A 71,202-nucleotide genomic window follows, 5' to 3' on the forward strand; every position below is an offset into this window, starting at 1 on the left:
CTGAGGAAAATTAAGGAATATCACAGAATCACAGGTTGGAAGGAACCTCAGGGATCATCTAGTCCAACCTTTCTACTTCTCTTTGAGACGTGCTTTCTGTTGCTTCATATGCCAGTTGCAGAAATATGGTGAGTGGTTCATCAGTACCTCTCTGCTATCCCAAGTGTGAGCTCACCAAATAAATTTCATAGGGCTGAGTGAACTTTCATTTTCCCCCCATTATTTATTCACATAGTTTTATTTATACATTTTTTATTCACATAGATAACTCTCTTTTAGTCAGTGCACCTGTGGGTTGGCTGGGAGTATTCTCCTCTTAAAATGTCTTGCAACAGTATTTTTTGCACATGGCACACAGGTTTGAATACCTAGGCATTTATGTGCTTGATAACGATAGAGGCTGTAAACTTGTGGATATTCTTTGCACAGGCAGGTCACACCTAAATGGGTGGAATTACGCGTGCCCAGATCATAGGCCAATTCATGCATTTGTTTAGTGTCCGGGTTTCAGCTGGGATAGAGTGAATTTTCTTCCTAGCAGCTGGTCTTGTGCTGTGTTTTGGATTTAGTATGGGAATAATGCTGAGAACACACTGATGTGTTTGTTGATGCCGAGCAGTGCTTAACGCTAAGTGAAGGACTTTTCAGCTTCCCATGCTCTGCCAGCCAGGAGGTGCACAAGGAGCTGGGAGGGGGCACAGCCAGGACAGCTGACCCCGACTGGCCAAAGAGATATTCCATACCATATGATGTCATGCTCAGACATAAGCTGGGGGGAGTTGGCCGGGGGGGCAGCGATCGCTGCTCGGGGACTGGCTGGGCGTTGGTCAGTGGGTGGTGGGTGGTTGCGTCACTTGTTTTTCCTGAGTTTTGTTCCTCAGTCTCTCTCTCTCGTTGTTTTCCATTTCATTACAATTTAAAAAAAAAAATTATTTCAAATTTTAAACTGTTCTTTTCTCAACCCACAAGTTTTCTCACTTTTAACCTTCCGATTCCCTCCCTGCTCCCACCGAGGGGGGTGAGTGAGCGGCTGCGTGGTGCTTAGTTGCCGGCTGGGGTAAACCACAGCAGTTTGGCAAGAGTACAGAAATTTTACAAACGATCAGCTAATTAATTTTAATGGGCTGTCTTGTGTTGATTTTTGGACTAGACCAACATAACATCTTTATTTTCAAATGAGGCCTTGCTCTCCCACAGCAAGAAAATGCGTTGCCCTGCAATTACCGAGCAGTTACCAATAATGGTGAAAATGTGGTGAAATTGAAGAGAATTAGAAACTGGTGTTTAGCAGCTGAGTATTTCCCCATAGACCATCTGCTTTGTTTGCAGGCTCTGCCGTGGGTGCCCATTTTGCACCTCTGTAACAGCACTTCAGCCCCAGGTTTTTCCAAATTTCCAAATTTTCCCACTTGGAAAATGTCCAAAGGAGGCTTTTGACAGCGTGATGGACAGCTCTTGTTAGAAAGCGTGGAATGAAACTGTCTCAGGGTCCAGCCAGCAATGCCAGTGCCCCGTTACATATTACACTGTCGTACTTCCCTTCGGCAATGACAGCGTAACAGGATGGCAATTATTAACTGGTTAATCATGGGAGCATTTATCTGCACAAAAAGCCAGTAAAACAGAATATATCCAATTTCTAGATAAGACATTGAAATGAAGAGAGAAAGATTAACGTTGTGGGTCTCCAAAGGTGCTCTGGGTGCATATGACGTACTGCTTTGGGAAGCACTGGACTGTTTGTGCGGCAGTGTGTCAGATGCAGAGCGAGGAGGGAGGTTGCGCACCCCTTGCAAAGTTAAGCTGCAAAAGTAGAATCTCAGGCATAAGCAAATGGTGGGTGCCTGAGCTCCCTGGGAGATGGAAGATACTTCTTCCAGCTGCTTGTAGAACTCTTCATCTACCTCTTCATCCTGGTTGGCTGGTCTATAACAGACTCCTAGCAGGGTATCTGCCTTATGGGCCTTCCCCCTCATCCTTACCCATAAGCACTAGACCTTATCATCAAAATCGCTAAGCTCTTTGCAACCGAAGCACTCCCAACGTATAGAGCCACCCCACCATCTCTCCTTCCTTGCCTATCCCTCCTGAAGAGCTTATAGCCATCCATTGCAGCACTCCAGTCGTAAGAGTCATCCCACCCATGTCTCTGTGATGGCAACTAAGTCATAGCCATCCCGCTCCACGATGGCTTCCAGCTCCTCCTGCTTGTTGCCCATGCTGTGCGCATTGGAGTAGATGCATTTGAGCTGGGCTCTTGGTTTCACCCCCAACCCAGGCATGCCACCCCTAGGCTCCTCTCTGGTGGGCCTGGCTGCACCCCTCTTTGAACCTAGTTTAAAGCCCTATAGGGTGTCCCCATGGTGCTGTGACCACGTTTTGAGGAGAATCCCACCCCGACTTGTCCCACTGCAGCTCTCACGATTCATGGGAAAATAACAGCGGGCTGTATGGGCATGTTTTTCACCCAAGCAGTTACTTAAAACGTTTTTTTGCTTCAAACGCTCTATGTGATAAAGCCATTCATGTAGAAAAGCTGATTGTTCCCCTTGTAATGGAATGTAACTGAATTACCACCACTCACAAGTAAGAGATTTATGCTGAGACCCTCAGGACTGGAAGGCCCTACAGACCAAAGTGGCCTCCTCGGTCGGCTTTAACACTCTTGCTGTTGGCTTGTGTGGAAAACCTCACATTGGCTGGGTAAAGATAATCAGAGAAGATAATTTTGGACACTCACCAGCCTTCAGAAAGATGCCTCAGACAGTGGAAACACTGAAACTGAGATTTGGTGTCTCTCTCACTGAGCAAAAGCCAAGCAATGTCCAGCACAGCTACTCCTTTCTGTAGTCCCATGGGCAAAACTTGCAGCCATAGTTGCAGGCTCATCCTTTGGCCGGTGGGACGGGCACCACCAAAACCGCACGTGATGGATGCTGGGAATACAAACCTGGAAAGTTATATAGCCACAGCTATTTGATATCTATAATTACATAAGGAAGGTGATGTGTATAAAGCATGAGGGAGCTCTGCCGTTACGAATATGTTTATAGACCATGAATATTATTTATCGGTTTTGTATTAGGGCAGCCTACATCTATTAAATTCCCTTTGAAAATGAAAGGCTAGAGCAGCCACTCAGCTCAGGGTGTGTAATGCATCCTTCTCCAGTGACTTAGCATCCTATTCTATTCAGCATACTATAGTACATAGTATACTATAGAGTAGGATAGAATAGAATAGAATAGAATAGAATAGAATAGAATAGAATAGAATAGAATAGAATAGAATAGAATAGAATAGAATAGAATAGAATAGAATAGAATAGAATAGAATAGACCTTGCATTGTTATACAGCCCATCATGGCGGTCATTGTAGAGGGGAGCTGTTTAAGAGTGAGCAGACACTTGACTACTATCCCAAACAGGGCACCCTAGGATTTTATTTCTCCAGGCAAACATTGCAACATATAATAATCTGTTGGAAGCAGGGAGGGAGGGATATTTGATGTAGCCTCTCAGGACAGTTAGGATGAGAGAAGGATTTCACTAATAAATGAAATGTTGTCAGCAGTTCTAATTTGTAAATAAATAAAAGTGAGTTCTACTCCATTGAAGGTCTTCTGGAGAAAGCTCAACCAGCTTCAGCTCCTGCCAAGGTTGGGAAAATGCACTACAGTGTCCAGGGGGACAGCAATATCCTTTGCAAGGCCACTCCCGTTTGCACCTTCACCCCGCGGTCACGCTCCCCACAGCCCAGCCGGCCCGAGCTGAGCTTTGCCCTTTGCTGCTTTGGATGACGGGCACGGGCACACCGTGGCCACATTACCCAGCAGCCCTGATTGCAGTTCATTGCCCCACCAAGCCTGAAATTAACCCCAATGGTCTGGCACAGAGCTGAAATGCAAACAGGCGCTGGCAGGCTCCTGGCTGATGATCAGCCTTTTCTTACCTCTAGCACTCATTGAGTGAGCTTTGCCCTCTCATGGCCTTGGGCATGCCTGGGGAGAATGAGAGTTTGTGGTTTTAATAGTTTGAGGACCAAAACGTGCAGCATGGGAAGGAAAAGGAGAATGATGCAGGAATGATGGTATAGGATAGTGAGTTGGGCTGAGAATTTGAAAGACATGGGGAAAAAATGCTCAATACCAGAGGTATGTGATAGGGAGAGGAGCTGAGAAAAGCTGAGTGTCAAAGTACCAGGAGAAATGGGTGTTGCTCCTACTTGGTTAGACAACACTTATGTCTTAACGGGACCCCAAAGTTAGCTGGAACAGATCCCACACACTTCACACATTTGCCTGAGGGAGCATGGCAAGCGTCCACTTCTGGCACCATCTGCGTCCCAAATGAGTCTGGGCAAGGGGCACGGCTGGGTCTGCTCAGACATCACACAGCGAAGGGTCCAGGGCCGCCGTCTTGCTACGGTTCCCACCAGGGCTTTGGGTCCGCCTGCTCGGCTTTCGGCTTCCCTTTGTCAAAACGAGGGGCGCTCAGCCTGTGGGAAGAGAAGGGATTATTCCATGTACAGCACGATCCACCCAGGAATATGAACTTCTCTTTGTATGAAATTGGATCTGCCCAGAGGAGCCCGACAGGGACAGGTAATCCATTCCCTTCAGCGCTTCTCGCCTTGGGCATTGGATCTCGCTTGCGGGGTCAAACACTGGCCACTGATGGGATGATAAAGAACCAACTTTTGATATGGGAGTGGAGCTGTGTAATGGGTTACCACAGACATCTCTGTTTGGTCTGATTTATTCTCTCTGCTAATTATGCCAATAAATCAGTGCTTGAATTAAACTTGCTGTTGGTAGGAAATGTGAAGGACTGGAACTACTGTTGGGGAACTAACAGGGAAGAACCCAGCTGTGTATGTGCGAGAATTAGTAAAGCTTACCTTGGCAAAATGCAAGCAAGGTCTGTAGATACAAAAGCAGTGTGAAACGCACCAAAACGATGGAGCTCCCAGTGTGTTGTTAGCACTCCCTAGTCATCCCTTTGCCAATAGCATCTTCACCACCCTGACAACCTCGGGTGCTGCTTGTGGGCAAAGACCAAAGAAGACACATTGCTGTCCCAGTGCTTTCTTACATTCTATGACATTCACTGTGATAAAGAAAATGCATGGAAATCATAGAGAGGAAATTAAGCAAAGGCAAGGCTGAAGTACTTGCGTGTGCCGACTGGGGCAAGGGGGTTGCAGGTGCAAATTACTGTGCCAAAATCTTGCTGCTTTTCAGAACGAGTGCAAAAACCTTCTCAGCTTGAATGTGTGCAGGATTTGTTCCCCGCGTTTCCAAACAAATATAGTAACCTAATACCGGGGGGAGGGGGGGATGATATTACCCAAGTGCATTCAGCTGGCTACCGAGCCAAAAAAATACCCTTTACAACAGAGCCCAAGCTAGCGCCTGCAGGAAGCATGAAACGAGTGAAAATGCAAAGCAGCCTCTGCTCCAGTAGCAATCAGATTTTGCGTGCCTGGTGAGTCAGTGCTGGTGCTTTTGCTCGCTCACTACAGCTCTCAGGCTCCACCCTTCTGGAGTTTGGTTTTTTTTTTTCTTTCAGCTTTTGCAATCTGACAGAGGCGGGTGAAAGCAAGTTGAGGGAAAAGACATTCCCCTGAGGAGGAGCTGGAGAACAGTCCTCAAGCCCTGTCTGCGCTAGGTAAAGGACAGCCAGCCACTCCACTTGCTTTAGATTAAAACCAACCGCCCAAAGTCCGGAGATACAGTGGTGGTTGAACTGATTTTCCAGGTAAGCCTTTTTTTTTAAATGCTGAATCTTGTTAGCTGAGTGCTCCCTAACGAGGAAGTTAAATCTGAAGACAAAATACCGCATAAAATGGTGTAATGGCAGAGCGGGGAACACTCAGCTGCTCGGTATAATAGATACGCTGGTTTATTTACTCAGTTATCAGCCTCAAGCAGATTGGGCATCGATTCCATCTGACATATTTCAGATACCACAGTTGAAAGGGCCTTATAAACACCTGCAAGAGATGGACAGAGAGACAGACAACCACACAGCCACATTTTCCCTTTAAATAAAAGTTACTATATGTATTTTGCCTGCTGTGGCTCACTGCTGCACTCAGAGACACCTGAAATTTAGCATTGCATGGGGACAAATAACAAAAGCATTTGGCTGCATCAAGGTCTGGGAGGGCTTGAGCTGCTTTCCATTCTGGGCTCGTGAAACACAGCCTCCCACTGAGCCCTTCTGCTGTGGTTGGGATGGTGAGGGTGATGCCTGGTGCCTACCCATGGGCAGCCACCCACCACTGGGGAGACTATGAGCTGAAAGAGCAAATACATCCTAAAAAAGATGTCAGAAAATGTGAGGCCCCCTGAAAACTTGTAGCTTTGGCCCAAACCTTGGATTCCTCCTGCTGCTGGTGTAGGGCTGTGATTAGTCGGGCTGGAGAGCGAAGCCGTGCTGCGGGGAGGTGGATCATGGCAGATGCAGCAAAAAATCTCCCCCAGCCTTTTATGCCCTAAAATAACCCCCTTCTGCGCTCTGGGTCATGTCTGCTACCACCAGCGTGGAGAGCAGGAGCTGGTGAGGCCAGCTCGTGCCAGGCTGCCTAAATAATGAAGGAAATACCATGGCAGGGCAGATTTATTTCAGATTTGGTTTCAGAGGAGGCTCTGGATTGCTCTGCAAAAGTGGGCGGGTTGGTTTTCTGCTTCTGCTTCGCTGAGTCAAGCAGTACAGATGTGGAGAGTCTCAGTTCCTATAATTTCTAGCAGGGAGACGGTGCTGCTACTGTTTTTGTTCCTTCCCATGGAGATTTGTAGCTTTGCTGGGCAGGAACTCTCTACTGAAATGTGCTTAGCACAGCTGGAGCCTCTCGTCACAGCTGTAAAAGAAACAATTAAAAATAACATTTGTGCTCATCAGCAGTGTCCCATTGGCTTCCCTCGGCGCTAATGCTCACACTCAGCTGCCTTTGATAGGGCCGTTAATCAAATCCTGCTCCTCTTCTGAGCAGGCTGCCCATACTGATGAGCGCCCCGATATAAGGGATGGGGAAGATCCTTCTGTCACTTCTGACACAACCCATTATTCTTTTTTCTCCCTTCTCTCAGAGGCAGCATGGACATCAAGGAGTATTTCAACAGAATTTCTTACCGGGGCTCCTATGGTAAGCCGGACCTGGCTACACTGACAGATATTTTCCAGCACCACATCCAAGCGGTCCCTTTTGAAAACCTCAGCATCCACTGCGGGGAAAGCATTGAGCTGGACCTGGAAGCAATTTACAACAAGATTGTGAGGAGGAACCGTGGGGGCTGGTGCATGGAAAACAACTACCTTTTATCTTGGGTCCTGAGAACCCTTGGCTATGATGTCACCCTTCTGGGATCTAAAGTTTATGTCCCAGAGTATGACAGGTATGCAGATGAAACTGACCACTTGCTGCTGAAAGTGGTGCTTGATGGCAAGTCCTACATTGTGGATGGTGGGTTTGGAATGGTCTACCAGATGTGGCAGCCAATGGAGCTGATTGCGGGGACAGACCAGCCACAGACTCCTGGGGTCTTTCGCTTTGTGGAGGAGAGTGGGGTCTGGTACCTCGAGAAGGTGAAAAGGAAGCAGTGGGTTCCCAACCAAAGCATCTCCACTTCCCATAACATGGAAGAAGTTTGCCGTCGGGTTTATCTCTTTACCCTTCAGCCACAAGACATTGAAGACTTCAGAGCCTGCAACGCCCACCTGCAGACTTCACCGGACTCGCTGTTTGTGAGAAAGTCTATCTGCAGCCTGCAGACTGCTGACGGCATCCGGGCTCTTGTGGGGTGGAAACTCACTGAGATAAAATACAATTTCAAGGATAATATGGATTTGGTGGAAATCAGAATCCTTGCAGATGAAGAAATAGAGAAAACGTTGAAAGAGAAATTCAATATAACACTAGACAAGAAATTTGTACCCACCAATACAAGCAGGTTGTCTCTGTTTTAACTCACTACATGAATTATAATTCAATCCAGTGGCATTACATGCAATACTTTCCCCCATTTCTGACAAGCATCTGAAGGTTAAGCTTTCTCTTTCCATCTACACCGGTGTAAGGCAGACCATATTAGCACGGATCTGGAAAAGAAAAGAGATTTTCTCAACCGTTCCTGCCTCTCTCTTTGGTTGGGGTAGAAATAATTTCTTCCCAGCTCAATCAAATCACTCTCCTTCTGTTTGTTGCTTAGCTGGAAGCAGACTCTGCCCATTCCCTACTCCTTTCATCTCTTGAAAGCTTTTCCAAACACACCCAGAGTAGCAGGGCAGCATGATGGAGCTGCATGGCTCTGTCTTTATTACTTTGCGCTGCCACTTGGGGAAAATCATACCCACCACTTAAATGAATAGTATATTATTTTTGGAATTTAATAGCCAGAAAAACAAAGACATCCAGTGCCCAGTTTGTTGCAGTTAAGCCATAAGCCCGTCCTTTTTGCTCTTGCGTTTGTGGCATCCTCTCACGTGGCAGTCAGCCAGCGCCACGCCTGTGCTGCGCTGTGCGAATACCTACGGATGGGCTATGTATGGCCTAAGACTGATGATAAGAAATACTAGTGGACAATTCTGTCTTGTTTCAGACTTCACGCAACCCCTGTTCTCTCCGTGACATAACCAAAAAGCAGTATTTCTTGACCTGACAGCATCTCCAAAATGCATGGGTGCATTTTGTTTGCTCCCACACAGCAGCGGACTGCTGGGGATGCACGTTCCTCACATAGTCTTCCCCAAGAGTTATTCCACTTTAATTATCATGGCTGAACTGAAACACATGCACAGAATCATTTTTCTGAAACATATCTGTTCTACTGAGGGCGTGTTTGCAGTGATACTAATTATATTGATGTAAGGAGAAATGATGAATCTTAATCATATATCTAAAGATTCAGATTTTTAGTATGAGAAATTACTCAGGTGTAATCACTTTGCCCTTTGAGCTGATGCTTGATGCTCCGTTATGTCCAAATCATGGAAGCATTACAACTATGCACTCATAATGAAGTAAACTATACAAATGAATAACAATGAAATAAAAAAAATCGGGAATTGTGAAGTACAAATATTCAGCTGTTTTTTCCCCAAATTACACCGCGTATCCCCAAAGTAAAATATTTCATTAATCACTGCCGTTGTTGTGATTATTTGTATGTGCTAATATTTTGCAGCTGGGGCTTTTAAAAATACTGTAACTCACTGCCCCTTTTGTATTATGCGCGCAGAAGGGTGCTGCACCCTGCTCACAGGTCCAGGGCCCAGGGAAATGCTCTAGGTGTCTCCCAAAATGGTGGGCGCTTGCCTCAGCCACAACCAGTGTTGCTGCAGAGAAAGCCCCAGAGATGCCTGATGCACCACCCAGACGGAACTGGTAAGGGAGGAGGCTTCATTACAGGTGGTAAGTTGAAGCGAGTGCCCAGACCCTTCTCCTGGTGTAAAGGTAAGTACCTGCACAAGGTGTGCATGGGTTGATGAGCCATTGCGTCAGGTGGCCGAGTTGCAGGAATCAGTTGAAAGGCTGCGCAGTATTAGTGGAGCCAAGGCGGGGATAGATAGGTGGTTTCAGAACTACATTCCTGTAGCGGACACCACTGAGAATGAGGCACCTTGGATGCTGTTGACCTGCAAAAGCAGGGCTCTACTTCAGTTTCCACCCTCCAGCATGACTATTGACAACAGAAATGAAGCTTTAACAGCTGCGGACACTCACGAGCAAGGTGTGCAAGGTGCAACTGTACCAGCAGAACAGAGAAGATATTGTAAAAAGAAGAGACGAGTGCTTGTAGAGGGTCACTCTCTGTTAAAAGGCACTGAGGCGCCCATCTGCTGACCTGAGAGGAGTAACGAGAGGTTTGCTCCCTTCTGGGAGCTAAGATCCGAGACATCACTGAGAGGGTACCACAGCTTGTCAAGAGCACAGATTGCCATCCGCTGTTACTCTTCCATGTGGGCACAAATGATACCATAAGCCAGAGCCTGGGCAGAACCAAGGAAGCCTGTCAAGCCCTGGAGGGGCAAGTGAAAAATATTGGTGCCCAAGTCATCTCCCCCATTTTACTAGCTGGAGATAAATGGGCAGCCAATAACAGATGAATAATGCAAATCAACTCTTGGCTACGAGGCTGGTACCAAAGCAAGGGTTTGGCTTTTATGACAAGGGGACCTTCCCCAGGAACACATAGCCTGTTAGGGAGGGATGGAATCCACCTGTCTAGAAGGGGCAAGGGAACCTTTGGCAGCAGGCTGGCTAAGTTGGTGAGGCAGGCTTTAAACTGGAGTACTTGGCGGGTGGGGTCCAATGTGGCAGTGCTAATGCCATCACGGGGGAATAAGCCAGGCCAACCAGAGCCTTGAGAAAGTTGCCTTAGCTGCCTCACAAGATGACAGTCAGACCAACCACCCAAAGGGTGTGCATGGCTATAGTGGGTTCTCGTGCACCCCTCCAACAAAACATGCCTGCTCAGTTTCCTCTCTGAAATGCCTCTACACCAACACACACATTGTAGCAAATAAAAAGGAGGAACTAGAGATCTGTGTGTGGTTGCAGTGGCACGATCTCACTGCAATTACAGAGACGTGGGATAGCTCGCATGACTGGAATGCTGTCATGGATGACTACAGGCTTTTTAGGAAAGACAGGCCAGCAGGGCGAGGTGGGGGAGTTGCTCTTCATGTGAGGGAGCAACTGGAATGTATTCAGCTCTGGGTAAGGGTGGAGGAAGAACAAGTCGAGGGCTATGGGTAAAAATCAAGGGGAAGGCAAATATGGGTGACATTGCTGTGGGTGTTTGCTACAGGCCACCTGATCAGGAAGAGGAAGTCGACAAGGCCTTCTACAGACATCTGGAAGTAGCCTCAGAATCTTGGGCTCTGGTTCTCATGGGGGAATTCTACCACCCTGATATTTGCTGGAAAAGCATCATGGCGAGGCATGCACAATCCAGGAGGTCCCTGCAGAACATCGAGGATAAATTTTTGACACAAGTGTTGGAGAAGCCAATGAGGCAAGATGTGCTGCTGGACCTGCGACAAGTAGGATTACAACCCTGGACTTCAGGAGAGCTAACTTTGGCCTCTTCAAAGACCTGCTTGGAGGAATGCCATGGATTAGGGCTCTAGAAGCTAGGGGTGTCCAAGAGAGGTGGTCAATACTAAGTACCACTTCCTCCAAGCTCAAGATCAGTGCACCCCTGTGAGGAAGAAGTCAAGCAAAGGAGTCAGGACACCCACACATATGAGAGAAGAGCTTCTAAAGAAAATTCAAATGGAAGAAGTAGGTTTACGGTATGTGGAAAAAGGGGCTGGCCACTTGGAGGAAGATAGCTACATTGTAAGGGTATGCAGAGATGTAACGAGGAAGGCCAAGGCCCAGTTGGAACGAAACCTGGTGAGGGATGTCAAGGATAACAAGAAGGGCTTCTACAAATACATCAATAGTAAAACAAAGAGTGGGGAACCTGTGGGCCCACTGCTGAACGAGGTGGGTGCCCTGGGGATGCAGGATGCAGAGAAGGCAGGGCTCCTGAATGCTGCCTTTGCTTCAGTCTTTACTGCTACAGCTGGCCCTCAGGCATCCCAGCCCCCAGAGGTGAGAGATAAAATCTGGGGAAAGGAAGACTTCCCCTTGGTTGAGGAGGCCTGTGTTAGAGATTACCTAGGCAAACTGGATCCTCACAAATCCATGGGCCCTGATGGGATGTACCCATGAGGGCTGAGGGAGCTGGCAGATGCTGTAGCTAAGTCACTCTCCATCATCCTTGAAAAGTCATGGAGGACAGGAGAGGTGTCCAAGGACTGGAAGGTAGCAACTGTCGCTCCAGTCTTCAGAAAGGGCAAGAAGGAGGACCTGGGAAACTATAGGCCAGTCAGCCTCACCTCCACCCCTGGAAAGGTGATGGAATGGTTCCTTCTGGAAATCATGGGAGTTTTTTCTAGGGAAACACCTAGAAAGGGCTGTGCCAGTTACTTTCCCTGTGCCTGTGTTTTTCTCATGCTTTCTGCTGTTTTGTAGGCTCAGAGGAAGGGCATTATGTCCATTGCCCCAGAGATTCAGCACGTGAAGGGCAAAGAAGAATAGGAGAAACTGCTTTCCTTTCAGCTGACTCATGTCCTCGAGCGTGTACCCCGTCCACTGCTCTGGCTGTTGCCCACTTTGCTGCACAGCTCAGCACTTCTGGACCTCCTGCTCAGCACACCCACGGAAGCAGATTTTATTGCTGAGCAATTGACTGCAGCTCTCTGTTAGAAGGTGAAAAAAAAAAACCCAGGCTCTTCATCTCTGATTGCACTAGTTTGATTTTTCCTTATCACTAAGTTTGGATGCAAATCCTTAAAGGCATAGCAGGCTCAGAGAGCACAGCGCACCCCAGGAGCAGCATCCTTGCTGCTGAAGGGCAGGGCTCTTTGAACCCAAGGGTTTTTAGACACCTGAATGACTTGTTGCTTTGGGGGTCTGCTAACAGCCACGAAGAATAGCTCAATGCCATGTGATTAATTCAACAGGTGCCCCCCCCCACCAATAAATCTGTGACTTCTTGGCTTGGATTACTCTCTCTCTATCATAAGTCACTTCCCGCAGGGATCCAATCAACATGAGTGTCAACAATGTAAATTCTTTATCAAAATTTGCACAATTGCTTTGCTGATTCAGTATGGGTGCAGCCATCAATGGGCTCCAGAGACCAAAGCACCCGGGTGACCTGTGGTTTTGAGGTTGGGGTTATAACCACTTACAAAATTTGCTTGCAGTACCCATACTGTGTTTGTCTTTTGCATTCCTGGAGGGCTTCAGCTCTCAAACAGTAACGTATGAGGTTAAAATCTACTCAACATTGTAAGCAATCTGGGGACTGGATAATTTTCAGGCTCACTGTACAGCACCTAACAATGTATTGCACGACAGGACTTTCTATGTATATGTCAATACAAATCAAACAATAAAACCACCAGAATATAATATATTATAAAAGAAGAAACTCTTTCCCATCTTTTCCTTTTCTGCTGTAGGATAACCTTGTTCCTGCCAGGCAGTAAAGGCAGCCTGGACCTTTAAGAGCAGAAGTTCCCAGTACAACTCTTCCTGGAAACTTTGGAGCAAACCAGGGTGGAAAGCCTGAGCTCGCTGGCGGAGAGGTAAGCACCTGAGTGCCTGATTTTAGACTTCATCCTGCAGCTGTGGGTCAGCCTATTTGGAAAAACCCACCCCTGTGTGTCTGCATACCATTTTAGCACTGTAGGCATATTAGGAAAGTATAAATTACAGCAACCCCACGGCTGACAGCATGCGTTGCATGGCAAGGACGTTGCCCAAGTACAAAGATCAAGCGCTCGAGACTTAAAGTAACCCCTTTATGCTGAGCCAGAATGTATTAAAAACCCAGCTCCTGACTTGCAGCGTAGCTTAGAATCAAACAATTGTATAGGCGTGTGCAAGAGGATCCAACCTTGGAAGCCTCTCATGAATTTCAGCAGAGAATAACTATTCAGCCTAATTATGAAAGGACACAGCGATCCCCAGGGACACTTGCAGACAGGCAGAATGAATGTCTGAATCTCGCTACCCACCATGCTGCTCCTGCAAACATGCACAAATGCTGAATGAAGCTCGGCTGCTGTGGGAGCAAAAATAAACAAGGCTGAGATCTGGACTGAGGCTTAAGATATTTGGCAACCTGGTTTTGGAATGCAAACTGTCCCCTGGGTGAGGGCTAGCACAGTGGGAATGGTTGTGCCAAGAAGAAAAGCTGCCTTACATGAATGCTCCCTAACACCAATGATTTGTATTGCAGCTTTATTATAGTTAAAACTCTTTAAGTATTCATTGAGAACAGCATCCATTTTGTCAGCCATGACGAGGCTGTCTCTGCTATACAGACTTTAAACTGATGAGGTCAGAGAAGGGGCGGCTGGGGAAACTGAGGCACGGGCTGCGAATTTCCCCAAATATGTTTTCCTGAAGCCGCATTGCCAGCACCCCAGGGAGGCGGCTCGTAGCTGAAGAGGGCAGGACTGGTTATACGCTGCACTCTCACCAGGGCAATGGGGACATCCAGGTGCATGACACAGGTTATAGGGAGGGCATCACGTCTTCTGCTGCTGGCCCAGAGCAGGGACTGATCGTTTTTTGCTGAAAGCAAATTTCAAGTGTATCAGACCCATCAGGCTAATGGACTTGCTTGGGACCCTCCTGGTCACAGAGGCTCAGCCTGACACTGTCACGAAGAAAAGATCTTTCTATCTGGCTACATAAAATGGCTAAAAGTGGGAATAGACAGAAAAATGAGGCAAAGTACCTCAGGATGACCTTGCCAGTGTACACAGGCGCTGTCTGTTCGGGAGGGAATGGCTTTCTACAGCCAGCGTTTCCAAGGAGATCCTGCCAGATATGAGTGCCCTTGTCCTAAAAAAGGGATGGAAAAAACCCATAAAATGCAGTATCAAAGACACATTACTGTTTTTTCATGTAGCTTCTTTGGGTCCTTTTGAAGTGAAAGTGTTTATTTCTTATTCCCTTATTGGGATAGTGCTCTGTTTTGCCACGTTTTCCTGTGTTCTTACATCAGCCAGCCTGAATCTTGGTACCAGTGCAGATCAGGAGCAACAAAACTAAGTCAAGTGAGTTGTGCTGCTGGCATCAAAATTGGGGTTAAAGTCTAGAGATTAAGTCACCTGATGTGCTCACCTGCTGGGGTGGGGTATTTCCACCTATGTATTTGAGGTGGGATTTTCAAAATCTCCCAGCACTCACTTGAGTGCTCGCATGAGCCATTGGGTCAAACTGCTGGTCACTCCTAGGGGAGCAGCTGGACCAAAGCTGAGAATAGCTGCTGGAAGGTAATCTCTCCCATCTCATCTACATTAAATGATTTTTGGAAAATCCTCCCAGGGAACGTGTGACCAATTTCAAGGAACAAGAAATCCTCAGACCTTTTCAAAATTAATACAGTACTTAGCAGATTGTGAATCGTTCTAGAAAAACAAATATCCTTGCATGGAAAAAAGCCAAATTAAATATAAATTAAAGGCGAAAGAAATCCTTGCAGATACCAGATGAGTCAGTGGATTATAAGTGTTATACAGAACCTTTTGCATCTTGACCACGCAGCCAGTACAAATGACAGTCTCTCTCTGCTAATGAAAGGAAAGGAGATCAGAGACATGAAGACATAGAATATATCCAATAATCTGATCTGAAACTAAGGCCTTTGGTTTGTAAAAGAAGGTAAAAGAAACCAAAAGCCAATGAATATGCCTTGGACGTATTCTTAATAATTATCAATTCCTCTGCCCCTTAGGTTAGAAAAATGAACAGTTCCTTCCTTTCAACAGCCAGGGTCAGAGCTCTGCCTGAACTCCAGAGGGAAACTGAAGAGCTTAAGAAAACAACAATCTGCTTCACGTGGAAGCCTGTCTAAAATGGTGACACACTGAGCTTCTAATCCCAGTTAGCTGTAGCCATGAACGTAAAACCTTCCAGTCAAATCACCTGTGGGATAAATAAAGAATTGCTTACCTGTTTATGGTAAAAGAAACAGTAAGAAATTGCTGTGACTTTTATGCCAGTATGGTCTAGCAGATTTTCTGCAAACCTGTTGTTTGTCAGATTTAAAACTTTTTTGTCACATGGGACAAAAATTTTTTTGTCACCCAGGGCCTGAGATTCTGTTATTCCACATGCCATGTCTTCCCATAGGAAAGACATCCACCTGGGTTGAAGGCAACATCCGAGAGAGTGAAAGCATTATTGTCACCTGCACCTACCCTCACCTCTTTTTTAAGAAATACAGATGGCACAGGCAGGTCTAGCCTGCATTCATCTGTCAAGGGCACAGGCTTCTTTCAAATCCTCAATAAAATGGCCTAGGCTACATTTGCAGGCTGGTTAACCTGTGCTATAGACACAGGAGTAAACCCCTTGACAGCCCCACAGCAGTAACTGGCTATTTTTCTGTTCACACAGGCAAAATGAACATTCAAGAGTATTTCGCAAGAATTTCTTACAATGAGTCCCGTAAGGATGCAGACTTGCAAACCTTAACAGTCGTCTTCCAGCATCACATCCAGGCAATTCCTTTTGAAAACCTCAGCATGCATTGTGGGGAGACCATTGAACTGGATTTACAATCCACTTACGACAAGATTGTGAGAAAGAAACGTGGTGGATGGTGCCTGGAAAGCAACCACCTTTTATTTTGGGCCTTGCAAGAATTAGGGTATGACATCTGTATTCTTGGAGGAAATAGTTATAAACCAGCACAGCAGGCATACACTGCTGAGATAAATCATATCCTGCTGAAGGTGGTGATCAAGGGAAATTCCTACATAGTAGATGCCGGTTTTGGCGGTGCCTACCAGGCGTGGCAGCCAATGATGTTGATTTCTGGGAAGGATCAACCCCAGGTTCCCGGCATCTTCCGCTTCACGGAAGACAATGGCACCTGGTACTTTGAGAAAGTCAAAAGGAAGCTTTATATTCCTGAGCAAAGTGTCCCTTTCACCCATACTCCAGAACTGGGGAATATCAGAAAAATATACACATTCACTCTCAAGCCACGACATATAAATGACTTTCAGGAGCTAAACACATACCTACAAGTGTCTCCAGATAACATACTTCAGAAGAAGTCCATCTGTACTCTCCAGACCACTGAAGGGCTTTATGCCTTAGTTGGATGGACCTTCACTGAGGTGAAGTATAACTACATGGAGGACAGGGACCTGGTGCAGATCACAACTCTTACGGATGAAGAGGTTGAGAAGACACTGAAAGACAAATTCAATATAGTGCTGGAAAACAAACTCGTACCAGTAAACATTTCTGGCTTGCCACCTAATTTAGTGGATAATTTCTAATCCTAATGCTGCGCTAGATGGATCTTTAAATATCCAGTATAAAAAGTTATAAAATTAACATTAATAACATTGATCTGATTCTAAAGTTGAGCTATTCGGATGAACACAAAGCTTGGTAAATTCAAGTACATTGCTAATTATCTGCATATACAGATTGCATATTTTTTGTTAAGCTTCTCTTCCTTTAGAAACTGAGACTTCTTACTACCTCTAATTTACTCATATGGAAATTGCTTTTTGACTCCATAACATTTTGTTCCACCTCTCTGGATCTCATTTTATTTCAGATATATTTTGTGGCAAAGGAGACCAAAAACGATACAGAAGGAGAAGCTGTGTTACAATTTTACACAAAAGACCTCTAACCTTTTCTGGTATTATTTCCAATCATCATCTCAGCAGAGTTTTACAAATTATTCACTTCCTTTAACAGTCTGAAATAGAAGTTGAGCTGAATTTGGCTTTCAAAGACTTCATAAAAAAAAAAGGTTAAGACTTTCTCAAAACAAGCCACTATTAGGGGCTGATTAGCTTATGATGAAACAAGATGAAGGCTTGAGTCCTATTACCTTACCACAAATTGGCTTAAAGTGAGCTATTTGTGCAAGGACACTTAAAAAACCCCAAAAGCTCTCTAATTTCAAGTGTCCAGTTTTTTCTGAGTCTGATTTGTGTCTCTGAAATTGAAACAAAATCAACAGAAGCTGAGATGATTTAACAGTTCTTAAAAATCAGGCTTTTGGTATAAGAATTGGAAACAATCAAAGTTAAATCAACCTTTGCAAACTACAATCTAAACTTTTGGGGTGTAACCTTCCTGCGACATCACGCAGGCATGACAGTATTATAGGTAAGACTCTTCATATTTATAACAAACAGTATTATGCACAAAAGCTACCTTAAATATGTAATACTGCAGATGTGAAAAAAAAAACACTGGGAAGTTAGGACATGCCACAGGTGTGGTTTCACAGCTCGTAATATGTAACACAAAACCTTTTTACCTTTATGATATCTGTGGCAGGTACTGTACAGGACATGTCATGAAAGAGTATGACAGAAAAGCATCAGTCCTCAGCCGAGGAAAAGACTTTGACGCTCATATTAGTCAACCACAGAGACTCACAGGGCACCTGATGTGTGCAAAGCTCAGGTGCTTTCCCAGATACAGTCTAATGTGCTCATGCCATCCAGGGGACCTCTGACTTTCCACCTCCGTCAAATGAAGAGAAGACACACTCGGGAGAGAGAGAATTAAATAAACAGCCCTGCAACACTTTGAAGATGCTGAAGGCCAAGTTTTAGAGAGGAAATGCATTACTTCGTGCAAATAAATATTTGTCATGGTATTCGTCAGGCGTGGCAGCTCCAGAATAACTACCTGCTGCAGTGGAAGGTTTGAACAGACCGAAAAAGTTCCTTTGTGAGCAAAGAAGGGTCATTTTTGTGCAACTGCGGAGCCTGGGAAAATACAGCCTGCAATATGATGGCAATTCAGTTACCCACGAGGAAGCAGATCACTCTCCTCCACTGCAAAGTGCTGGCTCGCAATATAACAATAATTGAATTTAAAAAAATTACGGAGCCGTTTGCAACTGCCTACTGTAATTATTTTACATGGAAAACAAGTTCAGTCTCGTCTTAACTAGGGGAAAACATAAACATCTACTAATAGAGAAGAAACAAAGTTTAATTTGCTTATGGATCAGTGAAGTCCAAAAATGTGCATTCATTTTGGGTGGACTCTGCCCCTTCTCCTCATTTAAGATTCAGGACTGAGGGCCAGCGGAGCTTAAAGAGGAAGACAACCCTTGCAATTTGTATCCACTCCTGGCTTTACTGACAGCTGCCCCAGAAATAAACAACCCAGAAGCTGCAAACATCAATAAATAAATAAGGTTATTTTAAGAGGTAAGTTTATTTTCTTAAAAAAAAAACCTCCAAAAAACCCAAACAATGACCTTGGTTTATTTATGATGGTAAAGGTCATGGGCAATAACATAAGCAGTATTGTCTTTAGGAAAAATGTTATAAAAATGTGTGGATATAGAGCTAAAATATTGCCTGCTATACGTGGGCTCTTAAAAATGGCAAAAAAAATGATACTGCAATTTCAATTCTTCTGTCTTTCTGCTCCTCAGGAGGAGATTCTCTTGCTTATGAAAGAGATGCTTTTGTTTAGATACAATGGTTGATACAAATTTAGAACTACAATCTCTTGTTGGAAGTTACTCTTTGAGATTTTTAACTTTATTTCGAATCATGGAACCATAGAATCATTAATGTTGGAAAAGACCTCCAGGATCATCAAGTCCAACCCTATTGCAAAGGCAAAGGAAGCAAAATAGCAACCTAATAATCAATAGATTCTGCTTTATGGGAATAAAATTATAGTCCTTTAAAAATAACTTTAAAAAGTGAAATGACAAACTCCAGTTTGCATACCCCAGAAAGTCCATGTGCTGACATATTAGGATAAAAGTAGGCAGACAATGTATTTTAACAGTGGAATTGCTGATAGTGTGTATAGTCCTGTTAAGGAATATTTTTGTGTGAACAGCTTAATTTGCACATTTAGAAATAGTTCTTTAAAGATCTGCTGGTGTTTTTCTCTGCATAAATCATAGCCACACTTGTGGGACTGCCTTTTCACTACCTAGCTTTTCATCTGATCTGCTCACAATTCAAACGAACTGTAGCTTTCATCTCCTACAGTCAAGATCTAATGCTGATCAATCATATTGTGGGGCTGCAGAGAGAGATTACAAATAATATAAACTCAAGAACCAGCTTTATGCTGCTGCGATCTGTTTAGCATTCACAATTTGAGCAGGTAGGATTGGATAGACTCGGATTCTGCAAATCAAAAGAAAAAAGTGCCAGAAGTCTTATGTTCTGCTTAACAAATATTACATTGAGAATGTCCCCCAACAAAACACTTAAACATCACTGGAAGCTAAAGCCCTTTCTGTAGAAGATAATATGCAGTTTTTGATGGGGCTCTCCGTTCACTTTGGACAGCTGCTTCTATACCATGCATATGCACATCATGAATCTGTCACTGAAAATCATCCTGAGAAATTCTAGTTTCTAGTAAACATTCAATGGTTCACTGCTGAATTTATCTGAATACAGTAGTCTTCCTGAGTCACTAATATTAAGTGTCTAAGCCTTGGCTTACTGTACGCACAAAAGATTTCCAAGTAGCTTTGTGGGTTGTCAAGAAGCTAAATATTTGCAGTAACTCTAGACTGCTGAAACACTCAGTGCTTGTTTTGCAAAGGTTCAGGCCTTCAAAACATTTTGTGCCCAGCTCTGTACCCAAGCAGACAATCTACAGTGTGTTTTATAAACAACATCTATCAGATGCTTACAGGGCATCCAGCTCGTAACGGTGAGCAGCTGACTGCGATGGCCATGGCCAAAGCCAGATGACTGTGCGTGACTTTCCGTGGTATTCAAAGGCAGAAAATAAACTGAGTAGTTCCCCATCCAGCAATCTGGCTCAAGAGGAGTCCTACCAAGGCAGGCCAGGAGGTTGGCACTGCTGGAGGCAGGACAGACCAGGAATGCACTTTACAAGGTTTTGGTAATTGTTATGCCTCCTCTAGATGGAATGAGGTGAAATTTGAGAAAGGCCAGGACTAGAAGGATGTAAAGCAGCCCCTGGCAATTTTCAGGGCACCCTGCGAGACGTGGGGCACACTGGGGAATAGAGGTGTGCTCTTTGTCTTTTAGGTCACTCACCTCCATTCAGATTCATTACTCCAACACCAAAATGAGTTGTGCAACAGTCAGAGCGGACAAGAGACTCGGTGGTCTGCAACACTTGCAAAGGCCAGAGGTTTTTTTCAGTTATAATTATCTGAATAAAACTTCATGCTTTACGAAATGTGCAGGGAGTATCAGTTTCATTTTCTGTAAGTGGTGAAAGAGCGACATGTACTGAACAAGCAACTCATTTACCGTCACATAGATCAGTGGCAGACTCATTAAAAGAACATGTGAATCCTGGCTCAGATTATTCTCCCTCCAACTGGCAGATGACACGGCTTCCCTCACTGACACTGCTTTCACTGAACAGTGGCTTTAGACTGGTTTTCATGAAACCTCCTCAACACTCCCCAGCATGATCTTACATTTCTTCTTAACCCCACTGTTGCAAGGCAAATTCAGCAAATCCCCGTTTCGCAGCCACGGCATATCAAGCTGAAATTGCACCAGCTGTTTGCTATAGGGATGACTCTAACTAAGCCAAAAAGCAAACCCTCACATGCACTGCTCTTCTTTGCTCTGGGAACCGCTGGGTACTTGTTACCTTTAAAAACTACCCTGATGAGGCTCAGTAGATTAAAGCATCTTTGTTGGCAGCAGCCTGGGCAGTTTTTCACAGCGTCATAAATCATTGATGTAAAGAAACAAAACCAAAACGCAATTCCTTCCTTTACAGGTGACATGAACCTTGAAGAGTATTTTGTGAGAACTGGCTATAAAGGTTCCCTTGAAAAACAAGATTTGGAAACCTTAACTGATATATTCCAGCACCACATCCGTGCTGTTCCCTTCGAAAACCTCAGCATCCATTGTGGGGAGAAAATTACTTTGGAGTTGGAGCACGTTTATAACAAAATCGTGCAGAGAAAGCGGGGTGGCTGGTGCATGGAAAACAACCAGTTGTTGGGCTGGGTCCTGAAATGCCTGGGGTACGACACCAGTTTTCTGGGAGCGTATGTGTTCAATCCACATCAAAACGCGTACGCCACCATCATGACCCATCTCCTTGTAAAGGTAGTTATTGATGGCAAAGCCTATATTGTTGATGGAGGCTTTGGTGTATCCTATCAGATGTGGCAACCAATGGAACTTGTGTCGGGGAAAGACCAGCCCCAGGCTCCCGGCATCTTTCGCTTCACGGAAAAAAATGCCATATGGTACCTTGAGAAAATGAGACGGAAACAATATATCCCCAATCAAAATTTCTCTAATTCCGATCTTCTGGAGAAAGAAGAGTGTCGGAAAGTTTATATGTTCAGCCTTGAGCCACGGACAGTGGAAGATTTCTGTTTCCAGTGTACATACCTTCAGACGTCTCCAGATTCCCTCTTTACAAAGAAGTCCATCTGCACCCTCCAGACCACTGATGGCTTTCGAGCGCTAATTGGGTGGACGCTTACTGAGACCACATACAACTACAAGGAAAATATGGATCTGGTGGAATTTGTGACTCTTGAGGATGAAGAGGTGGAAAAAACACTCAAAGAGAAATTCAACATAACTCTAGATAGAAAACTTGTCCCGATTAATGTCAAAGGATTTTACACAATCTAGATTACCAGAAAAAACTACAATAATGCTACGCATTTACAGTACCTTTCACTGCCTACACAATCGCTACTGTAAGACTACGGGATACTTTTGGAAGCGATTGAAGGAAAAATACATTAATACCAGATTAAAGTGAATTTCACCCTGGAAAAATCAGGAATTTAAGACTCTTCTGTCAGGTAGATAGAATTATTTGCTGTGAGATAAATGCAGTTCAATTTTTGGCACAAATGTAGGATCTGATTTGAATCTGGTTATAAACTTGGGTAATAAATATGTCTGGGAAATTTTGGAGTGCCTATAGCACATAAGTAGGAGTATGGATTATTAATTTTGATATGCTGCCAACACATTTTCTGTGGTTATTATAGGGAGAAAGGCATTTCGAACATTTAGACAATGAAGTACGTATTTAAAACTTAATTTTTCACAAGATCTAACCACTCACAAATCATCTCATTTCTCTACTTTTTCCTGGTTTTGGTTGGGATAAAGTTAATTTTCCTCACAGTAGCTAGTGTGGGGCTGTCGTTTGGGTTTGTGCTGGCAACAGCGCTGATAACCCAGGGCTGTTTCAGTCCCTGCTGAGCCGGACTTGCACAGAGTCAAGGCATTTCTGCCCCTCACCCCACCCCACCGGTGAGGGGCTGGGGGGCACCAGGGGTTGGGAGGGGACACGGCCGGGACAGTGACCCCAACTGACCCAGGGATGCCCCACACCACACGGCGTCAGGCTCAGCACATACAGCTGGGGGAGGAGGGGGAAGGGGGGACGTTTGGAGTGATGGCGTTTCCCTTCCCAAGTCACCGTTAGGCGTGATGGAGCCCTGCTGCCCTGGGGATGGCTGAGCACCCCCTGCCCGTGGGGAGGAGGGAATGGATTCCTTGGTTTGCTTGGCTTGTGTGCGCGGCTTTTGCTTTCCCTGTTAAACTGCCTTTATCTCAGCCCATGAATTTTCTCACTTCTACTCTTCTGATTCTCTCCCCCACCCCACTGGGGGGGAGGGAGCAAGCAGCTGGGTGGGGCTTAGTTGCCAGCTGGGGTTTAACTGCGACACCTTTAATATAAGTAAAACAATGTCATCTTTGAAAGGAGCATTAGGAGGCATAATTCTTTCACTGACAAAATATAGTACAGAATTAAAATTATCATCACATGCATCCCTTTTGCCATTGCTACAGTAAACTTTCCAAAGTAATTTTTGGTAAGTACTTGTTTCCTGGTGATGCAGACTGTATATACTGCAGCATTACTGTGGCTGATGGGCTCTAGGGAGAGACCTACAAGCTTTGGTTCTGATAAGCAATCATCCTCTAAAGGGTTTAAACATCACAACTGGCTTAGATTTACTTCTATCCCAAAAATGGTGGAAATTTTGGTTTTTTAGCATTGCAAATTATTTGTATAACAAAGGTAGAACAATGAGGCTAACCCCACTATACCCTTAATTTTGCCCTCTTTGTGTATAGCAAACATGACTCCATACAGCTATCCTGGATAAGTACCACTTGGTGTGCTAGAGGCTTTAGTGTCACAAGTTCTCTGTCAAAATGAAAAAGATCAAGGAGCTGAACAAATCTGAAGGAATCCTTTTCCTTAGAATTATTTCATAATCACATTTCCCCATTTTTAAATTTTTTTTTTTCAAAAAGCCCAAACAAGGAAACCACTGAGAAAGGGGAAACATTCTCAAATGCTTCAAAAAACCAGCAGTAACACTGAAAAACACCCTTTCTCCTCAATCTATGACAATCCTGAGTATTGGTTGATTCCTCCCACTGACAGCGTATCTTTTTGCTCAAAGGACATAATCTGATTATAAATTTTACAAATGTTCTCAGTGTTTACCTGAAAATAAATAAAGGAAAATAAAATAAGGAGTTGCTGGAGCAACAGCCGACACCCCAACTGCATGACTCCTGCACACACCACTTGCTAAGTAAACGATGAGGTCTGCTCAATCGTACTATTATCTGCTGGCCAACCCATCTCACCACAAACTTCTTGAACCAAACAGGCCAATACTGAACAAATTTGACAGCAGTGTTGGAGATGGTAAGTTCCTACAAGATTCTGTAAAAAAAGCTCATGGGGTGAGGAAGAAGACGATTACTGAAGAGGAGGTCCAGTAGTTGCTTCCTCTGCTGGGCTCAGCAGCCAACAGCTCTGGGCTGGCCGCGGTGTGTGCTGGCTCCTGCCTGCTGACCGGCCGTGGTGGCGGCTGATGGCCTGGGCGCATGAGTACTGGCACAGGGACAAGGAACCAAGGGCCAAGCAGGAGGCGATAGGGGACACTGAAAGATCTCACTGAGGCGGGAACGTGGCTTTTCTAGAAACAGTGGAACTAAGGACTTTGTTCTCTAATTTGTGTTCATGTTATTCTCTCGTACTAAGGTCCCATTAAGGGTTTTTACCCCTTTCTAAATTGATTGATCAAACCAAGGTGTTCCCCGAGGCCCCAAGGGACATTATGAGCTTTAAAACATTCACCACCTCCATTCTAGCTGACAGAAATTTCCGTCTGCATTCACCCAGGTCACCAAACCATATTTCTCTATGCAGTGAACTACAGTTGTTTTCTGGTGCCGCTGCCTCTTGTCTCGAGGACAGCCATTAACAGACCGGTTGTTGACCAGTATAACTCCACACTTCTCGAGAGATGTTCCTGCTGTTGCTCCCAGGTAATTGCTCAGGTTATGGTGTGCAAGGGTTTCTTGGGCAGAGTTCTACGGACTCATATCAGCGTTTTTAACTGGGCCTGCAATGATGGGACTCAGATATCCCCTTCTACTATTCAGTTACTAAAAATCCACGGGGCTGCCAATGACTGAAGCTTCAACTGTCTCCCCGACTCCATCTGTTGATAGCCACTCTCTGAGCAGGATTTTTGCTCTCGGTGTAACAATTATAACCAGGTCCTCCTGTGCAATATCAAACCACACAAAGAAATGTCAACATGTACAGCTGAGGAACAGTTTCACAGTTTAACTAAAGCTCCCCAAAAGCTGACAAAAGCAAATTATTGAGGTGTGAATGTCAAACCCAAAATGCCTCAAGGGTTTGAGATGAGACTGGTGTAAAAACAAACAAAACCAAACAATCCCAGAGGCCTCAGGCTGGGGTTCCATTAGCAAGGCATTACTTAGAAGGGAGACAGCTCTCCCAGACTGAAAACAAAAGAAACGACCAAGTCCTTAAAGCATCAGCTCTCAGCGAAACCTGTGTTCACATGCAGAACGGAAACACAGGATGTTTGACATCTTTCACCACCGCTAGGCTTTATGAACACTCTCTGAGAAAGGTTTAATGAGAGCCTAAGCTATCGTGCAGTTTTAGTTGTTGACTGTTGTTGAAATGAAGCAGAACAAATGCTTATAACCCCCCACCCAGGACTTGTATCATTCCAAATACAATTTAAAAGTATGGTATTCCAATTAACAGAAAGACGAGACAATTTCTTTTAAAGTCTGAATGCTGGATTAAGTCCCAGAATCCCAGCCCAGCTGCCCGTTACACACACATGCAATGCCCCATGGCAACGACAGCCATCCGCAATTGTGGAATTGTATAATGGAGTGTCTTATTAGGAAACAAGACACATAACAGAAGAAACACTGTTCAAACTCCATGGCACCACTGAACATCCTCCCCCCTCCCCAAAGAATCAAAGTTTAATCGGCTCATGCATTACTAACGGGAGGATACAGGATGGCTCGCCTCAGTTGGACTCTGGTCCTGGACTTCTTAAGATCCAATACTAAGCAGAATAAAAGTAACAAAATGAGAAACATCAGCAAGAAAGACAAAGTTGTTCAATACTTCCATGTTTCCAATGTCAGCAGTTATTACAGAAATAAAGTCAGCCTGTCAAAGGGAGGGGCAAAAATTTACCTAACAAGAGACGGGCTTAAACCAAATGCTGCGAGCTGTCGGTGAGCATGAACCACAGCGCAGGCGCTGCTTTGCTTGCTTTAAAAGGTACCTTACCGTAACAGGCACAAACACTTCTGGTGTCTGATAACTCTTTACCCACTAAACTTGGTGGACAGCCATTTTCTTTAACAAAAATGCTTACCACTTACCCAACTTGCTTTTGTTCTCAAAGAAGAAATGCTTTTTGTTTAGAAGCACGAACATGTGGGAAAGTTCTACAGCTTAGGAAGCTGAACGTGAAAAAGGGTCTGCATTTGAGACTGTGTCAGAGCCAAGAAAGCTTGAGTTAACGTAGGTTTGCATGATGAGTATTTCGCTGCTACTTACATCTCTGTCGAGAGCAGTTCAAGCACAGATTTCATATAGCAGAATGCTTCTACCCTGGCTAGGAAGCTCGAGCCAGGCTTAAAATACATACATACATATATATACACGTGTGTGTGTGTGTGTGTGTGTGTGTGTGTGTGTGTGTGTGTGTGCATTTAAAAGGTTGGAAATACAGATGGGTATTTCAGATCCCATCATAAAATGCCTGCTTGTAACTCTGGGCACTTATAAGTACATTTTAAAAAGTCATGTAGGGCTGTCTTGCTCGTAAGAATGCACTACGAACAGTGCTTTTAAAGGTGTATTTCACAAACTCCTTGTGAATAAGAGATTGTGCTAAAAATTAGCAGTTGTTCTTACTGTAGCATTTCAATAGCTCACCCAGCCACCAGCTAAATGTGAACAGCAGAGCACCCAGATTTGAAGACAATAAACCAAAATCTATCATTTCTTCATAGCTGGTGTTGGGCATGTTTAAGAAACCAAAGAATGACCCTTCCTGCCCTCCCAAATTCCAAGATCATGGATTTCCTAGGAAGCTGTTGAGAGTTCACTCACACTCTTACCCGCGCAGCATGCCACTCTTGTTTCCAGCCATCCCTCAGGAAATGACATGAAATTAAGGACCAACGTACAGCAGAATGCCCTTTAACTGTGCAAAATTACCCCCATCGGACTGAAAAGAAATCTGAAATGCAAAAGAGCTCTCAGCATAGAGCCTTGACAAAAAAAGACTTCACACAGAGTTCATGTGAGCCACTAAGTTATCAGAATTACCCAAAAGCTCCTTTACATGACACCACTGGAGCCTTCTCCAAGCCACTGCCTCAGGCTGTGCAGTCGCAGTGACACCTCCTGGTTGCTGGTGGTTCACTAGAACACATTTTCCCTCTCAACTATCTAGCACAGCTATGCAGAAATTCTCTGCCCCTTGAAGTAATGTGTTCAGAGAGAGGGGGATAATTTTCCTACTAATAAGCAAGAAAGAATAATGGGATATATTCTGAGTTTTTCTTGTGATGACCAACAATAAATCATTTCTTAGCTCAGGTCACAACTTCCATGGGAAGAAAAATGTCTTGCCATCATTAACTTCTTTTCAGCTAGCAATAATATATGATCAGGTTTTAAGTAATTGAACCAGCAGCATTTAATTAGCTCTGAAAAACTATCTCAGATCATGAATCACAGACTTTCCACCTGTATAAGGTCCCCTTACTAGGTTAAAAGTATATTTCTCTTCCCATGTGTGATCCATCTTGAATATCTAATGAGGTGCCCTTGATATATGGATTATAGTTCATATATCACATAAAAAATACAGCAGACACACAGTCTCTTTCTTTATATAACTGAGTTTCACATCTTGCTTCACTGAGTTGTTAAAAAAAGCTTCTTGTGTCCATGACAGAATGGCCAGTGCTTGCTGCCATTTAACAAAGTCCTCTTTCTGCAGAGTCAGCAGTAAGGATGAGTAACTTAGACGAAATGAAGTAACAGAAAGAAATATTTCTTGTTGAAAGGCAGGATACAGAGAACTGCTATGATTTTAGACAAGACCACACTGACATTTTTCAGTATGCCCAGAGCACTGACGGACCAAAGGGCATGATGTTTCTGTCCGAACATTACCTCAGATGGCTCCACTGCACGCTAAGCAGAAGTCGTCAGTGCAGTCAACTAATATTTGGGGACATCTGTGGCCAGCACAAAAGAGGATCGCTTCTTCCATCAGATTGTATTTAGCATCATTTTTACATTAAATTAGCTAAACCACAATCATTAACCACAAAAAAAAATATCAGGCTTTATTCAGCTTTCAAATACGTTTCCGAAGCTGTTATTATGCTTTTATGACAAGACCTAGATAATTATAAGATGGATTTTTTTTTTGTTGAAAAAGAGACAAGATTAGCAAACTTCTTTTGGAAGACAGAAATTAAGACTCACAATCTGCTCAAGTGTCAAACTGTAAATGTTGCCCAATATTTGGTTTGCCCTATAAAGTTTTACTACAAACCCCTCTATTTTTAAATAAGCTTTATATAAAATAAAATTCTACAAAATGGATTTTATCTCTCTGTTCTTTTCCTGTCTTATTTTTAGCACAGTAGAAAAAAAAAAAGCCCAAACCCAAACACATGTTTCTGCTGACTTTTTTCAATTTGAAGACAGCAAAGGTTTTCATTTTCATAATAAAAAGAACACAGCGAAAGCTGAACCGCCTGACCGGACTGGACAAAGCTCATCTTTACTCCAAATACTTCTTTCAGATGTCACCACAAATTGTAAATAAAGTTGCTCTCGACTGCGCATGACACTCGATCACGTTATGCACAACATTTAAAAAGGCTGAAACATTAAAAGTTGCTGAGTGGAAAGGATGTATGACATCCATTATACACACATCCACCTTGAAAAACGTTTGTCACGTGGATGGTAAAATTTTCAATGAGAACAGACTCAGATTTACAAACCTGTCCTTCACATTAAATAGCAAAAACTCCAAACAATCTCCAGTCATGGTAGTATATTTGGTAGATAACATTTCTATTAGCTCCAGTTGTACAGCTGCCATTAATCCTGCGGTTTTAAGAACTTTTTCTTAGCTTTTTTACTAGGTCTTGTGTTACTATTCCCATCTTCATCTTCACCCTGGAGTACGCGTTGGTCTCTTTTTCTCAAGAATTTCTTCCCTATTGTTCCCACTAATGTTTCATATCTGCAAAGATAATAAAAAATTTGCAGCTTTTACTAAAATCAGAGAAAACTTCAATGGAGCAAATCATAAATCTAATCAACAATTTAAGTGGTGTAAAAAAGCCGGTCATCGGAAGCTTAAGAAGCACAAGTACTACATTATCTCTTATTACATTATTATTCATTCTGATAGTTTGGGTTTGTTAGCAGTCTGGAACAAGGAGGGAATTAGCATGGAATACCTGGATATCAAAGGGCAGAAAACCTCTACAAGACATTTAACCCCCAAAAGTGATGGAGATTCCACTCAATACACACCAGAATTCCTGGAAAATCAGTTCTGTAAAGTACCATATTCTGCTGTGGGTTTTTTGTTGTTGTTTTATTGTGTTTGTTTGCTTTGGGGGTTTATTTTCCCACATATAATGCAGTAACGTATCATATTCCTAGCTAATATTGATTATATCATAAAATATAACTTACCTTCTGGCCATTTCTTCATCTGACACATCAGCCTCCATTTTATCATCCACTTCAATTTCTTCTTCCTTGCACTTAGAGTTCATTTGGATCATTAACTTCTGAAAATGAAGTAAAAAAATACCTTAAACATGTAACCCTAACACAATGGCAACGATGCTGAAATTCACTGATAGGAGAAATGCATAAAAGGTAAGAATCAAATTTAGTAATTATTTGCTCTTCCCTGGTTGGGCTAGAGCAAACTGATACGAAAGCTCATGAAGAAAAGACAACACGCCTGCCTGTTGCTAAGCCAAGCTTAGAGTTTGCCTTTGGGAAAAGAGGCAAACCCAGGGTTTTCAGTGAATTGTACTATTCGAACATCCTCAAGGGCATGCCAGACATCTTCAGGAGACCACAGAATTAGATCATAATTAATTTTTCATTGTGATGCTAGCACATAGGCCTTGAACTAGTTTTGTTAGGAAGGAAAAATATCTGCAAGGATTTACAATAAACTACTAGTAAAAACCATGAAGAAATACACCAAGTCACAGTGAGAGCAAGTTCAAAATAACTAAAAGAATCCCCTAGTAAAACACCTTGCATAGCCTTTTGCACACCTCTTAGTCTTTACACCTTCATCCTCTTGCTTCAGTTCAGTGGTGTAACATTTTTATTACTAGCTCATTGTAGTTCTATCAGCATGAATCAAGCCAGGAAGAAATTAAAGACTCTCTCACCCAGAATTTTTACTTTGGAACTTGAAGCCCTTACTTACACAAGTAAGCGTTGAATAAACAGCATTGAAAGTTTGTAGGATTGGACTCTAAATTAAATGGCAGGAGGAAAAGTGAGCAATTGTTTTGGTGAGCAGCATGTGGGACAGTTTCCTCACTTCAGGGAAGGAAAATCTGCAGGAGTCATGCAATTACTGACCATCAACGCAAGGACATAAAAAGCTTCTAGTTACCAGATGGTGCATTGATCAACATTTTGGTTTGAATCAGGGATTTCCTGTGCATGGGAGGATTTATGCAAGGTGTTGCAAAGGCCTAACAGCATGCAGTATGAACACTCAAATCCCCTTCCCCCAGGGCTTCAATCCTAATGCAAGACCACCTCAAAACAGAATATTTAAATGGTACCTCAATTTCTGGATTGAATCCTTTGAACGACATTCTGCCATAAAGTAGATCCTCACATGGCATGAAGCTCCTCTCTTCTATTATAAAGCTCCTGCATGAAACCCCAAACCCAGAATTTGTCAGAGTGCTTTAAAATAATCAAGTTAAACAAATGCAAGAAGCATTTTCTGTCTTCCCCCCGCACAAATAAACAAAACCACAGTGTATTTTAAACCATCAACTACTTTCTGAAGCTTAACTGCTTTGATAAATCTTTCAATACAAGGAGCTTGGAGTGCAAAGAAATACTTTTTGCCAGTAAAGCTGTGCCAGTTCCACAAGCAAAATTAACTCTCCTGACAAAAAGCACTCTTTGCTGGTATGATTCCACCTACATTAATGCTTTTGCCAGAATAAAAATACCACATAAATATCACTCTCCAGGTGGCATTACTACACCAGCAAAAGCTTCTAATTAATTTTTCATTGTGATGTTAGACCTGGCATTGGTTGAGTCTGTCAGGATATAAAACACTGTGTAATTCTCTGTTCAGCAGAGAAAGATTTCCCCTTTCTCCCTCTTTTTTTCCTCTTCTAATGAGCATGGAGTGAGAAAAGAAACATGACCCTGAAGCGTTCATAATACACACATTAGATAAAAGTACTTCCGTGAATTGTTCTATCCTTCTTTTCCTCGCACACATATGCACCTCTTCCCTCTTCTTCATCTCCCATGTAAAACAAAATCCTACGGTCATAGGAAGCTAGGCTGAAGAAATCAAGCTCATTCTCATACCTCAAGGTGGGATCAGTTAAACATGTACCATGAACAGCAGAGGTCCATCTAACCTGTCCTCAAAAGACTTCCCATGATGAAGAAACCAGTGTCTCCTTAGGCAATCTATTCCAGTGCTTCAATAGCCTCATTGTTAGAAAAATTCTCCCAATGTCCAGCTTAAACCTTCCTTTCTGCAACTGAAGCTCAGATACCTTTTTGTCATGTCCACCAACAGTAATGGAAAATAGTTTATCAATGACCTTATTCAACTACAGTTAATTCCCAGGATCCCAGCTTTTTAAAAGTTACGTATGTTCTGCCTCAGTGGAATTTTTGTCCTCTTTTGAAAGGACAAAAATAAAGCAATTTTAAAAGTAGTTCTCTAGCTATTCAAAGCACCTTTCTAAATAACAGGAATGGACATTTTCTTCCTTATTAGCTAAGTCTTCCTTTATTTTTGCCATTATCTCTCCTGTTTCAAAAACTGGATTTGAAGTGAGCTGGACTGAAGAAGACAGTTCTGTCCTGAATGGACGTAACTGTGTGACTGCAGCTGAATTTACTAACACAAGGTTTCAAACTTCTTTTTTCAAATGAAGGGAAAAAGCAGCAGTAAATGAATTGGTCCCTGCCTGAAAGAAACTAATTACATGCACCTAGAAGAAACTGTGAGTGAAAGAAACCACCACACACAAGAAATGGAAGTAGGTCAACTGCACTAGGCAACCTTGAGAATGTCCCTGAAAATAAATAATAATTTAAAAAACCTGTAATGTCAGTCTGTCACTATTTTTGCTTCTGTTAATCGGTTATTAATAATACTTATTTTATAGGGAAAAATATGTATATTCTCTTCCCACTCCACAACAATCCAACGGTGATAAGAAGTACAAAAGGGTACAAGCTTACTCTTTCTCCTTTAGATCTGGTAAATCAAGATACCAGTGTTCTTCACTAATTATCTTCTTTTCTTCCTCTTCTAGCTGCTTTTTAGTTTGTGCATCCAGACCCCTTTGCATGAACTAAAACCAAAGACACATAAACACACAGCTTCAGTGTTTTGCATCACGAGTATGTTCTGAGCATGCAATAATTACATGATGGCAATTATCCATTACACAGTATTTAACAGCTGATAAAAAGTAAACGCTTTTTGTGATTTTTCTCTGGGTTTGGTCTGAGTTTGGGCAAACAGGCAGTGGAAAAGTAAACAACTGCTGATCACAGCTACCTACTGCAAGTCAACAGTCAGCCACATCTGTACTTAAACACAAAGAGACTGACCTTTCCTGCTTAGTTTCAATGGATCTGAGTTGCTACAACTGCTTAACAACAATTTGCTAAGATTTTTCTAACCTTTCAGCAAAGGCCAGAGAGAACATAACGGTGTTAGTTACTGCTGCATATCAGAAACCAACACCACCCATACAAACAGCATTGGAGCTCTGAGCTAGAGGTGGGTCACTCCAGGTTGGCCATTGTTTGAAACACCGATACTTAAAACTGTCCTCTTTTCTCAGGTTTCTTTTAATGAACTGGCTTGCATTTGTAGGCCTGAAGGCTGCAACCTGCCTTTGGAAGTGGAAAAAAGTAACTGAGGTTACAAAAAGAAGTCTTTTGTATCCAGCTGTGCTAGAGGAAGATGTTACCAGCTCTTAGCTTCTCATCGATGACCCACCAAAGCATCAGTCCAGCAGTATGTGTAAGCGCCTGCAGGAACAGGCTGCCAAGTTAGATGAAACCAATAATTTAGTTTAGGGTAAGGCTCCTAATTTTGCCTAATACAAGGACATTCCTGTAAATTAATTTCTCGATGGTAACCTTTGGCAGAGGATGGGAACAGGCAGATAGGAACAGTAACCTCTCTCACTGCTGGGACTAAAAGAGGACATCTGCCATGGCCTATGAAATATTGCTGAGAGCGCAAAGTTACAGACCTGATATATGTGAAACACCCCTTTTATTTCCATTTGTCAGGTGCCTGAACTGAGTGGTAATTCAAGTATCAACAATGTTAAACATGCTGGGAAAAAGAGAACTCTTCACAACTTTACAGTAGTAATCCTTTTTGCATGCCTAAGAGCTGGAACCTCTCTTACGGTCTAGAGAAAGTCTCTGAATAACTGCCAGAGGTGTACCTTTATACCAGTGTAACACCCAGCTAGAGGCAAGTCTACCAGTACAGTTTATACACACTCTTGTACAAAAATTGCTTTGTGGCTATCAAAGCATACCTGTATGTGCAACACCGCAGAGGAATTTCATATCAACTGATTTTACCCCCCTCATTTACCGCAGCATCATTTTTATGTTTAGATAAGCCGGCAGCCTGACAGATAATGTGCCAGTGGGGCACATCCATCCCTTGAACACTGGCAGAGACTTGGATGTTGTTTAGGTCCCAGCTAAAATGGGCTTGGCTGGGGGTAAAGCCCAAGACGGCACTGCAAAACATTTCCCTCCCACAAAAAAATCCTGCATTACTGGGCTTATTTAAAGTATATAGGTAATACAGATGTGTAATATATATATTATATACACCCCCACACCTTTTCAGTCTTTAGAAAATGCCCAAGCACATCAAAGCAAACTCTGAAGTAAAAGCCAATATAGCACTACTGTCTCGTTTTCCATTTATATTTCTATTTGCATCCATTTGTACAAGATCTTTAATAAAAGAAAAATTGACTTTTCTTTTCTGAGTTGATCCAAAATATGTCAAAGCTTTCCAATTAAAATTTCTGTATCTTCTTGAGGAAAATAAGGGAATCTATCATGTGGAAAACCATATTGCTCAAGGAAATTGGTTAGCCAGTCAGAAATCTCAACAGGAGAAATTCTGCTACAAGCACCCAATTAAATACTCAATTCACATTACATTTTAAAGATTATGTCCCTAAAGATTATTACAGGAATAACTAGATAAAAAATACATGATGGCATTTATCTAAAATGTAAACACACATGGATGAACTAAAGATATACCCATCGTGGTAGACACAGAGTATGTAAGTAGGTAACCGAGTGGTTATTTGGATTAGTTTCCCCAAACAACGGGACCTGGACCAGATGGTGCAAGATCTAAAAGCATGAGCCATCCTTCGACATCAAGAGGCGAGCACATGTGGTCCAGTAGTTAGCACAAAGGGTCTTCACACCGCCACCACTGACCACGTGACACCTTCGGGTGACACTTCACCTGACTGTTGAATTGTGATAATACATATGCTAAAGGATTAATTAAAACATTTGTAAACAACAAGATCTGCAGAAGGAAAGTGCTAAATACGAGATCTATGTACGACCTTTTCAAAACCTATTCATCTCTTCAAAGCTGGTTACTACTACCCGGACTGTAAACATGCAAATGTCACAGCAGCACATTCACAGGCTGCTTCTCCACAGCCTTCCAAGGAAGAAAACCTAAAAACTGTCATTTGAAATCTCCAGGGGGTTAATAAACTGGCAAAAAACAGAAGCAGAAATCTCACTTTAAAGGCCAGTATTACATACAGGTAAGAAAAAATAATGATGTTGCAATGCAGGTAATGGGAGTCTTACTCTGTCATACACTGCTGGCTAACTAAGCTCAACACCTCACCCTTTTGAAAGCAAGGAAAGATGTGTTCTGATCCCCCAGTGCATGAGTTTTAGTCTTTCATTAGCAGCATCTGTTAATTGGGGTAAAAATTCCACCATCTTACTGTAGAAGAGTACACTTTACGTGGTAGATTGAACGGAAGTCAGCTAAGCTCCTTTCAGCCAGTGTCTGAAATATAGGCCCATGTAAATATGTCGGGGAAAAAAATGGTTACATAAAACATCACAGGCCACAAAGGCCCCATCATATTCAGTTATAAAAATTTAATGGATATTAACATTTTTTAAAAAATTAATGGCAACTCAACTTTCACTGGTTGTTTTCCAGCAATAAAGAACCATCAATCACAGGAGGATGTACTGTACTGAATTAGGTGTTGTAGTACACAACGTGAAGCAGAATCCATTAGCCAGTAAGCAGAAACTAATTTCACATCAGACTCGACATGAGATTCACAATTCCAAGGGTAACAGGCATGTCACGATGTTACTAACAGCCCTTGCATTTATGAGTTGGGAAAGGAGTTAACACTGCCATTTAGGTTGGGTATTTTATTAGCCATCAATGTAAACAGACAAAAAAATGGACACAATAAAAAAAAGATTTTTTTTCCCCTAAAATTAAAAGCTCCCCTAAATAGGCAAGCAACATTAATATTTTAATTTCAACGTGTGTGCGTGGCGGGGGAAGAAGCCTTATCATTTTTATTCATGATAAGGAACCTAACTGCAGAGGACCCCCAAATGGTGCCCCAAATTTGGCTCCTGGGGTGAGACTTTTGCCACAACCGTGAAGCTGCTTTCCGGGGTGCAACCCCCCAGCACCCCGCAGTGTGCAAACCCCCCGAGACCTCTTGCTAGCCTTTAAGCAGCTCGATGCTTGTGACAGCTCTCTGAAATCGCCACTTGCCGACGAAGCTGGAAGGGAGCAGGCCACAAAGCTGCAGGCCTAATGAAAGGGCGAACGAGGCTGAAAGCAGATATGTGTTTTAAAACGCGCATTACGGCAGGGAGGAGACACTCGTGCCCGTCTGTCAGACGAGGGCAGATGGCCCGCTGCAGACAGGGCGAAGGGCCCCCGAGATGGCCTAGTTTACCCAGGAGACCCCCCCCAGCTGTGCACAGCACGGCGCGGCTCCTCACGGGCCGCCTCACACGCGTGGGATGGCGGCGCGGCCCCATCCTCCCGCCGCTGTCAGGGCCGCCTCACGGGCATCGTGCCGGCGGCGGGCGGCTCCCCGACAGCAGCGGGGCCCGGCCGCCCTGCCCTCCCCCCCGCCGCGGGCCAGGCCTCAGTCCTCCGCCTCCCCTCCTCCCCTGCCCGCCTCCGGGGCCCCGCCGCCGCCCGCCGCCGCCTCACCTTCATGCGCAGCAGGTTCTTGGACAGCTTCGTCTTCACCTCCACGGCCATGGCGGCCGGCGCTGCCCGCAGGCCGCGCTGGATCCCCGCGCTCGCGTAGCGCCGCGGCCGCGCAGGCCGGAGGAGGGGCGGGAGGAGGCGACGGCGCGGCTCCACCCTCCGCGCCCGGGGCGCGGCTGCAGGGACAGGCCACAGCCCACGGCCCGGAGGGGCGCCGGGGCGCCCGGGGCCGGGGGGCCGCGGTTGGTGCGAAAACAGCGTTAAATAAAACAACTTTTCTCTGCGGAGCCGGTTATGTGTGTGGAGGGAGATCGGGTGTGCGAAGGGGAGATAAACGTGAGTCGGTATGAAAAGGGAAATTAGTAGGGGAACCTGAGATTTCTTATAAATGCTTGTGCATTCTGTAGCACTGCAGGCTTGCCGTTTCATCCATACTTTTCTGATCTTTCAAAGAGAGACGGCAAGAGAGCATAAAATCTATCTCATATTGACATTTGGAGACTGACTTGTTCAGCTTTCGTTTTTTAAAATGAGCACTGACTTGCAAAGAGAAAAAAAAAATCACAAAATGGTCAAATGTGATTAAAACTGGGAAGCACATAAATTCAAAGATATTACAAAAAGCTTCAAAGCATTGTTAGTCCTGAATCGCGATCTTTGAATTCAATCTCGGCAGAGCTGTCTTCGGGCTGCCAGGCTGGGCCCTGGTAGCTGAGAAGGAAATTCTGGTAGGAAATTGCCAGCTGACTCCCACTCAGAAGCAGGTACCACAATTTCTGTATATATCCTCATAAATCAGATTTCTGATTCCTGTTTTGACATTCGGCACATAAACCAGGCGATAAAGCAATAAGAGTGAGGGTTCAGTGTTCAAAACTTTAATGAACTGGCATGCTCCAGAAGACAATCTAGGGAGAAAAGTTCCCATATATGCAAGATGTAGGTCAAAGCTTGAAGAACTCTGTAAAGATTTATGGTTTAATAGAGTCCAGAAAAACATATAATGAAGGGCAAAACCTGATTGCAGTGGGAAAGGAGGAGGAAGAATTATCCACATCCAGGCACCCTTATTACGCAGTTAAGCTCAGCGGGTTAAAATGGCCACAAATGTGAATGAAACACGAAGCCACAACCGCTTCAAGGCAAAGTCATAACACTGCATGGACATATTTAATTTTCATATAGGCAAGGCACCTTCATTTCCAGGATCCGTAAATGAGTTGAAGCTGCTCTGAAATTCAAGGCCCCAGCGAGAAAATCTCTTTGTGACTGTGGGAGCTATCCTGCTTTGTTTGGCCCCATCGTGTTTAGCTCCTTCTCTGTTCACTTTCTCATTAACAGCTGTCAACCCTTCCCAACAAAAGAAGGCTGGGAAGAAATTTGCAGTTTTATGAGTACAAATGTGCATCAAAGAAAGAATATGTTTGAATCTTAGTGAACAAACCAGTAGGGGAAAGCTGTTAATTAATATAATACAGCCATAATCTCACTATTTTTGGTGTTGTTTCCTATTTGCCATGCATTCCAATAATGTATTTGCTTTTTGTTGATCATTGCAAATCAGAGCCCTGCGTTTAATTGCATGGCCTTCAATGTCACTCAGGGCTTTTTCTGAGCCATTTCAGTTAATTTACAGTCCAGGAATGTACTTCAAATGATTCCTTCTAAATACATTACCGCGTGCCCATCAGCACCCATCAGCACTTCTCCAGCCACTGAGCTATGGCAGTGCCTGGCTTGGCTTGGTGCCCTTTGTGAGAGCTGCTTGTGTCCCATGGAGCATCCTGCCTCAATTCCTGCAGCTCCCTTCGTCAGCAGACTCTGCTTGCAGCCTTTTTTGGATGCAGCCACTGCACATAGCTGCCCGACACCTTTGATGTAAGGGAGCGTGATGCCACCAACACTTTAATCTTTGGGAGCTGAGTCCAATAGTTTACGCCATACGGTGTGTAACTGGGAGGGGGACAGTGCAAGGGGTTTTCAGCTCATCTGACCATGAGGATTATTCCCAGTGCTCCCTGGCGAGCGAGAGCTCAGGATCCACAGCCTGAGCCCTGTTGCACCCCGTATCTTGGTGCCGCACCACGGGCTTGCACGGGGATGCTGCCACTGTTTGTCTTGTGTGTCAGCACATCAGCTAACAACCTGCCTTGATACAGGCAGGGAGAAGTGTTTTGCGATAACGGCAGTACAGGCTGTGTGATGTTTATTTAGAAAAGTGGAGATTGTAAAAAGGCTGCCACAGAATTTGATCTATTTTGGCCGTAAAAAAGTCCGAAGGAAATTTTTGGATTACATCTCCCATAGCTTGAATTGGATGGGGAGGTTATAGATAACAATCAGCTGTCTCATGGACCAGATTATACTGTCTGGTAAATCTGAAGACACTCCATTGATTATAGGAGAATTTTTTATGATTTACTGGTGGTGGTAGAGGTAGCTCAGAGAAGAATCCAGCCCTGTAAATACGCCTGCTTGTGAGGCGGAGCAAGGGTGAGGAGACGAGGTAGGAGAGAGGCTCTATTTAGAGAAGAATCAAGGGTCATTGTAAATGACAATTAGACACCTCTCCCAGAGCTCTGACAGTTGCATGGCAGCTCTGCTTTCAACCTGGAAATCCATTTCTTTTTTCAAAACAAACATGCTCGGGGAAATAACTCAGGGGAAAGGAGCTCCATCTCATCAAAGATTGTACATTAAACAAGCAGATAAAAGATTTTTCTTCCTAGGAAATGCAGTCCCTTCTCCCTCTAGTAATTACAGAAGTCAAATCAAAGTTGTCATTAACATTATTTAAGAACTAATCTCTCTTGGAGCAACACAAGTGACAGCTATGAACTAATTTCACACCAATGGGATCTAATTTGATGGAACTCATGGGTTACTTTTCCTGTAACCTTTTATTTATTCATATACTCGCAGTATTGTGATCTTAGCACAAAACGGGTATCTCAAACCTCACACCAACCTATCAGTTGACTTGATTTTTTATGAGCTGTCTTTGACTTCTGAAACAGCTTTTTACATCTCTCAAAATACTTGAAGCCTTTTTCCCTTGCAAATATCACAGTTCGTATAGTATGACAGGTGAGTCATTAATTTGTGTCAAACTCCTCCACTATGTTTTAAGTAAGGATATTATGTGTTTTTCTCTATGAATGAGGAAAAGAAAATGAGAAGTAGAGCTGCAGGAGGTCTGTTTGCAAACCTGAAGGGAAGGTGTGAAATGCTGTGTACGACTGGGTGGGATCAGAGAGGCAGTTTTGTACCCTATGCTCCATACAGAAATAGTGTGAAATTCTCCAAATGGTAGGGATGTGCATTTTTGAAGTGGAGGACTCGGGTTTTAACGCTCTTGCTCCCACCAAGCTCTGAGCTGCTAATGCATGCAGCGTATTGACAACTGTTGAGGTCCTAGGTGACCAGGGATTTGTTACAATATTCATTAGCCTTTGATGCATGCATGTATAACCTGCTGGCCCGCGTGCATTGCTCAGCCCGCTTTGTACCTAATCCACAGAGGATTATGGGTTAGCTACAGCTCTCAGCTTCAGCATGCAGCATGTCAGCTCAGCCTGTGCTGACTCATCCTCTTAGCTTTTGAAGTCCCCTTTTCTGGTGTTGGCACTGGTTTAGGTGGTAGCTGACACACGCAGTGTGTTTTAAATCCCTGCCCCGTGTTCCTCGGCTGACCCCAAGGCTTCCTGTGGTAGGGGAGTGATATGGAAAGAACGAAGCAGAAGCTAAACTTCTATAATTTGGGTAACAGAACTGTAAGCACTGTTCACGTTGCTGAAGCTTTTCTTTTAATAGCCTTATGTGGTTCATAATTTATGCAGCGTGAAAAGGTGCACCTTAAAAATGCGACTGTAGCAAAATAGAGTTAGAAAATCTCCAGAAGCACCAAGACGTGTCTTTGTCTGGAGAAAGTGCCTGTTGTCACTTTGGAAGAAGACAATTCATTCTGAGTGCTTCTGGCTGTCCCAGTGGCAGGGTGACCTTTATGTGAATAAATACAGTAATTCCTTTTTGATTACAGAAAGAAGCAGCTTCATAATGGTAGCTCCCTATCTTCTGCCATCACCTAAAGTGGCGGGGGGAACACACGCCAGCCTGTCATTCTGCTGGCATGCGGATAAGCCTAAAAATTTGATCCTGTGTTGCAATGATTTGATATATCCCAGTGCTAGGAGTCAGAGCAGAGAGAGTGACTGAGGAATGGTGTGGAGCATCCTTCTCTTTGCTTTACTTTAGAAATTGAGAGGCTTTTAACTTTTTGGATTTGATGGATTCACAATTAAAAGAGAAAAGGAAAATATCACCTTCTGTTTGTTAACTATAAAAATGCAATCCAGCAGTGCTGCTGGTGCTTTGCTATTTCCCAGGTCAATAAATAGCTCCCCTGACTTTAATAAACATTGATGCTGCAGGCTTGTTCTACAGTGATGGAACCTTTTTATAGTTTCAACCACTCACATTGCATGAAAGCTTGAAGACTTTTTCCTTTTTCTTTTTTATTTTTTACTTTTTCAGGAGGGTTGGTTCTGATTGATTAAATTGTCATTTTCTGAGTTAGTTGCTGAATTATAACTTGGCATTTTTAACCGTGTGATTTGTTTAAAAAGACAGCTTTTTGATATAGCAAACCAGCTGAGAATTTTTAAGCAGTAAAAGGAAATTTTACTCACTTTGTTCTCAGCCTTTCATCACTGCCTGACAAAAATGCTCCTGAAAACAATATAGAGGCTATGATATGAGGAGAAGGTACTTAGATTCACGCTCACTTCTTTTTTATTCCATCATGGAGCTGATCTGTGCAGTATTACATTGCTTTCGACTAGTAGTCGGACGCCTAGTTGTTGTTAACATGTTTATCTTTCCAAGGAGAAGGTAAGGGAGGGGGAATTAGAGACATAAATGTGAGCACTACCCAAGCTGATATTAAAAGTAAATGGCAGAACTGACTGGACCAACTGATTTACCCCTTAATACGCACAATGGATTTCTTTGCAACATACTGGTGGGCTCTGAACACATCGAATTCAAATAACTGCAAGGTTTTCACCTAAATCCAGACGGGGCCTGGATCAAAGGGACTACGACCTTATAATTCTTTAGAAACTGAGAAAATCACATCCATGTGATGGTGCATTCATTTTTTTATTTAACCAGCTGGCACATTCCTTCTCTGTGGATAGCTGCTTGGTTTCAAGGTCTGATTTTTTTTTTTCTTTCCTTCTCTTCCCCCAATCTAAATCTGTATTTGAGACAGTAAAACTCAAGTGAATGAGGCTCACATAAAAAACATGTGTGTTCAGAATGTGTTTGGAAAGAAAGGCCAACAAAACTGTCTCGTAGCACATAACAGGGTGTCTTTGCTTTTGATTTACAGTGCCTGCAAGGGAAATGGAATAATCTAATGGTCTGAATATGGGAGATCTTACGTTTGTTCACTGCAGTGTTACCCTGGTCAGACTCTGAAACAGTGCTTAGCAGTGGAAGTCTCAGGGTATCAATATGAAATACTGAAGTCCAATTACACTTCTGCTTGTACACTTTCCCCTCTCTGGCCATTTCAGCTTCTGCTCTGAAATAATAACTTATGACAGCACAAAGCTGAATTTCAGCAGTGAATTATATCCCTGGCCTCTAAATTTAATTGCATGATACTGCAACTAACCCACTATCCATCTTGGTTCCTTGAATTCTTTTTGCCTCTTTTCCTCTGTTTCTATACCATTCATTCATGACCTCTAAAAAGTGCAAAATAGATGCCCAGGAAGAAGGTGAATTGTGAAACGAACATCTAAGCTTCTTACCTGCCACCAATTTCTGAAGGTCTTTCACTAAAAAGATGGGGGTAGAGTTCACCAAATGGGGTCAGGATGAAGTGCTGCAGGCTCTGGCTGTTTTCTTGCAGTGCTGCTAGTGCTGGTTATCTGAAAGGGGGGTCAGGAGGGCCCTTTGCAAGCACCGGTTTGGATGTGATCTAGTCGGCCAGGTGCTTTACAGGATGTCCATTTTCCCCCTGTAGTGCCAAATGAAAGGTGACTGCTGGAAACGGAGCTGGGGTAGATAACACAATAGTGCTTTGATGCAGCATGGCAAATCTGGTGTTCCTAACACCTCTGTTTTAGCCAGCTGAAGATTTCACAGCAAGATGTTGGTAAATGAGCTAACTTTTAATGACAAAAGCAAAATGTAAGGTATTCTGCAGTTATCATAAATACAGTATGATAATATTTTTAGGAGAGTTGCTCATGTTCATTTCAAAATCATCCCGAGGCCATTTTATGGGGTGGGAAATAAGCTGTAACATGAAAAAGAGTAAAATATTCATTAAAGCTGTAATGATTTATATCACAACATTATGAGGTGGCACACTTTACCTCGGTACAGTTCCTCAATGAATGTTTTTCTGATTTCCATAAGTAATTGACCTCTCATTAGCAACTCATTAGAAAAATTGAGGTGATGTGACAAATGCAAACCCACTGCGACAGAAACTCTGCATGTGAATAAATTATTGAAAACTCTAACGGATTCAAAATGAAGGACCACAAGAACCTTGCTTTCTCTGCCTGAAAAAGTATTTCGTTTATATCTGTAAAGTAGAACACTTTTCCCTGAATATATACAGCTGCACACTCAACAGTCCTTAAATCCATACTTTGCCTCATGGCCGATTTTCAAACACAGTGAACATTTACTACTTCTTGCAAGTAACTGCATAGGAAAAGGAATTAGCCAAATAATTCAGACACATTTGTAAGACCCTGGTATGACTGTAGACACCAAAGTTGGAAAAACTGAGTACAGCTTTTGGGATGTGGACTAAGTACACAGCTTAATTTTTGAAGGAACTAAACATCTACTGACACTTCTCAGTGACTCCAGCCTAGATGGGGATACTTACCAGAAAAGGCATAGTGCTGAACTCTTGCCCATGAGCAGTTGTTTCAGAAGGGAGTTGTCTGTCTTGTCCTTTTTATAGCCACTGTTAGCCAACACATGAATGTTAACAAGTTCAAATAATATATTTTGCACATATTGAAGTGTTAACTTTAATAACCTTATATATCTGTCTTTTTAGGGATCAATAAATCAATTCCGAGCTAGTTCTTCATCACTGCAATATTGTGAAAAGTGAGGCTGATATTTAAGGTAAAGTTTTATGAGTCCTGGGTGCTCCTGGACAAACCCAGAAGAAAACCCCTTTTCTTTTTTAATATGTCCCTTAAAGTCCTGACGCCTATCAGAAACTTATTTGAAAATAACTGGATTTATGGGTTCCAAGTTAGCATTTCATTACAAAGCTACATGAGGATGAGAAAGGAAAAAAATCCCTGTGTGAAAGTCTTGTACAACTGAGGAGAGATGAACTGATGAACCTCCCTAACCCTCTGCATTACCAGCTAAGAAACTGCAGGGTCTAAGAGGAGGATAAAAGCAATGGGGTAATAATGTAAAACAATGGGAAAAGCTAGAGGCTTAGGACTGCCCTGGGAAAAAGGGCAGGGAGAATCTCACTTTTCCTCACTTCGAAACTAGTTACCTGGTTCCCCTTCTCACAAGTTGTTTTTAAAATTTTTTGCCTGAATTCTGTTAGCACTGTTATAACATAGGTGAATATCTGTTTTGTTTTGCCAACTAAACTGCAGAAGAAAGCAAGCACAGACGTGATCATGAGGAATTTCCTGTTATGGAAGAAAAATGTATTTTTAAAAGCTTTCTCTAAAAAATCAGACTGCTTAGCTTTTCGTGACATTTAAAAAGAATAGATTGAAAAGAGATGGTAGATAAACAGTGAAGTTTCATGGTATATTGATTGCATCACGCCATGGGACTATACCAAGTGATTAGTTTTGTGACATTCTCCTGTGTCTTTTTTTTCTGCATGGTTGCAGAAACCGTGGTTGTGTGGTTAAGCCCTGATGATTTAAGTCCAAATTTAAACTGCTTTCTAATGGCTTTTAGCACCAGAGAGCACCTCTTCCTAGAGCCATGATTGAACTGAGTTGCAGAGCTTGTTAGGAAACCAAACACAGTACAAAACCAGAAAGCTGAGATTATGTTACCCAAACATCTGTCTTACATTATCGTAGAATCATTAAGGTTGGAAAAGACCTCTAGGATCATCAAGTCCAACCGTCAACCCAACACTACCATGTCTCCTAAACCGTGCCCTGAAGTGCCACACTGTAGAGAACAATAAGGTCTCCCCTCAGCCTCCTTTTCTCCAGACTAAACAACCCCAGCTCCTTCAGCTGCTCTTCATCACACTTGCTCTCTAGACCCTTCACCAGTTTTGCTTCCCTTCTCTGGACATGCTCCAGCACCCCAACGCCCTTCTTGTAGTGAAGGGCCCAAAACTGAACACAGGATTCAAGGTGGGGCCTCACCAGTGCCGAGCACAGGGGCGCCATCCCTGCCCTGCTCCTGCTGGCCACACTATTGCTCATAGAAGCCAGGATGCCATTGGCCTCCTTGGCCACCTGGGCACTGCTGGCTCATGCCCAGCCAGCTGTCAGCCAGCCCCCCAGGGCCTTCTCCGCCGGGCACTTCCCAGCCCTTCTGCCCCAGGCCTGGAGCGTTGCCTGGGGTTGGTGTGGGGTTGGTTTGACCCAAGGGCAGGACCCAGCACTGGGCCTTGTTAAACCTCATAAAACTGGCCTCAGCCCATCAATCGAGCCTGTCCAGGTCCCTCTGCAGAGTCTTCCTGCCCTCGAGCAGATCAACACTCCCGCCCAACTTGGTGTTGTCTGCAAACTTCTTTATTCAACATCTCCTCTAGGATTTTCAGGACTGCTATAGAAACAAAGCTTTTAAAGTCCTGGACAACCATTAGATTGGTGTAAACCATCATAATTAAGTTTATTACCAAGTCTCTCTGCATAGCGCTATATGCTCTTCATTAAGCCCACCCTTTCCCACACAGTTACACACTCCTACACACTGCACAACCAGGATGACTCATGGGCAGAATTTCTTTAGGATTTAGGAATACATTTGGATTTCAGCCAGTTGTGGAAAATATATATACTTCCTCTTATACCCACGCACATACTCAATATATTTCTTTACATATGGGATCTGAATTAGTAGTACTAAAAGCCTGAAGTTGAAGGAAGAACAAAATGCATTTATAACCGTGTTCCTTGATAAGGGCTTTTAAAAATATCATTTATTCAATCATTTTGAGAGAGTGAAATACCTGATACATCACAAGGTGGAAATAACACACCCAAAAAGATAATTCTTCTTATTCTCCTTGTTGACTTTAAAAAATTCATAGTGCTAAGCATAAAATTAATATTTTAACTGTAGTAATTAAAAATAGTTCTCCTCCTTCCCTCAAAATGGAAGGAGAAAGATCACCTGGGACAAATGTGTATTTTAGCAAGACTTTGGGGCTACACCTGTACTGCCCTTGGGTTACCCTAAGACTAGCTATATCTTGCTTCTGTATGCTGAAAGCTGCTAATGGGAGAATTAGACAGGGTCCCAATACAATTTCCAAACCTGCAATATACTATCAGTGTCCCATGGGGCCAGCAAAACTGTAGAGGTTCAGGAACCCATCAAAATCGCTCGGAAGGACATCGTTAATGATGCTAACAAAAGAAACCAAGTAGTTTTTTGTTGCAGCATGTTTTTAGTTGTTGTATGCAAAATGGTTTAATATCACCTTAATCCCAGCTTGCCATGTGAAAAATGACCCTGTCAATTTGATACAGAAGTAGAATATTGAGAAGTGGAACATTTTGTCTAATAGGGAAGAGCTGACAAAGACAGACTGAATAATGCTTAATTGGATAAAACTGACCTGATGTGAATTCCAAATGAAATTAAAAATATTGCACTAAGATTTATAGGGTTCGTTTTCTGTGGTTTTTTTTTTCTGTCTGTGTGTGCTGGGCTTTGCTTATGTCATCAATATTTCAGTTTAGCAGCAGTGTTATTTTCTTTATTGATAAAAGCCAAAGGCTAAATATTGCGAGCCATTTGGCAATGCCAATATAAATGGGAACTCTCAGTTGTGTGCGGTCCCGTTATTGATGTTTTTATTAGCAATCCTTATAAAGGCACATTCTGTCTTCCTTCTCACTGCCATAATGTGAAAATGAGGAAAGTGCCTGTTGCATTTAGCTAACTGTAAGGCAGTTTTGACTGAGCACATCTCTGTCCTCCGACGAGCCACAAGTGTAATGTAAATATGTTCGAGCACAGTGGCAGGGTGTCTCAGCAACGTGGCTTTTTGCATCTTTGCCCATTGATGCCTTTTCTCCTGTCTTGGCTCTGGGGACGGAGCAGACTAATCTTCATTGAAGCAGCCGCAATGAACAACATTTGATGTAGGAACTACCATCCCTTCTTTTTCCAGCTGCTTAAAATAGCTCTCCAGTTCTCCAAGTATGTGAACCACAACCCCACCGACTTCCTGCAGTATGTATTATCATACCTATTCAGGACAAGGCTTGTGCATGAGGACACTATAGGGAAATTCTCTGAGAAAATTATTTCCTCAGAATTTTCAGTAGCCCCTATAAAAAGTATGAACTTTTATCTGTGTTATTTTTAATCCCGTTCTGCTTTATAAACAAACATGACACTTTATTCTACCAAGTGATTTCTTTCTGAGCTATAGAACCACAGAAAAAGCATATAAAACCCACAAACCTTATTATTTTTGGATTCTCGAAACTCAAAATTGATTTAAACCAAGTTCAGCCAGCAATATTTCCTCTCTGTCTGAGAAACTATATCCTGGGTTTCAGACTAAAGTAAATTTTTATAGGCATGTTGTAATTATAAACCCTTGAGAAACGGATTTTGTAACGGGGACACAGGCACAAAGCTTCACTGTAGTTTCTCTGCTGAGTGCTGATAGGAAGAGGCTGAAAATCCATTCTCCCAAGAAAGGGCTTATTAAAAGACTGCAGTAGTTTTAATGACATTTCTTGTGACATCAAAATTATTTCATTTGGAATCTCAGAGCATCTCTGCTTCTGCATATTTGAAGGTCCAAGGAGAAAATACTGCTGCAGCCTCCCAGCTACACGCAGCAACTGAGGGAAACAATCCAGCGAGATAAACCTGTGCCGGTACCTGTATCCTGTCATGATGGGAGATGTAAATTAATCTGTTTAATTAGAGCAGCATATAGTAGTCATCACCAGGAAAAATGTTTGGAAATACCGTACAGGTTTTACAAACGATCTGGGTTCAGCTCTTCTTCCTAAATTGATGAATAACAGTTGAAATGTCAGTGATAACCAAACTCAAGATGAGGAGGTTTGGCTCACATCAGATGTGTTTGGTGACTTATGTTCTTATTCAGTTCTATAGAGATCCTGGATTGATTTTATTGGAATATTTCAAGCCAAACGGGTATTTTCAAGCAATATCCATTTCTGATTGGATTGATCTTTGTACTATTTATCTCATGTCATTTGTACACATGAATTCAAATTAAATGATGGCAAGGTGCTTGATATATTGCACCATAAGAGATTAAGTCCTGCTCATTTGATCAACCTTGAATTACATTTCTCCACTATACAGGTGAGCAGATACTTTACAAAGATGGCTAAATAGCTTTATTCTAATTTTAAAGGTGTTCAAAGACAACAGTTGGCCCCAAAGCATGTACCAGCTCAGAGGCAGAAGTCTGAATTACAGCCTTCCTCCACTGTAATGCATAACCTCATCCTACACCCACCGAAGCCAATAGCAAAATTTTCACCTACATCAAAGCAGAATATCCAACCTCTGGCATCAAGTTTGCTTGGCTTTATTCTGAGCTCCCTGGATTTACTCACAGGAGGAAGGGGCCAAAATCTTACACGGTCTCATATGAGATGTATAAAACAACAAGTGGTGGCAATAGCGTACAAGGAAGGGAGGAGAATCTGGTAAAGCAGACAGACTGTGCAGGTGGTTGAGTGTGAAATGGCACAGTTTGTATTACAGCCATTGATTTTTTAGGGATTTTTGGCATTGGTTATTTTGTCGGCCAGACAATGAAGTAGGAAATGGAAAAAAACACAGAAAACTCAACCTCTCCCAAGGGCATGTGGGTAGCCAAAAATAGCTGGACAAATTGAATAGTGGGGCTGGGGAAGTTTTCCAAAGTTTTTCAGAATCTCCAAGGAATTTTTGGCCCATATTCTGAGAGAAAAATCATGTTGGGCTCCCTTCCTCTGAGCCAGTTCACTCATACATGCACAGCTAACGCGGGCACCTGGGACTGAATCCAGCTCCTTCTGAAGTCAATGCAAAGCTCCTGCTGGCTTCAGTGGAGGCAGGATTCATCCCTTTGTGAGATGATCATATTTATATTCAATACCCTGCAACTTAAAGTGAGGATTAGCAGAATTAAACTCTCCTAATTTGTATATCTCAGACTGCCAAACTGCAATTAACGTTTGTGTGTTTGAATTAACAGGGAAAATTATTAACCACCCTTTCCTCATGCAATTATCATTTTGCACTTCTGGAAGATTTCTCCTAAATATGAAAAGTAGCCCGCACCCCTGTGAACCTATCCCTCTTAATATCCTTTAGTTATTAGAGCAGGAAACAATTTTTCACCCCATTGCTTCCATATGCAAGTGATGCTTGCCTAGCACTGCTGCCGTGCTGTGCGCTCCACCAATTTGCTTTGCTTTGCATCGGCCTAAGGCTGCACAGACCGCGCAGCTCACTTTGCACAGGGGGACGGGACACAACTCTTTAAATTCACCCAGGAATAACACCTCTGTGTGTAGCCTCTTGGCAAATATTACAATCAGCTGCTATTTTGTGCTGGTTTTAATCATGCCATGTGCAGGCTCAAAATTCCCCCCCTTTCCTTCTCCCATGCAAAGCTGATACCCTGCTTTTCCCTGAGCGCTGGGCACGGAGCTACAGGTTGGCACAGCAGAATAAAGGCAGCATAAAGTAACCAGAGTTCTCACCTTATTTTCTGCTCTTCCTTTCTTGCACGTGCCTGGCCAGACTCTGCCCTTGCATGCACTAAGGCTAGTGAAGGTTCAGTTGGTGCTAAAACCTTGCAGAGCATCTGTTTTCCAATGTGAGTTTTCCTTGTGCTGTAGCACGCCCTCTCTGCCATATGAAGAGCATTGGCCATTTTTTCCTCAAAAACTTTAGTTTCTTGGGAAAAGTAGAATCTTAAGTCTTGTTTTTATTAGGTGAGATATGTAAGAACAGATAGCTTTTGATTTCTGTCTCACCCTTTTATAATAAACGCATTTGTAACAACATAATGAAATTGCTGAACAAAAGTTCTTTTCCAAAAGAATAATCTTCAACGGGTGCAAAATGCCTCACTGGGATTTTGTCAGGTTTTAATTTCAGTTTGAATAAATAGTGTGAGACACCAGGCTGGGGAAGATAAAGGTGAATTTCATCTGCTTCCAGCTTGTCATAATGGAAATAATAACTACTTTAGCCAAAAACAAGTTTCCAATTAGTTTCTCTAAAATATTATTATCCCCCCTTTTTATAGATAGTGTAGCTCATTTTGGAACCTAATTTTGATAATATATAAACATTTCTAAAACAGCTATTCCCACCAAAAGAATGACAAGTACAGACTTTGGCAGCACATGTTGGGAGTCTGTCTGTTCTGAAAAGCAGTCTTTGCTTTCCTTGATCTGAATCTTAAACAATAAACAATAGAAACATCAATTTAAAATCTTCTTTATGATAAAGACCTCTTTCCTGAAAGACTTTATTTTAAATGGCTGGATAATGATCACTAAACAAGATATTCTGAAATTATAAAATACATTGCTTCTAGAAAACAGATAGACTATTTTTTTGTTTTATTTTAAGAAAAATTAGTGTGCTTTATGGGGGGCTTCGAGACACAGGGAAAGTGAAATAGGGCTGGCTCTTAAATGCAGCTGAAATTGGGCAATTTATATATCACATTAAATTCAGAAACCAACACTAATGCAGTCCAGAAAAAACAATAATCTCAAATCTGGGTTAATATGTTTGAAAGGATCCTTTGAAGGAATGTAACAGGACTATATTCTGTTCAGTCCCACCCAGTGATCTCTTCTATGAGAACTATCATCTAATATACCTGCCCAGTATAAAAATAAAAATGGACTTTTACTATTTAGGAAGATGCTTTTTTTACCCAAGAAGAAAAAAATCACAACTCTGGTATCCTGTGCAGCATGATATACTCACTGAAAAAATGCTCATGCAATGATGCAACGTGTTTCAGGTCTGCTCTGGCACTCTCTCCAAGGCCCTTTGGAGCCTCCAGCCGGTAAGTTAGCTGGTCAGACATGTCCCTGCAAAGGCCACATCAGTACCGAGCAAAACTCCAGGTTTTGTCCTGGATCTTACCAAGTTGCACATTTTCCCCCAAACATCCCAAGCCTCAGCACTGCTGGCAACCACAACTGCCTTTTACTGGAGCAAAGCTCAACACTGAAACAAGTTTTTAAAGACCCTGAAAAGAGCAGTTTGGTCAAAAGCACAGCAGCTGTGGGGGTCACCAAGGGCTTCCAGCTGCTTAAAGCTGTGGGGCCTGAGGCACACACAATAGCATTAGCTATTTAAATGAGCATAGCATCATAGCACAGCATTACTTTGTTAGCTGTTCTGACTAGTGCAAGTCAGTGTGGTTGTTTCTGCCCCCACAGTGGTTAATAATAGCAACAGCACTTCTGGTATCATGACCACGGCTTGAGATCTGACCCTGTGTCAAGGAAGCTGAGATGTGTGGCCCTATTGCTTTATCTGTCCCCGCCTAAGCAAAATGAAAAGGGATAATATTACACAGAATTTCAAAGACTCAGTGCAGCAAGATAGCATGAGGTAAAACAGATGTATTAAAGCCCCCACACTGAATTTAAAAACTATATTTCATAATGTATAAACATCTCATCATCCCACGTAAGTTTGTATGCAAGAGCATGGAGGAACAGGTCTCTGGGAGACACTGATAGGAAAACATCACTGGAACTAAATTTTGACATTTTACAGTGTACTCTAGCTGTAATTATGAAGCTACATGTAGGGAATAATGGAAAATTATTTCATGATGAAAGACTGGACAAACAGTCCGTATCTATTTATTATGAATGTGGATCACGTTGCCTGGCATACTGGCTTGGATGTGAGGTCCTTCTAATCCAGTATGTTGCCTCTGCCAGCAGCCAACATGAAATACTGTGCATGAAAGTGTAAAGATCGTGCAGGAAGCAATTATAAATTAATTCACCCTTCACACTAGCTCTCACGCTTCCTTTTTTTTTGTAAATTATTGTTACTCAAGTTTTATACGAGTAAATTATTACAGTAAGCAAACCTCAGGCTTCTGGTGTGGCATGGTGTTAACAAAAGACTCTTTCAACTTTTGTGAGGATACAAAAAAAGTCTGTCATAAACTGCCACAGAAGAGCTGCTTGTCAGCAACCAGGCTGGCATTTGCCCGTAAAGCCATGAGGCAATTTTGAAATAAAACATTTGCAAACATCACGTGCTGTTTGCAGATGTAAATATCTGAAAAAAACCCTCACCACCACACAAATTACAATAAATAATTAGACTGGCACAGGTAGATTTTCATGAAAAGAGACTATGAAAGCAATAGCTGAGCAGGGCATAAGTTGGAAGTAGCAGTTGCTCTTTATGTAACATGCAAAGTGGACCAGTTAACCTAGAACAAAAAACACATTTGCATTTGCTTCATCCTCTGTTGTAAAAGGAAAAGGTACTATAGATGTGATTTACAGAAGTATGGTTTTACAGAAATGAAAGTACAGCACTAATTTGGCAAATCTAAGCATGGTAATCTTTGCAATAAAGAAGAAAAGGTGGAGAAGACCATACTTACAGTGCGTAAGGTTTTGTGAAACCACCTCTGCGATGCCCAATCATTCATAGTTAAGCCAGACATTAACCTTACTGTAGCTGTTTTGATTTTTACTGCCAGAGTAAAGGGACATTATAGGGGAATTATATAAAGCAGTTAGCAGAAGCTGATGTAAGGTGGAGTTGCAAGAGACGTGCAGGAGGACTGTATGGAGGCTTTTGACACCTAATCAGCTCTTTAATCACAGACCTGAACTTCTTCCCTGGAAATACAATGGGATCAAACTCAGCAAGAGCAGCAGCATTCCTCAGATGGGATTAGCTCATAGGTGTGCTATGTTGAAATATCACCTGACCTAGCAGCGAAGAAGGGTGTGTTTTTTTTTTTAACAGACCAGTGCATTACTCAGTGGAAGGTAAAAAGAATTCTTTATTTGAGAGCTGGAATTTGAAGTTTATATTCCATGAAAACTGTCTCATGAAACTGTGCATTAAATGGGTTCTTAGAAATGTGCAGACCAAGAAATAAAACTGGTAATTCTACCCATACAATAAGGAAACGAGTCAGTGATGGTGTGAAAAACTAAAGGAATGACAGGGAAGCTTCATCATGGGTGTGCTGAGGGTCTTTCCACTTTGGGCAGGGAGGGGGACCTGCCATTTTGTCAAGCTGGCAAGTAGAAATCATTGGCTGGAGAAACAGTAAAACTTGATGAAATGGAAACTTAAAACCAGCATAAACAGAGCCACTCGAAAATAATGAAGTTTTAAAAGGCTTTATTGCATTCCAGGTTCAGCACCAGCAGCTGAATTTACATAGAGCAGAAAAGCAGCTGCAGAGGTGGAAACTAAGAAGATGCCGTTAGAGATGGTAGTGCAAAGCCAAAGGGGTCCCAGGAGAGCGACAGCAAATTCAGAGTTGTTGAATGTTTCAGAGTAATCCTTGAGGACTTCAAGTTTCTCTCAGTCCCTTCCATGCAGAAAGAAAAGAGTTAATAAATATTGTTAGTGCCTAGGGAATTGTTCACAGGGGATCTTTTTGGAAGAGTAATCTTCATATTTAGAAGTATTTTCTCATTATGGGTAATAGGATGATGAACTGAGAAATGATCTCAGCCACTTATGATTCTAAAAGCCCCTAGCCTGAATAATCCATGCTGATTTAGAGATAATAGCATCAAAGACATAACTCATTTAGCACAATGTCCATTTACTTAATCTGAAGACTTTTACTATCCTGCACCTATTTTATAGACACTTATAAAAAGTTGATAATGATATAAGAAGAATAACATAATAATAATAATAATTAAAAAATGACAAGTGTGCAGTGAGAACTACTCTGTCCAGGGCTGTGCTATAGACATACCAAACCTGCTCCTAAGGAAGTGCAATGCAAATGCTAAGAGAGACAAAAAATAGAGAGCACTCCTATTCTTCACTCATTAAAGTAAAACAACCTGACAGAGGGCATGGTTTTGTGTGCGAGACACTGCAGCAGCACTTATATGAGAGTTGCACACTTCTTGTGCCAACTTGCTGCTTCACTGCTGGGTTTCTCTTTGGTAAAGAAGTGATGCTAAGCCTTGATTGCGCTGCTGCACCTGTTCAGATGCTACACTTTTGGAGGCAGAAGTCATCTTTTATCACATCTCTGTGCAGGGTCCAGAAGAACTGCATCCCTGCTGTGGGCTTGATGTTCTCCTGTGAGACAGTGCTAGAGAGGCACTGGAGAGGAACATGACACTAGCAGAGGCAGCTGTCCCTAACTGCTCAGGATCACAGCCAACAGTTTCCCCATTTTCCTTCCAAGTCCTCATGACTGTAACATCTTCTTTTCTGCTAAAATGTTTTCCCACACATGGGGCAACAAATGTCAGGCTGACCTGAGGAGCACTCTTTTCTTATATTTGCCTTGGGTTCTCCTCAAAAGATGATGATGAGCTCTTTCAAACGCCAATTAGATCATTGTAAATCATCATTCACCTTTTTTTTATGTCATAGAGGTCATGCTTCCATGTGTCCCATTGGTTTTAGGCAGTTTTTATATCTCTTGAGACGATCATTGCAAAAGTTACTCATAAACTGCATCACCCTGGGTGACTTGGGTTCAGGCATATGGACAACGGAGGTAACACTTGTGGCATTGCAGTAACAAAGGACAAGTATTTGACAAGTGTTAGACTTAAGACAGGAGGGATATTAAGAAAGGAGACTGTGATTTATGTGTCTCTGTTTTTAGGACAGAGCTGATGATACAGCTGAGCCAACACTGTTGGTTGCCTCTCAAAAGGGGTGGCCCTCGTCCCTTCTCTCCTCCGCTCCCAAATGCACACCTCCAGTGGAAATACTAAATTTGATACCATGCTTGAAAAACATCAGCCTCCTTTCTAACTGATTCTTTCACTGTGGATTTTTGGTATATTTCTTTCCTCTAATCAACTCTTCTGTCTTATGAACGCATCCTTACCCTTGCAGATCAGAGGTGAAGAGCAGGCTGGTGGTGTGATGTGAGTACGAGCAGCTTTCGGTCTCCCCCTCTCTTAATACCCTGAGGTTTTGCATTCTTCCACTTCATTTTTTCCTGTGCTGTTTCCTCCTGTGCTGAGGCCTTTTGCAGTTAGATTCCTGTTTGATTATGCAATAAACCCATGAATTATTAACAGTTATAAAATATTGACAAACTGTTCTCTGAGATAGAACAGCTTTAAAGTATTGATTATGAATCCAGAGAATTATAATTAGTTTCTGCGTAAGAGATAATTAAGTTATTATTGTTTCTCTTTCTTCTAATATGGTGATGAATAGAAGGTATTTACACCAAACTCAATGAAATCTTATTAAAATTAAGGCAATAGGTTTATGAGCACTCAGGATAATGGGGAAAGAATACATGATGGGGAAGTGTTTGCATTTTCAGAGAGCTGAGCTGGCAACAACCCCTTGTTGTGGAAAGAAATTGTTTCGGGTTTGCTCTGAGGAAATCCCTGGGCACAGAGGCATGACTGACTTCAGTAGAGTCAGAATCCCGTTTCAGTTTGGTTTTACCAGAAATTTTACCAGAAATTAAACCAACACCACCGTGCTTTGTGTACACGTCCACATTTTTAACCTAGGGGCTGTCTTCAATCAAATTTGGCTGTGGGGACAGTCTTAGAGATATTGAGTTTCTACAGGTTTTATACAACCTTGCTGGCAAAACCGTTGCAGTGTTAGGTTACCTCTCATTACGCTCCAGAAAATTCATGCCAGGGCTCAATTTCAAAACAACATGACACTGGTAACTAGTTTTTATGGGTTCTGCTGCTCCGAAGTGGTTTGTGCATCCTTAAAGTTGGATGTTTATGCCATGAGGCTATGCCTTATGAAAAGTTAATTTTATTCAGCAGAACTTATTGTATGGGCAGAGCATTACCAGGCAGAACTAGGAAGGAGGGACTCATCCTGCCTGACTTAGTGTGTCTTCCAGTGCTCTACCATGGAGCCCTGGGCTATACTTTCTCCACAGTAAACAGCGAGAAGGGTTTTCTTCTAAGGTATAATGCATCTGAGCAACTGTGGGTTGAGACAAATCACTGTACGCATTTAAAGTTAGGCAAGGTGGATCCCATCCTCGGAGTGTGGTGTTGCAGTGGAGCTAATATAAATGTCGGGTATGGGGAGCAGCAGGCTGTGCCAGAGGAGGGTCTGCCTCCGAGCGGATCCAGTTCTGCTCACCCGACTGCTGCTACTCTCTCTGCATTTTCCTCTGCTGTTTGTAAGGAAAGAACAAGCTCCAGTGATGTGCAGTAGGTTAAATCCAAGAACTGGATGAGAACAAATATAACAGTCCTGGGACATATTCTCTTCACTGAGGATCTCCTGGTGCCCTTTGAATACATATTACCTATTCCTGGGAAGTCCTCTCCCAGGCTGGTACGTGGTTGGACACCAAGAGAAAATAGGGTAAAAGAGAATGCAAGAAGATGACTCCTCCATCCCTCTGCACCAGGGCAGGATCAGCAATGCCAAAAATCCTTCCTCATTAGACCGCTTGTTCCTGAGACCCTCAGAGATGGAGGTTCCCCAACTTCCCCTAAATCATGAATTTCATTAGTTATCCTTACAATTACATTTTCTAATGTATAACCTTTTACAGCCAGGAACCTGAAGCAAAGAGAAATTAAGGACAAATTAAATTCACAGGGTGAATTAGTGCTACAATTTATCTTGTGAGGAAGCATGGAGGATTGTGTAACATACCAGGATACCTGCCACTTCACTTTGGGTAACACTTGCAAATTCTGGAACTTTGTACAGTTTCAGTTGCTTTTCATCGTTGGAGGTTATGAGCTACTTGGCATTTCTGTTTTCTTCCATAACACAGTTAGACCGTTCCCATCGCTCAGGAAGGCCTAAAGGCAGAGCTGAAGTGAATTCCTTCAAGGCACAGCTTTTTCTGTGGAAAAAAAGAAAGAAATCTCAGGCAGCAACAGGCAGACAGAGCTCCTCTGACCCTGGCATGGTGCTGGGTGCAGAGACTGGAACTGGGGCTTGGTTTCACTGAACAGCCACTTTCCAGTGCCTCCCATGTCACCAGCCCTTCCAGCTCCCTCCAGCAGCTGCCTGACCTTCTCCCCTACTGGGTTGGAGTTCTGAACCATCCCCAAATGGGTGCTTTTAACAGCTCCTCATCTTCATGTCTTTCCTCGTGGCATCTGATGGGGATAAACTGCCTTATTAGACTTCTGTGATCCAGAAGGAGATGCACTGACAAAGCGACTTGAGTGACAAAGCCCATAGTACATCCCAACAGACTGTTCAACCACAGTGTCCATGGATATCCCATGGTGGAAATGTAATACAAAGAAATACTGTATTAAAGAAACTGTGACTAGAAGTATATAAGGAATACATTTGCAGGTCTCAAGTGCTGTCTTCAACACCTCAGAAAATATATGAAGTTTGTAAGAACAGACTCTTAAGTCCCACCCTCTAGGCCAAATCCACTTAAATCTCTGAGAACTACCTGCTAATGGCAAACAAGCCTCGGATCCAGGTTGTGATAATGTAAGAGGAGTCCAGGGGAATGGCTGAGCCAGGCACGCAATGAACATCTCCCATTTTGTGAAAGTTGAAAACGCAGCTATCTGTCAGTAAAGTGGACGCGACGGTGCTCCGTCAGCCATTAATAGGCATGTGTGGCTGCTTTCATTATTTAACATTTGGTTGAAAGTACCTCTCTCTTTTGCTTTCGTGTAGAGATATGAGCATCCTCGCAGAGGGCACTGGTCCTGTGCAATCACCATCTGCCTACAAAACAGTTTAGATTAAAATGTCTCCCCACCCCTGCGAACAAAATAGGGCACCTAATTGAAAGCCACACTATGAGTGCTTCTCCATCCCCTCCCTCCCCAGCACTACATATTCATCGTCTCTTTTGTCGGCTCTACATCAGATGCGCTTTTCTTTCTTGCTCTGAATAAAAACAATCCCTGCTTCCCCGCAGCGAGCATGAAAACCTCGTCACAGAGCATGAGCACTAAATGAGAGCCGTGCTTGGTCTGTGTACTTTGGAAAGCAGGAATATTTCGAGGGACTAAATTAATCCCTCACGTTTTCAAAGTGCACGGCACAGATTTGAACCTCATCTCCCACAGTGGTTAAAGGAAGGGAGAGGAGATGGGGGCCACTGGGTTTAATTCCCACCGCGCCCGGTGTGATGTGTGGCACAGCTGAGCTGTGTCGGCTTCGGTGCTGCGGGCAGGGAGTGGCAGATGGCCATGCTGTGGGATCCATCTTCCCACTGTTGCTTTGGGGAAAGCTTTTTTTCCAGTCCCCCAACTGGAAGCATCTGAGCTGTTGGGAAAAAGTGTTACAGGGGAAAAAATATTTGTGCCATATGACATTTTGGGAATACACACTGCCTCTCATTCCTCTGAAATGCATCGTGTGGGCAAAGAGTGCAGCTGTGCTGGATTGAAAATCGCCTCTCAGTGCTGTTGCCTTTGAGCCAGCGGCATTTATGGTTCAAAGGATCGAAGAGGCAGGGTCTGCCATGTCTCTGGGAGAGTGGTGGCCAAGAGATATAGACATGACTGCAAAAAGCAGCTGTGCCCCGGCTTTGCCAGGCCCTTGCAAAGGACGGGAGCGAGCTGGAAAGCCACCGATTCAGCAGAGGAGGGCTTGCCAGGCTGCCTCTTATGCAGGCACCGTTTGCAGGTGTGCCAGCCTGGTTCCCACCCTCCCAGCCACGAGCGGAGCCAGCAGCCCTCGCCCATGGTTCGGTGCCATCCGAGTCTGCCTGGTGACCATTGCAGTGCCCAGCTCCAACATGCAGCCCCAAGGAGAACCTGTGTTTAAAGCGTCTCCTTGGCTTTGCTTTCTCCAGCAACTTTTTCTCAAATTATATTCCTTGCCCCTTCTTTTGCAGCAGAGAAATGTCAAACCCCTGGCCACGTAATTAGACTGAGAAATTCCAGCTCCCCACTCCCAAACAGGTTGAGGGTAATGAATCCATTGAAAATCAATGCCCCCTATCAGCAGCAAAATTGTTGTTGCAGGAAGAAAGTCACTCACAGCTGCTGGGTTTGATGAGTCCCTCTTCCCTGGCCATTCACCTGCAGGGCTCAGCCTCTCGCTAAGGGGGAACGGTTTTATCCGAAACGGAGGTGAGGGCACGAAGTGACGGTTCAGAGAAGGTTACCTTGAAAAAGAGAGGGAGAACCTTCTTCTCCAAAGACAAAGAGGGAGTTTTTTATCCGATACAGATTTCTTCCTGGGCTGTCACAACAAGCTGCTTCTAATCGAGGTTGCCCTCGCAGAGTGCGATGTCTCTCGATAGCAAAAAGGCAGAGAGATGCACTGCTTCAGAACAGCTGTTATTTGAAGGCAACAAGTAAGTACATCTTTTGGTGTATTTTTCCCAGTTTGGATACAAGTCAGTATCTTCTGCCTCTGTAGGCAGGGGACACACTTGAAGAGAAAACCTTGCATCCCACAGTGCTGCACGATACACTTTACATCATTATTAAGCCCCCCCCAGCTCTCATACTAATTGCAATTGTCTGTCTGGGTGTTAATGATGAAGATGGGATCAGCAAACATATACATCAGTAGCATTTTTGGCAGGCTACAGTGTGCAAGTGAGGGGGTACATGCACTCACTTTAATTTCAGAACTGAAATTCCAGTGTGCTGCTCGCACTTTGGGCCAGAAAAAAAATTGTCCCTGTTGTGGAGGGGGTGGACTTTGCTACATTGGTATAAACAAGGTTTTGGCCACACTTCTTTCAGACACATTATGGAAATTAATTTCATCCTATCTACCCTTCCTTCTCAGAGATACACAGCTGCATTTGTCTTGATGCCGAAAAGCCAAAGCTCAGTTAATCACCGTGCCTAACTTATCATGCATTTGTGATGGGCTGATTTTTGTTAGATTACTCACCTTGTAGAGCTTCACCATGTCTAAATTCTTAAAAAGTCCCTCCTGTACTCTTCCTTAAAGCAGGATTCAACAGCAGCAGTTGCCACCTGTTTTTTACCACGTGGTCTTTTTCCTCTCTTCAAATGCTTGACACAACTGGGCAGAGTCAACTTTCCATTTTCTCCATGTGTGACATTGCTCAGTGACAGCTGCTAAAAGAAAAGCCCCATCATAATCAGTGTGTTTTGCCTGTAGCATAAGGCATTTCAGAAACATTGAAAAGCTGAAAGGAAATGGAAGATAAGTTGGAAATCATGAGCTGAAATGCGCGCTTCCATTTTAGAGATTAAATTAGAAAAATATATTATCGTGAATTTAAAACTATCATCAGCCAGCTTGACAGCCCATCTGGGCTCACACTGGGCTCTTACTGAGGGAACCTGGGCTAGCGTCCAGCCTTAGGGTCCTCATATCTCTGATATTCCAAGGCTGGATCAAGCTTTGGGGCGCTGCTGCCGGGTGGGGAGCAGAAGAGGTTTCTGCTGGAGCAACCTGCTGACTGCAGCACTTTGTAAACTTGGTGACAGGCCAGCATTACCATATTAAAGTGCTGCTGACCCATCAAGAACGAGGAGGAAAAGGAACATAATGGTTAAAAATTTGCACAGCTGGAAAAACTGAGATCATATAAAAGAGTCCCATGGAGAATAAAACAGGCAGGTAGGTGTGAATAAGCAACCATTTCCTGGTGATCAGGAGCACTTCAGTCCCATTGCATAGGTGACACAGCTGCAGTTTCATGGTTTTAGATGACATTCAGACAATACCGTAAGTGACAGCATACAGGAAGAAAACTGAAGGGTGTCTTGGATATCTCAGCTTATGTATCCTCAGAATTAAACCAGGGATCAAGCCCAAGACTCCCTGGTGAACACGCTCACCCCCACAGCGGGTTTGGACCTCTCTCTGTGATCTGTGGTTCCTAGCTTTGTTCCTTCAGTGACCCCATAGGAGGGGGACTCTCAAAACACCTTTGCAGAAAAGGTAATAATATTTGGGAAAATTTTTGTGTTATCTGATGATAGTGATAAAGATGAGGAGTGAATCTGGTTCTTTTTGTCTCTGTAGGCTATTCACTGCCCATGCTAGAGCTGGAATTGCTCTGTGGGTTCTCTTTTCTACATTTTCCCCATTTTGACCATTTTTTGTATGTCTCCAGACTGTGGAATAGGTGAAGGTGTAAGGGAACAACCCCCACCTTGGAAAGAAGATGTATTGTCTGTGTTTAATTAGTGTGAATCTAAACTCCTTTTTGATCAAGCATTGCTTATGTAGCATGTGATATTTTAATATTTAACCTAAGGTTAAAGACAGGATATCTTGACCATCAATGTTATCCATTTAATCAAGTAAACGTTCCTTTTGGAAGAAAATAAAGGAGAGTTGGCAAGGGAAAATAGCCTTGAGTTGTCCTTAGGTGACACATGACCATATGGGATAAAAATGCTTGGGGTACTTTATCTGTAAAGACCACCAGAGACCATCAAGGGCCCCCAAAGAGAGGAAGACATGCTCAGAAGCATCTGAAGTGGAGCCAAGAGGAGTGACTTAATGCCATTATACAACCTATATAGATTAGAATGAATATGTATTAGATAGGCGGAATATGTATGAATTTATTGTAAAAATATAACGAAGGAGCTGGCTTCGGTGTGCTTGATTTGTGGAAAACCACCAAGCAGCCAGGCTTGTGCAACCCTGAAACAAATAAGCAACATCTCTCCTGAGTATGTGATTATTGACTCATTGCACACCAGATGACGAATCCTCTTTTCAGACAACAAGGAGACTGCTGTATGATACCAAGCTCAACCCCTCTTTTTTGTGAAAGCAGGAGAAAATGGAAGCAGAACATCTCCTTTATGAGGAAAATTAGGAAAATATTTTCATTTCATCGTCTCTAAAATGTGGGAAACAGCCTGACCTTGACTGATAGGGCATCTATCTACGCATAGCTGTTTCTCTGGAGTTTTCAAGATGCCCAGTGTTCATGTGGAGAACTGAAAGTCCTCAGGAAATGTTCATTTATACATTGATGAAACGGTCAAATGGCAAGGCTGTGCAGAGCAGGAAGTCTGCGCCTTCAAAGGCAGTTGAAGCACCAGATTGAGAGGTTAGAAGCACAGTTAATGTACCATGATGGCACAACAGGTTGCTACTGTGCACCAGCAGAAAGATCTGGATCAGCCATAGTCTTTGGCTACTATATGTGTGAGCTAAAATATGTAAGCTTAAACCTCTTTATTTCTCAGTCTTTTCCTCCAAGTAGAGAATTAGTACAGGCAGAATATGAAAATAACTTCTAGAAGTTGAGCCAGACCAAGGAAGTGTTACCCAGGGAAGAGGCTGCTTCATGGCATTCTTGGAATGAGACAGATGATGTTCAAGAAGGTTTAACGAAGAGAAAAAAACAGACAAGAGATGTCAGCAGGCTGTGCTTATGGAACAGGGTTAGTTGTCTTGAGAAAAATTAAAAATAGGTAGCTTATTGTGCCAAATTTTCCTGGCTTCTATCATAAATGGTCTCAAAATCTAGCTAGGAACCACTGGGAAGCTACACAAACCAGCACAAACTGTACAAACAGGATCACTGAATAAAGGCTATATTGAAGATCTGAACCTCTGGCTACTGGTGGGGACCAGAGCCTGGTCAGAGAACAGCCAGGGCTCAGACTTTATTTCTTTTTTCAGACATAGCAGAAGGAAATCCTCTTCCTCCTTTAGCAGTTGCAGTGGTATGACTTTCGGCACTGGCTCCATGGAACAAAACCATGAGAGAGATGTTGTCCCCATGCCAGCAGGACTGCAGGGGTGGTGGTACCCGGGGCCAGCATTCTTGGGGATGGTGACGTGTCATGGGGAGCTTGGCATCTCCACATTGCACAGTGCTGAAACAGGTGCCAATACTGAACTGGGGTGTCTGCGTGTGGGATGCAGGCTCTGATACCAGCTCCTGGATAATAAATTGTTGTTCAGCTCTTACAGAAGAATCAAGTGAGAATGTGAGATTCATATCTTTTGTGAAGAGGTGCTTCTGCCTGAATGGCAGTCTGCAGTGCTATAAAGTCATTGCCACAGCCAGAGAGGGAAAGCATTCCTACAGGCTTACCCTTCAAGAGTTTATTCTATTTTTATTTCTATTGAGCCCACCAAAAACAGTATCAAAGCTTTCTATGATGACAGTTGCAAAAAAAGTTATGATGCCATATTAGCACAAACAACCGAATTTTAGCTTTTTACAACCAGTAGGAAAAGTCACTGAAAATCTTTCCTCATCAAGAAAAAACATAGAAAGTCCAGAGAACATTCAATCCATAGCAAGTCTCACAGAAACCCCTAGGAGAAGACTTTGAGCTTGCCAGCCCTTCAGTCAAGAACCTATCTTGACTGGCTCCATCACTAAATGTGATGACAGACTGCTGGGGATTGTGAGTTTACATCTGGAAAATATCACCGATTCTTGCCTCTCTGTACTGTGTCAGGACACATGCTTTTGGGCACAGTTAAAATCAAGGCGACGGGGGAGGTGGAGCTTAGATGAACTTTCCTGCTATGTCAGAATAAAGACAGTTTGCATTAATATGTGCTGATCTCTGCACGTGTGCATTATATGTTTGTATACATCTGTAATTATTTCCTATATAAATGAATGAAGGGGCATTTATTTCAGAATTGCATATTACTCGCCGTCAATACGAGCTCAGCTGGAACCACCCACAGAGCTCAGAAACCAAGTGTTTTCTCCTGTCAGCTGTCTCCTAAGTAAAACCAGAACAACATCTTTGGGTGTAGAGATCCAAGTTGGGGGTCTGTCATACAAAAGAGAGAAGATGAAAGCAAGGGATTGGCTATAGGCTTGATTTCACCAATTCTATTCGTCTAGAACAAGGAAGCTGGTCCCTGTGGTCCACTCTGATGGGCTGCCGAGCGAGGCAGCACAGGGAGAGTAAGCAGAGCTGGCACTAGCTCAGTACTATACACACCACAAGTACAGCATGGTCCTTCTTGCAAGGAGCTCACACGGACTAATTACAGCTTTCACCTGATTGATTTTTTCCTTGCCCATATCATATTTTTCAAGTAGTGCTTTTAATATTATAAAGCCCCCTGGCTCTTCGACTTTCCCATTTCAGACGCATCCTGGGCTCCATTCAAAATTATGATACAATCCCCAAACCTTGAACGTAAGCCAGGCTCTCTCTTTCCCAAACTGGCAGGCTGCATGGGAAGCAATGAACATATTTTTCACAGTTATGCATCTTGCATCTGACTCAGGTTGTTGTTATTATGCAGTAAGTGTTTCAGTCTGAACAGTAAAGAAAAGAAAAAATGTTCAGGTCCTAAGGGGGGAATAAAATCCACTAATCCAACATAGGCTTTATTTGCTTGTTGACTACCAACCAGTGTTGAGAACTGTGGGACTCCCAGAGCTTCAAACAAGATTAGAGAGTAGGAAATAGGACATTTATTTCAACTCAGATTCTTATTTAAGTCCTCATTTTAGCTACACAGCTAGGTATTTGGACATCTGGTGAAAACTCTTGGCTGTACACAAGCTCTGAAAACATTGTTAATCTTTAAAATCAATATTGCATTTAGAAAATTGCTCACCTACCTGTACGTTTGTGACTGCTAATTCATCCATATGCCATTTCACGAGTCATTAACTATGTAGGAAAAGGCATTACTTTCTCTTTATCACTCTTGGACAACTTATGCCACCCTTATATTCATTAATGTGTAAAATACTTTATTACTATTTACTCGTATCAACTGAAAGGTTTAAAAAAAGTTTTGGAAGTGATTTCCATAACTGGGACCCAAGTGCTGGTTAAAAAGTACTTGAACACACCTAACATTATATGAGAGTATCCTGGGCATTGGCAAGCTGCAGTGAAGTCCCTCTGACCTCAGAAAACCAGTTGTCCCACGCATAATCGATGCTCTGAATCTCATACCATTAAAATACTAAGCTGAATCTTGCTTTGCTTAAGAATCAGAAGGCTTGAAATAGAGACTGTGGAAGTCAAACAATGGGGTGGTTGCTGTCATTTCCTAAAGCTGCTGCATTTGATTTGCCTTTAACTCAGTTAAGTATCTTGGCAAACCTTTAATTTGAAATCTGTAGAGGCTGAGCATCACACCCTGCTAGGCCTATCAACAGATGGAGGAATTACTAGAGGCAAAATGTATATCTTTATGCTTCCCCCCCCCTCCCATCATTATACTAATTATGCATTGAAATTATTAGTAACCTCAGAGACTGACAGATTTATTTGCAGCGGAGGGTGCCCCTGGGAAAGCGTGGGACTAACAGACACAGGTGGTAAGGGTTTTCCCAGCATGGGCTGAGTTTTGTTGTGGGAAACTTAACAGCTGATGGTAAACAAGGAAATCAGGTTTGCATCCCAGAGAGCAGAGAGTTTGGAAAATATGAAGGTGTTTAGACTGCAGATTAGCAGTTGGGCACGCAGTGTGAGACGCAACCCGAGTTCTCCCATCTTGAGTTCAGATGAGAGCAGTCAGCCCCACATGCCGGGTGTAGAAGACTAGGCAAAGAAGTTGCAGGGAAGTCATGCACAGTCCATGCCCTTTCTGGAGGAGATGAAGCCTGTCATTATCCTCATGGTGCTCTGACACTGAGCCCTCCAAGCCTGGACCACTGTGGCAGCCCTTCTCCTTCACACTGTTGCACTTAGTTCTTAAAGGAGATCCTGAATACAGAAGATTTAATTAAAGGTCTGGCAAAGACAAAGGAAAATAACCCTTAAATTCAGTCTGCCTGCCTTCAGTGTGCATATACTGTCCAAATGAACTGGAAGGAACTTAAATAAAGAAGTCCATGCATTTTCTCTTTACTTAGCTTGCTAACCTTTTATTCATTAATCATTAATCTTGGAGCTAACCAAGTTACTGTGGGAGTGAGCTAGTATTATTTATTTCCCCTCCCAAATAATGCTGTTTTATGCAGGTGCCCACACATTGCTGGACTATCCAGTGATGGCACTAGCAAAGGTTCGCTCCTGCACCCTCAGGTGAGCTGTCAGGGTTGCAGACCGCTTACATCCCACAGCAAACTTCTCTGGCTTCCCTCTGACATGGCGCATTTCATCCATCCTCCCCAGAAAGACAATTCTCTTTACAAGCAAAGCTCTTTAACAGGAGGCACATCCCGGAGAACTATTTGCTCCAGTTGCCCTCTGTGCTGATACTCTTTTATTTAAAAAAAAAACTTTCCAAAATAGTCTGCAGGCTGAAATAAAAAAATACAAGTGCAGGTGAACCTTAATATGCAACATAGATGTGAAATGAAACTCAGTCATGCAGAAAGCACCAATCACTTATTCTAGGTGAATGGGATGGGAAGTACATTTTGTCTAATCCCAAGGCATTTTAAAACAACTATTCAGCATCTTCTCACCTGGAATGCATCGTCTTGTTGATTTTGAGCTGACTTTTGCAGATTAACTCTATCTGCCTATTTGGCTGTCATGCTTTGGAGTCCTCAGCTGCCCAGAAAATGGTGCCACTGCCATTCTTGAAGATGTTTTTAGTGTAACTGGTTTAAGGTAAACTAGAACAATAGCCTGGAATAGGAACAGCTGAATCGTAACGCCAGCCAGCTGGGAATAATGAGTGCACAGCTACAGCTGAGCTCTTCTGCTGTGGGAAAGAAAATCTGGGTCTTTTTAAGGATCAACCAGCTACAGAACCAGGAGAAAATATTTTCAGTTGGAGCAGGATTTTGTCAGTTTTCACTGTGCAACATGGTCAAACAGGAAAGAAATGTCAGGTCACTTATTACAACGATTTATCTGCCAGCTAAATTGTTCCTCCTCAGGCCTTCTGGCAACATTCAAGGCTTCCTAAGATATCTTTCAGACTGCCCCCAGATTTTCTTTTATCAAGTATGTAATTATTTGCAATGAAGAACAAGCCCCATCAGGGCAAAACACTAAGGCAGAAAAAGAAGGAACAAAAAAAGAAGTAAAACTCTGCAGATATGGGAGTAAAATGAGAGCATCTCTCACTTTCAGGACCAGAATTGCATTTCAGGATTGATTCACTGAATCATGAACTTGGACTGAAAAGGTTCCTTGTCTGTGCACTTAGCAAGTCTGTTTGAGTGTGCATGGGGGGAGGGAAGGCTGGCTGCGTGATTTCCCTGTGCGAGTTTATGTTTAATATAATCTTTAGTCATGACAAATTTATGCAGAGTGAGAACATTTCAAACATAGCAAACTCGAATGCTATCCAAATACCTCGCTGTTCAACAAACACCATGGACAGAGTTCAAATATATCTTGGAGAAACATAGAAGTTTAAGCATCACAGACACCCGAGTTTGAACAGCAGGTCCCTGGTGCACACCTGCGCCAGTGTGGGAAGCTTCTGCGACTGCTTGGCATGTCCAGGTACCGTGAAAAACGTGGTCGAAGAGCAGGATACAAAAGCTCATGCTCCTTCAAACACCCCGGCTTTGCTGAGACACTTACTGAGGTACCCGAGTGCCTGAGGGAAAGTGCTCTCAGCAAAAAGCCAGATTTCACTTTCAGTCTGAAAGGTGCAAATTGACCCCAAATGTGTGCTGATCTGGAAATATCCAGAGCAGGATTTGACACTGATAGAGATAGGTTAGAGCAAGGTCTCTACAAAATTTGCTGTATCTGGGATCAGAATTGATATTCCAGCCTTACTGGCCAAGTATGCAAGGGGTTCAGATTTGTGTCTCCAATGTGCCGCAAATATGCCCAATATGCTCGGGCATGAAGACACAAGAAATGGCAGTTCTGATTTGCAAAAAGGTGCTGACAAACCCCTGACTGTTTTTTAAGATTTTTTTTTTCTAATTAGGCACAAAACCATCCAAAGATCTTTACAATTTTTCCTCCACTCAGTAAACAATTTCTGAATTCCCATGGGGGAGCATTACAAACCACAGGTGTGTGGGCTGGAAGGAGGACACTTCTCAGCATGCTGATTGGAGGGGTTTCAAAGCTGGATGAAGGACTCAACATCCAGCTACTACGGTTTGGGGTGTTTTTAGTTATTTCTTCTACTCTTATTCTAGAAGTCATTACACCAGTGGAAATCCACATCTCCCGATGAGCACAAGGATGCCTTCCTCATGCTGCTGTGCTACTGCACTCATCTATTTCTGTGGCGTGTGCTTGTGATCCACACGGAGGGTATGGATGGAGCCCCTTGCTCTGGGCACAGACCTGTGTCAGCCCTCAGCCACCCTCCTGCTCAATGGCTTCACAGGTAGAGGGGGAAAAAGGTGGGTTCACCAGTTTGTTAGGACAGATCAGGGCTTGGGGTGACCATGTGGGTAGACTGGTTTTGGCTGACCTGGCCATTCCCTCTCATTTGTACGCCCTCAGCAAATACCTTCACAATAGAGGACAGTGCAGAAATGATTCTTATGCCTGGCAAAACAAAGCAGGTGACTCTGAGAGCTTCAGAGTTGAAATCTCAAGCACAAATTCCCCAGTTCTAGCTCACCTGATACTTCCTTTCATCTCTGTTGGAGACAATCCAGTACTGCCCAGCAGCTCCTGTAACTCAGCAAAACGAGCAGAACAGCATGCCAGTAATTCTGACATAACAAGAATGACACATTAATCTCACAGCTGGGCATAACTAGTGATGGCCAAAACGCTGTGCAGACAAATCAAAGGAGCACTGCGCCGTTTATAGGTCGCGCTGTTCAAGGGAACCCAGGGTACCAGTCCCCCAAAGGTGACTGGTGGGTTTGAACACAATGTGGTTTGTGTGATACAGAGACAAAACCCAGAGCATTTCTTTAGCTTAAATTGTATCTTTGGTTTTTGAAAATTAATCACAGCAGGTTAGAGGCCCAACACATTTTCAGAAAGATACAAAAACGTGGTAATCTTTTTAAAAAAAACACAAACAAAAGAAAATAGCATGTGGTAGCAGTAACACTGCCAGCATTACGTCTAATGCAGAACAACAGGGGCTCTGCTAAGCAGGCATCACTTCACCTTAAGTATTAAGCTAATTCCCCCGTACCATCAGAATACAGTTTTCCTGTCAATCACGTCTGGGTGCATGACAGCTTATGGCTTAACTGCTCCTATCTTGTATCTTTTAACCAGATAGTATCTGTTTTGACATTCATGACTGAGATATTTGGCTTGTAATTGGGAATGAGTACAGCAGAGCAGAACAGAGTGATTTCCTTTCCCAAGGATGGTTGTTAGGGTGATGTGGCACTCCGGTGCTTAACTCACTGCATGACAGAAACCCTCCTACTAATGCTGCAGAACAGGGCAAGTGGAGACTCACGCATGATTGTAAACTCCTTGAAAAAAAAAGGGGCATGCCCACAAGCAAGCAAGGTAACGCTGCAAGGTACACAAGCAAGGTAGCGCTGTCCGGTGCCGGTGGCCTCATCCATACTCATGCATCAGCAGGATCCAGAAATTTGCACGGCCCTTGCACAAAGCCAGGGAACACAGGGCTGCTGCGGGGCAGGCGGGGTGCCCTGCTGTGGAGGTAAAGCTCTGAGCACCAGCACACCGTGGGCCTGAGCTGCATTCTCTGTGTGTTATTTGATTTTGTTTTATAGTATTTAGGAAAATTTCTTTATTATATTATCTCCTGCCTTGGTTGTTATTTGGCCTCCTTAATTTACTTAATGGAGGGAAACGTGCAGACACCATGCTGAAATCTGCTACGGTGGTTTGTGCTTTCATCTGAAGGGGAAGAGTGGTTGGTGTCTGAGCAAGGTGAGCCAACATGGCCTTATTTCACACCAACCAGACCTCTGGATTTTTCCATAATTCAAATAAGCCAATACAGAAACTGATACTGAATATTTGATTATCACTTAGATCAGAATCAAGATGGAGAAAGAAAGGACTTTGTACTTGCATGTCAGAACAACACTATTATTCTTTCTGAATGTGAATGATATAAGAACACTGATAAAGCTATTGACAGCACAAACCAGAAAGAATTATGAGACCAGAGGAGGAGATTGAGTTCTTTGAGCTGTTTGATGTAACCATTACTGTCAGGTGAGCATCCTAATTAATGCAGGTATCTCATTCTAATTGCATGGACCAGGCCGCTTTGTCTTTTCAGTAATCTATCGAGATGTACCTGGCATTAATCTTATTAATGGAACTATTACACTGCTTACAAATTAATTTCCAGCATGAGATTATCTACCGGGTGTGCTTGTGTGCCGAGGGACTTCTTTCCTCTGAACTGTAAGAATGGGAATCCCCCCAAAGTTTTCCAGATTTGAAGATCTACATTTTCAAAGTTGACCCCTGATGTTGAGGCTTTGAATGTCGATTTTGAATGTCCAGATACAGGAACTGTAGTCTTTAATTTCTGCTTTTTAAAACAGCGCGGCTCCTTGTGTCACACAGCGAGTTGTACTGGGAGCTAGCCTGTTGATTACGGTGTGATTCTTTCAGATCAAATGAAATAGTGCTTCTTGGTGGAAAGGTTGTATAGCCTGGTATCTCTGAGGAGCGGAAAATAGCCTGTGGGACCATTCATTGAAGCCAAAAAAGAGTTTTGGTTTTTAGTCCAAGAAAAGGGAGTCCAAATGGGAGTGAAAAGTTAGGCTTCCAACCCTGATTTAGTCACCTCCATAAATGGGCTGCTCTGTGGGTCCTCATGAAGCCCCCAGTTGTCAAAATAGTTGCCCTTCGTGAAGTTTCGTCCCTTCTCAAAAGGGGGCTCCTGCAGTGTGAGTTGTGAGTGACTCTACCAAGGTGCCAGGAAGCAGAAGGAGAAACAGCTCTGGAGTTGAATGCCACAGCCAGGAAAAAAAGGACACAGAAAATGAAATGAAGAGTACGAAGGAAAACTCAGTAAATGACCAATGATGCCTTCTTAGCATGTTTGGATGCATGCACCCAGTTAATCTTAGTTAAAAAAAAAAAAAGCAAACAAATAAAAAAGAGTAAATTGAGTTCAATTATGTATTTATTATTGAAAAATAAAAAACAAAACCCTGCAGCTGTCATGTACATTCCTGTATTTTTGCAAGTATATGTTTAGATAGGCCATATATTTTTCAGGATTTATTAACAATTTTTGATATTAATTTCATATGGAAGAAATTCTTTTTCTGGAGGTGATTACACTTCAGATGCTGGTTTTCTCTGTAGATCCATGTGTGTCTTGCACACTTGGTGGCACCCTGTTCCCGCAGGAGCGAGGCAGCCCAGGCAACCACAAGGTTCTCACATCTGTCTCCCCACTGCCTGGAAATAAAGTCTGCAGTGGGCTCTCCTCCATGTAATTTGGGGGGGTTAAGTTTCAGAAGCCCCTTTTCTTATAGATTCTGTACTCACAAGCCTGCAAGGTGAATAACAACGCAGGCATTAGGATGTAAACTCACCCAGAGTCGTGCTTACAGCTTGCC

The 71,202-nt window shown here is 43.0% G+C and overlaps 4 protein-coding genes and 1 long non-coding RNA gene across 5 annotated transcripts; 3 read left to right on the forward strand and 2 right to left on the reverse strand.

The window, feature by feature from the left end:
• Positions 1-2,989: 2,989 nt before the first annotated feature.
• LOC135314803 (uncharacterized) lies at positions 2,990-5,435 on the reverse strand. Its single transcript, XR_010374298.1, has 3 exons — positions 5,350-5,435; positions 4,901-5,109; positions 2,990-4,498 (listed from the first exon to the last, which is right to left on the reverse strand). It is a non-coding gene; the product is annotated as an uncharacterized LOC135314803 (long non-coding RNA).
• Positions 5,436-5,619: 184 nt separating this feature from the next.
• LOC104039455 (arylamine N-acetyltransferase, pineal gland isozyme NAT-3-like) lies at positions 5,620-9,150 on the forward strand. Its single transcript, XM_064459657.1, has 2 exons — positions 5,620-5,760; positions 7,095-9,150. The coding sequence occupies exon 2, from the start codon at positions 7,102-7,104 to the stop codon at positions 7,969-7,971; it is 870 nt and encodes a 289-aa protein (XP_064315727.1). The 5' UTR covers positions 5,620-5,760; positions 7,095-7,101; the 3' UTR covers positions 7,972-9,150.
• Positions 9,151-13,022: 3,872 nt separating this feature from the next.
• LOC104045894 (arylamine N-acetyltransferase, liver isozyme) lies at positions 13,023-16,872 on the forward strand. The gene is made up of 2 exons (XM_009505944.2): positions 13,023-13,149; positions 15,977-16,872. Exon 2 carries the CDS (start codon positions 15,982-15,984, stop codon positions 16,867-16,869), a length of 888 nt encoding a protein of 295 aa, XP_009504239.2. The 5' UTR covers positions 13,023-13,149; positions 15,977-15,981; the 3' UTR covers positions 16,870-16,872.
• Positions 16,873-16,895: 23 nt separating this feature from the next.
• Positions 16,896-26,573, forward strand: LOC104045893 (arylamine N-acetyltransferase, pineal gland isozyme NAT-10). Its single transcript, XM_009505943.2, has 2 exons — positions 16,896-18,780; positions 21,320-26,573. The coding sequence occupies exon 2, from the start codon at positions 21,325-21,327 to the stop codon at positions 22,195-22,197; it is 873 nt and encodes a 290-aa protein (XP_009504238.1). The 5' UTR covers positions 16,896-18,780; positions 21,320-21,324; the 3' UTR covers positions 22,198-26,573.
• A 2,114-nt stretch (positions 26,574-28,687) lies between these two features.
• MPHOSPH6 (M-phase phosphoprotein 6) lies at positions 28,688-36,641 on the reverse strand. The gene is made up of 5 exons (XM_064459658.1): positions 36,483-36,641; positions 32,432-32,544; positions 30,766-30,856; positions 29,639-29,736; positions 28,688-29,177 (listed from the first exon to the last, which is right to left on the reverse strand). Exons 1-5 carry the CDS (start codon positions 36,531-36,533, stop codon positions 29,033-29,035), a joined length of 498 nt encoding a protein of 165 aa, XP_064315728.1. The 5' UTR covers positions 36,534-36,641; the 3' UTR covers positions 28,688-29,032.
• Positions 36,642-71,202: the final 34,561 nt, after the last annotated feature.

The sequence above is a fragment of the Phalacrocorax carbo genome, chromosome 8 (genome assembly GCF_963921805.1).
Source record: "Phalacrocorax carbo chromosome 8, bPhaCar2.1, whole genome shotgun sequence".
NCBI classification, from domain to species: domain Eukaryota; kingdom Metazoa; phylum Chordata; class Aves; order Suliformes; family Phalacrocoracidae; genus Phalacrocorax; species Phalacrocorax carbo.

Bases quoted from the DNA above. Each gene is read 5' to 3' on its own strand.
- LOC104039455 (XM_064459657.1), top strand. From the start codon at position 7,102: ATGGACATCAAGGAGTATTTCAACAGAATTTCTTACCGGGGCTCCTAT.
- LOC104045894 (XM_009505944.2), top strand. From the start codon at position 15,982: ATGAACATTCAAGAGTATTTCGCAAGAATTTCTTACAATGAGTCCCGT.
- LOC104045893 (XM_009505943.2), top strand. From the start codon at position 21,325: ATGAACCTTGAAGAGTATTTTGTGAGAACTGGCTATAAAGGTTCCCTT.
- MPHOSPH6 (XM_064459658.1), bottom strand. From the start codon at position 36,533: ATGGCCGTGGAGGTGAAGACGAAGCTGTCCAAGAACCTGCTGCGCATG. The intron at 32,545-36,482 runs GTGAGGCGGCGG...CTTTGGTTTTAG, and splicing joins AGAACCTGCTGCGCATGAAG to TTCATGCAAAGGGGTCTGGA. The intron at 29,737-30,765 runs GTACCATTTAAA...CTTCATTTTCAG, and splicing joins GATTCAATCCAGAAATTGAG to AAGTTAATGATCCAAATGAA.